Genomic DNA, 57,899 nt, shown 5'->3' with positions numbered 1-57,899 from the left:
TGTTCAGGGGCAGAACGATAGATTTTTAATTTGTCAGCTCAGGGATTTGATCTTGCAACCTCTCAGGTTGCTGGCCCAACGCTCTAACCACTAGCATACCTGCAGCTGTATACTAAACCTGTTCTCCATTGTCTTTTTGTGTCGGACTGAACAGAGTCATTTACCTGTGATATTCATTAAATAATAGTACGGCCTCTTGTGCCTTATTGCAAGATCCATTTTCCAATATGAGTTGGATTAAGTTGCCCATTAGAAACATGCCTACCTAGACCCCACTCTTCTCAGTGAAGACAGAGAAAGAGAGGTTTGAGGACACATGCCCTGATTCTTGATGGGTCTAACAAGTTACACATGTGCTATACCAAACACCTTTGGTGGTGATTAAACAGATCCACTGATCTCTTGTTTAGCTTAATAGTTATACCATTCACCAGAGGCAGATGTCTCATATCATATGTACACAAAAGCATGTAGGCCTACGCCACTGCATATGCATAGAAGGAACCCAACTATTTCCCGTTGTGTGAAATGGATGCAAATTTTCATACAAGAAAGGCTTTAAACATAATCTTAGTAAGAAAAACCTCAGTAAGAAACATGTGATATGAAGAAGTGACAGCAGCACAAAAAAATGACACCACATCAGACCAGGTAGAACATACTCATCTAATTTCTTTATCGATGGACTTTGCATTACAAGGACAACTTCCCAGATTCAACCTGACTATTATATATTACTGTAAAATTACTACTCTACACTGCTTCACTGTGTTTGCATGTCATTGTCCTCTAAATGTATCTCCTCCTGTTAAATCTCTGTTAAATTGAGTGGTCTCCTCCTGCAGTTTTGTATTACGGCCACTAGGTGGTGTACGTGCTCTACTTCTTTACGAAGAAGTCATTGCACATCACTGTGAGGCAGGACACGAGGGTGACATACTCCTTGAAGTCAACAGTGTTGTCTTTGTTAGAGTCCAGGTCCTTGAAGATTCTGTCCACTGCTGACTTGTCACTGGCTTTCTGAAAACAGACAGAATGCAGAAGAAAGAAGGGGGAGCTTAACAAGAAAACTGTCTTGATTGCTCTATCTGTTTATTTTGATCATGGAAACACATTGCTGTGTTTCTGGCCAAAGGTGATATACATCTTAGTGAATTTAAATATTTTGGGATGCCATTTCTGGAGTTAGCAAGCATTGTTTATTGTATTCAAAAATGGACCCAATCTTTCCGGCATTCCAATTTTGCCCGACCCAACGGATCAGTGACCCAGCCTCTAGAGCAAGGGGTGTCAAACTCACTTCCTGGAGGGCCCTCACCTGGATCTCTCAGTCTTAATTTAAGGAAATAACTAAAATCTGCAGACACATGGCCCTCCAGGAATTCAGTTTGACACCTCTGCTGTAGTGCAACAAAAAAAATCTGATCCCAGATCATTAGGAATTGTATGCTCAGTCTCACTCACCCCCAGCATCTCCCCTAGTTCAGCCTGGAGCAGCTCTTTCAGCTCGGCCTTGCTGAGGGTCAACTTGTCCCCCTCCTTCCCAGAGTACTTGTGGAAGGAGGCGATGAGGAGAGACATGGCCTGCTGGATCCCAGACATGGTGACTATAGTTGAAGGGGAAAAGAGAGAGGGACACAGAACCTAGTGAAGCACTAAATAAAAAATATTTCTGGACATTACTGTTCTTGCTCACTATAGGTAAGAATATTATTATTTCACTCTCAAAGTATGAAAACTCAATTCGGTGGGGCATTAAACCATTTCAATAAATTCACTAAAAGCATATGGTTGTTGCATTGCATGATACTGTAGCTTCGTCATCATAGCTTTTGTCTCTTGTGTGTTTCTCTGTATTTTCCAATTAAAGGAATCAAAATAAAACCTGGTTTCCTCTGAGCCATTGGTAGCACCCTATTCCCTGAATAGTTCACTACTTTTAACCAGAGCCCTACATAGTGAACAGGGTGCCATTTGGGAGGCAACCATGGTCTCTACCACAGGTTCTATTGTGAAAAACACAAGCACTGTTATGGCAACGCCATGCTCTCCTGGTAATTAACATGGCTCCAGATGAGGAAACATGTAAAGGTCTGGGCAAATCCCATCTGTGGATTACTCTTCTACTGAATAACACCCCACCATATTTTTCCATATGCTGTGTGTTTACCCCAAGTGTCACTTCTTTAATCTTCTTGTCTTCCTGTGTGTGTGTGTGTGTGTGTGTGTGTGTGTGTGTGTGTGTGTGTGTGTGTGTGTGTGTGTGTGTGTGTGTGTGTGTGTGTGTGTGTGTGTGTGTGTGTGTGTGTGTGTGTGTGTGTGTGTGTGTGTGTGTGTGTGTGTGTGCTCTTGAGGATGTGGCTGAGGGAGCGAAGGGTAGAGCCAAGGGAATGTTAGCCAGATGAGACAGAGCGAAGGAAATAATGAAAGAAGGGAGAGTAAGGAAAAGGGAATGAGAACAGGAGAACCACAAACTGCTGCGATATTACAACTACTGACTAGTACACACAGCGATAAGTTAAACCCAACCTGTCCTCCACAATGCAAAACACATTGGTACAGAATGACTGGTTTGCAAGCCTCTGTTACAGAATCAATTCCTCATAATAAAATCAACCACATTTGGAACCAAAGAAGGACATTTTGTTTAAAAGTGCAAAACTCTGAAACAGAAGTCAAGTGAGCGAAGGGTTAAATCCAAAAACCAAGAGAAAAATGTAAGTGCACAAAACAAAACATACTAAACAGGGATTACATTTAAAACCACTACAGTAACATTGAAGTTTAAACATTAGGGAGCACAATTAAGAAAACCAAGATTAAAGTTACTACTCACCGAGATGTAGGAAGAATTGTAGGGAATGAGAAAGCAAAGGAAGAAGTGAGTGTGAGAGAGTGGTGAAGGTTGGGATGTAAGATATGTTTTATGCATCGCCACACCCTCCATCCCTCCCTCTTTTGTTCCATACATTCTCTCCCCTCTCTCTCTTTCTCTTTCTCTGGTACATTAACTATTTTACTCTTCAACTATTCTCCTCATTCATTTATCATATCCAACCATTCATTCCCCTTGACTTTAGATGCAATACAATACATTTAGAATTCACTGCCCTTTCACAGTACAGGTGAAACAATGCATTTAGATGATGCTTACTTTGAGCTTATGACCAGTATTCTTTAGTTGTATTGTACGTTTACAGAGAATGGATTTGCTTAAGAAATCATTTGATTGCAAAGTATTAAAGCCCATAATGTATTACTGGCTTGCAAATAGGCCTACTGTTTTAACTTGTTTATAATGAATTAGCTGATGCTAACATTGAATCTGCCAACTCATATGTCTTAATGCACTGGATTACGTACACCACGTTATTGATACTGTGCACTGGTGGTTTAGTTCACATACAGTGTAACGACCTACAGACTTGCATTACATTGTACTTATGGATAGGATGAACACACTCGTAAATATACTGTTGTTTACATGTAATATGAGTGTCATTCAAAAAGTAAAGGTAGCACATTGCAAAGTAGACTTTATGAGAAAACATTTCACTCATTTAAGTGTAGTATTCCAGCAGATCTTGAATTTAAGTTCACCACAGGTCTCCGTCCCAAATGGCACCCTATTCCCTACATAGGATATGTGTTTGACAGAGGGAAATGAACATGGCTTCACACCCCTGCTTGTTTGTGTGAGTCATGCAGTATCATTTATATAATTAACAACATGTCCCAAAAGCCTGCGATTTCCTTGGTCATGATTAACTTCAGTCACAAGTTAGATTCTTAGATGCACTTATAGGATTTGGCCAACATCTTTTACAAAGCTTTTAACTGGGAGGCATGGGCTGTATTGACTGGAGGATAATAGTCTCTGTATCAATAATGTAATTGATTGTGATTTGTATCAAATGTAAGGGCATAACATAAACCCTGTAAAGCATAGAATGGTTTAGTGCCATTTCCATCACATTTGTGTGTGTGTGTGTGTGTGTGTGTGTGTGTGTGTGTGTGTGTGTGTGTGTGTGTGTGTGTGTGTGTGTGTGTGTGTGTGTGTGTGTGTGTGCCTTATTATAATTATGTGATGAGGTAAACTGTAATAAACCTATACTACTGTATTTACAGAGCAGAAAATAGTATTTACTTGCCAACACATATTACATAATTTCTGGATTGTAGCACTTTGTGCAACCTTTCGTTTATCTCTGCTGTTAATTACACAAAGAAATGCCACACACACACATACACACAGTTAGTCCTAGGCAGTGTCCCTGTCCCGTGCTCTTTCTTTGTTGCTTTGAGCAATTTATCCTCAACTTCATCTTGTGATACTCTTCTTAAGCTTGCAAGAAGAATAGACACCCTGACCCAAACACTATAAAAGATTCTAACAGATTATTGAGTTCAGCATTTCGGTCTTCATCAGGCTCTTTTACTGTAAATCTTGACTTGGAGACAGAGAAAGATGGTGCATGCTTTGCGTACCTGTCACGCCCTGACCTTAGAGATCCTTTTTATGTCTCTATTTTGGTTTGGTCAGGGTGCGAGTTGGGGTGGGCATTCTATGTTTTGTGTTCTATATTTTCTATTTCTGTGTGTTTGGCCGGGTGTGGTTCTCAATCAGAGGCAGCTGTCTATCGTTGTCTCTGATTGAGAACCATACTTAGGTAGCCTTTTCCCACCTGTGTTTTGTGGGTAGTTGTTTTCTGTTTTGTGTCTGCACCAGACAGAACTGTTTTGGTTTCGTTCATTCTCTTTGTTGTTTTTGTTATTCAGTGTTCAGTTTTATGAATAAATCATGAACACCACACTGTGCTTTGGTCCACTTCTTCATGCAACAATGTCCGTTACAGTACCACTCCCATAACTCCCTGCCTTTATACCTAAAAATCTGTATCTAGATTACTGTGTGAGGGGCTGGTTCTCCTTAAAATTAGTTCTGAATGTGTGTGTCTGTGACTCAGTCAGGAAGCTTAATGTGCATGTATACTAGTTCCAGTCAAGCTCTGCAAATGGAGTTCCTCCTGACTCACTGCATAAACCTGGGAGTGTTATGGTAGTGAGTGGGTCCACTCTTCCTCCACAGCGAATGAATTCCACATTTCTGAGGTTGGGATTGTGACTCACTGACGTGGCCATGAGCAGATGAGTCAGACAGGAGCCTGACTGAACATAATGATAAACATCTCGGGACCAGGGCCTTCTCCATAGCAACCAATGCAGTCTTGGTGGTTGTGTGTGTGTGAGTGTGTGTGGTCTATGGTCTATCTGACACTTTTTTTCAATTTTCGCCTAAAATGTCACACCCAAATCTAACTGCCTGTAACTCAGGACCTGAAGCAAGGATATGCATATTCTTGATACCATTTGAAAGGAAACACTTTGAAATTTGTGGAAATGTGAAGTTAATGTAGGAGAATATAACACATTAGATCTGGTAAAAGATAATACAAAGAAAAAAACATGTTTTTTCCCCCCCTATTTTTTTTCATGATCTTTCAAATGCAAGAGAAAAGGCAACATGTAATATTCCAGGTTTGGCACAATTTAAACTTTGGCCACTAGCTGGCAGCAGTGTATGTGCAACGTTTTAGACTGATTCAATGAACCATTGCACACTGCCCAAATGTGCCTAATATGTTTATTAATACATTTAAGTTCAAAACTGTTTTCATGTAGGTATAAAGGGTCGGGAGACAGGCGCAGGAATGCGTAATAGGGTTTTTTATTGACCCAAATTACAGTGTACCATGTAAAGGCACGGGAACGAAGACCAAACAAACACGTATACAAAACACAGGGTTGAAACCCAAACAAAAAGAGCGAAGAGTACCTCGAATAAATAACACGGGATGAGACCCGAAAACACAAGCGCACAATGATACACCACGGGACGAGACCCGTAATCATCTGCGCAATACAAGCTGCACGAAAGCCAAAACAACCCAGCACAGGTACTCACACGACCAACGGACATTGGAACAATAATCGACAGCCCAATGGAAACCAAAGGGCACATTTAAACAGTTACAATCAGTGGGAATGGGGACCAGGTGTGCGCAATTACACAGTTCCAGAGGGATCCGTGACAACTGTGCACTCTCCTCAAACAATAGCATGGTATTATTTCACTGTAATAGCTACTGTAAATTGGACAGTGCAGTTAGATTAACAAGACTGTACGTTTTCTGCCCATAAAAACATTTCTATGTCCTGGGAAATGTTCTTGTTACTTACAACCTCATGCTAATCACATTAGCTTATGATAGCTCAACCACCCCGCGGGTGGGGGACCGTTCCTGTAGAGGTATCAAGTATACATGCGTTATGTGTACTTGCTTGAGTTTCTGCATTTGTCTGTATGTGTATATGTTTGAGTTTTGTGTTTGGCCTGGTCCTTGCTCGCCTTATCCATTTGTTAGAAGCGCCACGTTGTTGTTGAGCTGAATGACCACATTCCTTTATTCCTGTCTGGTCATTGGAATTCGTCCTTAATTCAACCTTAATTCAACATGTCTTCACGTTAGCATTAGCTTTCAGTACAATAGGATCACATGGAAGGATCAGAATTTCAACTATGTTAAGTATCTATAAGATAACCATTGAATATCCCCTTGGCCTTAGGATGAATGCTATATCTCATCATGGTGACACAAATATATTATCATTGTCTGTGAAGATGATTGTGTTCTCATATGATGCGTTGGTAATATATATGCATGTGGATGTGTGCCTGCTTTTTATTTAACTATTGCTCCTATGTGTGTACACTGGGTAATGAAGGCCTGGGTGGTGTGTGTGTGTGTGTGTGTGTGTGTGTGTGTGTGTGTGTGTGTGTGTGTGTGTGTGTGTGTGTGTGTGTGTGTGTGTGTGTGTGTGTGTGTGTGTGTGTGTGTGTGTGTGTGTGTGTGTGTGTGTGTGTGTGTGCGCTCCCCTGTGGAACTCCTCTCAGTTTTTTTCTTCCTTTTCTACTGGCCTTTGACCCCAGTTTCACATACACAAACAACTATACCCACCTCTGCTTACATTAACCTCCACTGTGTGCGCTTGAAAAATATATTTTCTCTCCTTCAAAGATAATAATGCTTAAATTGAGAGAGTTGGGGAGTGTGCTGACAACAGTATGGCTTCCTACACTGTCCCCATGCTGGGCCCGAACTAGTGGTCAGAACTAGTGGTCCTCTGCTCGCAAACACACGTGACCATCCTCCTTGACAACGTACCAACCAATTGAGGTGTGAAAAAAGGATCCAATTCCATAGCTCCATTGGCGACATTTCCAGCTAGCTGTGAAGTGACCTTATGGCATGTTCTTATCTCTGTTTCATGAACTCAGCATAAAAAGAAACAGCCCTTTTTCACGACCCTGTCTTTCAAAGATAATTTGTAAAAATCCAAATAACTTCACAGATCTTCATTGTAAAGGGTTTTAACACTGTTTCCCATGCTTGTTCAATGAACCATAAACTATTAATGAACATGCACCTGTGGAACGGTCGTTAAGACCCTAACAGCTTACAGACGGTAGGCAATTAAGGTCACAGTTATGAAAACGTAGGACACTAAAGAGGCCTTTCTACTGACTCTGAAAAACACCAAAAGAAAGATGCCCAGGGTCCCTGCTCATCTGCGTGAACGTGCCTTAGGTGTGCTGCAAGGAGGCATGAGGACTGCAGATGTGACCAGGGCAATAAATTGCAACGTCCGTACTGTGAGACGCCTAAGACTACATTACAGGGAGACAGGACAGACAGCTGATCGTTCTCGTCGTGGCAGACCATGTATAACAACACCTGCACAGGATCGGTACATCCGAACATCACACCTGCGGGACAGGTACAGGATGGCAACAACAACTGCCCGAGTTACACCAGGAATGCACAATCCCTCCATCAGTGCTCAGACTGTCCGCAATAGGCTGAGAGAGGCTGGACTGAGGGCTTGTAGACCGGTTGTAAGGCAGGTCCTCACCAGACATCACCGGCAACAACGTCGCCTATGGTCACAAACCCACAGTCGCTGGACCAGACAGGACTGGCAAAAAGTGTTCTTCACTGACGAGTCCCGGTTTTGTCTCGGCAGGGGTGATGGTCGGATTCGCGTTTATCGTCGAAGGAATGAGCGTTACACCGAGGCTTGTACTCTGGAGCGGGACCGATTTGGAGGTGGAGGGTCCATCATGGTCTGGGGCGGTGTGCCACAGCATAATCGGACTGAGCTTGTTGTCATTGCAGGCAATCTCAACGCTGTGCGTTACAGGGAAGACATCCTCCTCCATCATGTGGCACCTTCCTGCAGGCTCATCCTGACATGACCCTCCAGCATGACAATGCCACCAGCCATACTGTTTGTTCTGTGCGTGATTTCCTGCAAGACAGAAATGTCAGTGTTCTTCCATGGCCAGCATAGAGCCTGGATCTCAATCCCATTGAGCACGTCTGGGACCTTTTGGATCGGAGGGTGAGGGCTAGGGCCATTCCCCCCAGAAATGTCCGGGAACTTGCAGGTGCCTTGGTGGAAGAGTGGGGTAACATCTCACAGCAAGAACTGGCAAATCTGATGCAGTCCATGAGGAGGAGATGCACTGCAGTACTTAATGCAGCTGGTGGCCACACCAGATACTGACTGTTACTTTTGATTTTGACCCCCCTTTTGTTCAGGGACACATTATTTCATTTATGTTAGTTACATGTCTGTGGAACTTGTTCAGTTTATGTCTCAGTTGTTGAATCTTGTTATGTTCATACAAATATTTACACATGTTAAGTTTGCTGAAAATACACGCAGTTGACAGTGTGAGGACGTTTCTTTTTTTGCTTTGTTTATGTGAGGGTTGACACAATAAGTAGATCTGGGTTGTATTCAGTAGGACAACAATGTATCAAAGGTTTTGCAACAGAAAACAGAAACTAGGGTTAGTCATTGGACACCAGTTTTGGTAGCACCTCCATGTTTCTTCCGTTTGGTGCCTAATGAATATGACCATGAGATGCCATAGCATAGCTTGACTTGTTGACCATTTTTTGCCAAGCTCAGAGTTCAACAGTAGAATATTTGTACTCTCCTGATATCTAGTGGTCAACGATGGAACTGTGGACTAATCACAGTGATTCCAGAATGCAGAAGACAAGAGGAACTTGGTCCAGAGCAAGCCAAACCTTGTACTTGTTTTTAAATAATTAGATGGACATACTTTGAGACAGGCATTGTAAATGGAACTACATTTGTTATTTTTAGGGATTTGATCTAAATATTTGGAATTGAAATTCTCTGACCATTCTTCTTCTGAGAATGACTCTCAAGCCAATGATCAATGACTTCCACCCCAGAGAGCAGAACTGGTTGGAAATATGTATTTTTTCAACCAGTTTTGCTCCCTGGGAATATATTTCATGTTGCCTCTACTGGAGGGCAGCTCCCGCTCAGCCCATTCTAAGCTCTTCTCTGTCCTGGCGCACCAATGGTGGAACAAGCTTCCCTCTGACAGCAGAGACCCTGCCCATCTTCTGAAAACATCTGAAACTCTACCCCTTCAAAGAGTATCTTAAATAATCCTACAGCACCCCTCCCTCTCGCAAAAAAAAGAACACTCTTGCCTTTCGTGAACTAACACTCGCACTTGACTTTTTTCCTGCTAGCACTTGCTACTTTATGGAGGAAAAATGTACTTACTATGACTTAGATATGTGCTTGTACCAACTAGTTATCTTAAAGGTCAGTTTTTCCCCCAATCTCAGTATCAATTAAAATGGTCAAAAAGGAACAAAAATAGCTTCTAGTCATAGAGCAATTTCTCAAGCAAGAATTTTCACAATTTCACAGTATTATTCCAACCTCATAATGTGGAAATATAAATGAAACACAGCAAAATCAAATTTTTGACTGCAGTGGGCCTTTAAGATGAATGCACTAAATATAATGTAAACATTAAGAATATGTAAATGTCTGTGGATTTTTGTTGTCTCATTTAACACAGTGCACTATAGAGCAGTACAGTATTCTGTAAAATGCACATAGCACAAAGTGAGTAGAAATGATGTAATGAGATGATAGAGGGAAGTTTCCAAAACCTTTCTATGTGTCATTACCTAACAACTCCCCTGTTGACCTTGTAGCCAATAACATTGGTTGGCCGCAGAGTAGGCCCTGCCCAAGTACACTCAGAGAGAGAGAGAGAGAGAGAGAGAGCAGCTTACCCAGTCCCTGCTTTGTTACCCAACATGCACCAGACCATGACACACAATGAGAAAAGCCTTGTGGGGAAAATAATGATATGACAATACAGTACGTGTCCTATTTTTTCAACCCCCCTATAGTTATTTTTGATGGCCTCTGTTATATACAATCAAATCAAGACAAAAATCAAGAATTTTTCAACTGTACTGTGTTTCGCAGTCAAAATGTTACACCATTTTGATCCATAAAGATAAGATGTAGATGGATGTCTGACCAAAGATCATGAGGACCGAGGGTGTGTACTGTACTGTTGTCACGCCCTGGCCTTAGTATTCTTTGTTTTCTTTATGTTTTTTAGTTAGGTCAGGGTTTGACATGGGGAATGTATGTGTTTTTGTAGTGTCTAGTGTACTTGTCTAGTTATGTCTATGGCTGCCTAGATTGGTTCTCAATTAGAGGCAGCTGTGGTTCATTGTCTCTGATTGAGAGCCATATTTAAGGCAGTCATAGGCATTGGGGTTTTGTAGGTAATAATGTCTGTGTCTATGTTCTATGTTGCATGTGTGCACTTAGTTCATTTATATAGCTTCACGTTCATCTATTTGTTGTTTTGTTTCGTTTTTCTTCTTAATAATAAAGAGAAGATGTATTTTTCCCACGCTGCGCCTTGGTCCACTCTCTCACCCAAAGATGATCGTGACAACTGTAGAACATTCTGAGCATTCCTCTCGGTGGTGCTAAGTGAATCTTTATCAGCCTCACAAGATAGTTCCCTCTGCCCTCTATGACAAATCCAGGTATGCTTTATATGTTTTGTATAAGACTGAAATCACAGGTAAAGCTGTGAAATGACATGGTATGTGCTTGTTGACATTCTTCTGAGGGCAGCTGTCTCAGAATAGGAGTCATCTCAACATGCTTTATTTCTTTCTTACTTTTTCTCCTTTAATAAAGGACTCATTTAGGCCTGGGATACCAGGTAGGCGCATTTAATCATCAGGTATGACATTAATCCAGCAGGCTGCAGACCTCATAGGGTAAGATTTGAATACCCCTGGTATATGGGGTCTTCAAGACTGCCATGCATTTCTCTTGTGAGCATGTAGACAAAGTTATCAACACACGTATACAATACTTTTACTCTGATAGAACTCCAATAGATTGGTTATAACACATATAAAACTAAATAAAAAGGTTTAAAGTATCTCTCTCTCCCCGTCTCTCACACACCCACATGCACGCACGCATACACACACAAGTGCTAAACAAGTAGCGTGAAGTACTTTACACAAAGGACTTCACGCTGCTTGCCTAGCACGCACACACACACACACACACACACACACACACACACACACACACACACACACACACACACACACACACACACACACACACACACACACACACAAACACACTAAATAATGACAACACCTCCTTGGTCTTTGTGTTTTAATGGACAGTGTGACAATTACAAAAGTGAAAATTAGAACCCTTCTCTACTCTATGTCCCTTCCTCCTCTCCTCTTTTCATCCCTCACTTCCCCATCTTCTTCTTGTGCATCTGGTAGCACTGTTCACAGGCGATGGACAGGCCCACAACCAGAGAAACAAACTCCTCAAAGTTCACCTCTCCATCACCATTAGAGTCCAGATCCTTCATGATCTTGTCTACTGTGGCTGGGTCCTTCTGAGACTGAAAGGAAGACAGGGACGTTTTAATAATACTGAATGTTAACACTGTAATTTCACCGACATTAATATGGGACAACAGTGAAAGTCGTTACTCTTTATTGGGCAGGTACAGTACATGACAAGTAGGGCCAAGTTGTTTTGCTGACCACTTAAAATCAGGGAAAACTCTGTGCCCTAGTCAAACCTTATGACTTGGGCCCGAGTTTTTCCCTGGTTACCTCACGTGATCAGGAAAAACTCCTGTTCCTAATCATAAAGTGTGCATGTTTTCTGTATCAAACTAACACGGAGTGCTACTACAGCTAGTAGTAGATAGTAATAGAGATATTATATTGTGCATCCCAAATGGCACCCTATTGCCTATATAGTGCACTACTTTTGATCAGGGCCCATAGGGTAGTGCACTCTATAGGGAATAGGGTACCATTTGGGACGCAACCTTAGTAGAGATAGTATTAGAGATGGCCACCTTGAGGAAGCCAGAGAGCTCGTTCTCCATCAGGTCCTTGAGCTCACGGCGGCTCAAAGTGTTGCTACTGCCCTCCTTAGCAGCATACCTGTGGAACACGGTGATCATGGACTCCATGGCACGTTCCAGTTCTGACGGCATGGCTGCAGGTCTGAGTGAGGTCACACAGAGAGAGAGACGGAGAGAGAGACGGAGAGAGAGAGAGAGAGAGAGAGAAAGAGACGGCGAGAGAGAAAGAGAGAGCGAGAGAGAGAGAGATTACATTTGAATGCAAATTCAGAGTAAGAGATAGATGTTGGCTAAATGAACTATATTTCATGAGTGAATTTCATAATCTGTGTGTGTGTGTGTGTGTGTGTGTATGTATTTGAGCATTAGAACGTGTTGAAGAGAATCAGTACCCTGTGCCATATGCCCTGCCTATTCCGATGAGATATGCTCTGATGAGTAATCTAGCAAACTTCCAACAACAAAAATTGATTACAAATACATTCCCATACATCCTGTACCAGTCAGATACACAAAGAAAACACAGATACTTTGACCTAACTTGACCTGGTTTTAGTGAATTAGATTAGAAATTGATTAGAAAAGATAGGTAGTAAAAAATTATGTAGTATGAGATAAGAAAGAAAATGACTGAATGTGTGGAAAATGTAGTCCAAAACTGGGTAGAAGGAAAGACAAACTAGACAAGAGAAAGAGAGGCTGCACCAACACTGAGGAAACACGTGTGTGTACATGTCGACAGTCAGCTCGAAACCATTCATTCCAAGTGAGCCACACCCTGGCGTTGTCTCTCTGGACTCCACTGAGTTAATATTAGACAATTCTACATGATGGTTATTATCATTAGGGCTGAAAGGAAATGGGTTGAATGAGTCAGAGCAGCAGATGGGGACTTGACTGGAACTTGAATGAAAGGAAACATTTATTTCAGTCAATTTCCTTCATGTTAAATAATATTGAAAAAACTCACTATATTTTAGGCAAAACAATTATAACACACACTATTATAATGCTATAATTGTTAAGCAAACATGACAGGTTATATATCTATACGTTGACCATGCTCTATTGCTCTTTTGACAAGTGTAATTAATTTAGTTATAAAAATGATGAAGTTTTAAAAGCTTTAATCAATGCAGAACACATAAAAAGGTAAGTCTGGACTGTAAAAAGTGTCTTATGTTCACTTTTATATTTACAGATGAAAAGCATGGACACCCACTCCATAGAAAACTGCACTTCGAAGTCAATCGCGCAAGACGAAGAATGCAAATATTTTCAGTCTGCATACTAGTTCCTGAGTTGAAGGAGGAGATCACATAGGATTAACAAAACGATTTAGCTTGAATCAACTTTTTACATTCGTGTTAGAGGCTGAATTCTTACCATTCACGAGTGTTGAGTTGGCGATTGAGAAGAGGTTGAATTGTGCAGAGTTGAGAAATATCGCGCCTGAGAATTTATAGACAGGCGACGCCCCGTATGCGCTTCCTTCAGTGATAGGAAGTAATGATACCGTGGATATTGAGCAAGACAGTAAGACTATGATAGTAGGTTACCTTGGTAAACCTATCAAACATAGTCAAGCTAATAATTTGCTCTGTGTAATAAAAACGATTAAAATGACTAACTCAACATATATTTTTTTCTCTAAATGATTAATAGCCCTACATTTTATTAATCTCCCACTTATACACAGAATAAACGAGATGGGCTAAACAATGAAAATTGAGAGTGAGGTAAAGAAAAATAGACATAGCCTACTGTAAATTATCAATTAGTATCGATTGTAATGACAAACAACTTGTTTGAGCAAGCACTATCATTACAGTTGATCGGAGTGTTAATAATTAGCCAAGCAGTTGTAGCCAGAATTTATGATGGTGACCGTCCCTGATACTACATGTAGTGAGACTTTTACCTGTGTGATTTGTATCACTCTAGGAGTGGTCATGATGACGTGAGAGGCTAGACCTATTGGCACCCAATTCTCTATATTGTGCATTCTTTTCCACATGGTTAAAAGTAGTGTACTATATGGAATAGCACATAGCATTTGGGTGTTTTTTTTAAATAAAGCAGCTCCAAACTGCTGCTCCAATAAGTAAGCTGCACTAAATCCAGTTAGGCTCTCAGCAATAGAATAATTATTGTTATGTTTTCTGTACATTTCGATACATTTCGATTGAGAAAGCAGTGGTGTATATCTGTCTGCACCACATATCAAGACTCCATCGTTAAATAGCCAGAAAACAAAAATATGTCTCTGCAACCCCCATGTAAAGTGGTCCTAATGGAGGGGTGCAGCAGTTTTATTGTGCAACATTGAAACTTTTGGATAGGCATGTTCTTATGCCCTCTAGTGGAAATGCCTTGTAATGGTAGAGTACTGTACTAATCAAATTAAATTGTATTCCTCACTTGCATCGTAAACAACAGGTGTAGACTAAAAGTGAAATTCTTAATATAGGTGAAAGATTTTAAAATAAAGTTATACATGTAGTTGTTTGGGACTGTAGCAATGAGGGGAAGATGATGCAATGACAGAGTTCTCTTTGTCTCTCCAATTCTATTCCTTCATTTTTTCTCTGGTCTGCTTCTCTGCCCGAACCCTTTTGTGTGTGCGTGCTTGCGTTTGTGTGTGTGTGTGTGGTGTGGGCATACGTTGTGAAGAGGGATGACATAATTTGCTGAGCAGAAAGACATGGGCATCCAGGGAGGGTCACCTAGCGACAACACCCAGCTTTATAAAAAATATATATATTTTCGGTCTACACCTTTTTCCCTCTCAATCGTCTACACTCTTTCCCAGTGGTGGAAAAAGTACCCAATTGTCATACTTGAGTAAAAGTAAAAAATATCTTAATAGAAATTTACTCAGTAAAATACTACTTGAGTAAAAGTCTAAAAGTATTTGGTTTTAAATTTAAGTATCAAAAGTAAATGTACTTGCTAAAATGTACTTATGTATCAAAAGGAAAAATACAAGTATAAACAATTTCTAATTCCTTACATTAAGCAAAGCAGACAACCACATTTTCTAGTTATTTTTAAAATGTACTGATAGCCAGGGGCACGCTCCAACTCTCAGACATAATTTAAAAACTAAGCATGTGTTTAGTGAGTTCACCAGATCAGAGGCAGTAGGGATGACCAGAGATGTCCTCTTGATAAGTGTGTGAATTAAACCATTTTCCTGTCCTGCTAAGCATTCAAAATGTAACGAGCACTTTCGGTGTCAGGAAAAATGTATGGAGTAAAAACGACATCATTTTCTTTCGGAATGCAGTGAAGTAAAAGTAAAAGTTGTCAAAACAATGTATAGTACAGATACCACAAACATCTACTTAAGTAGTTTCAAGTATTTTTACTTCAGTTATTTACACCACTACTCTTTCCCATTCTTTATTTCCCAACGCATCAGCAGCGTATAACTCACATATGACATTCAATGGCTCTTTGAGCCTCATTGTGCTCCACTACCCATGGCTTATCCTTAGAAAGAGATCATTTGTGCTGCTTGTCATGCTTGAGGGTTCTCTATTTGTATAACTCCTGTGATAGTCAACTGAACTGCACAACCAAACAAGTTCTTTAATATTTTCAACTTGAATATCTACAGGGTCAGTGAGAGAAACAGTCAAACCAAACTGCCCACACCCAAGATGAATATTTGATATACTAAAACCTGAAGAAGGCACTATGTTGCCGAAACGTTGGTTGCTGGGTTTACCCAATTGTTGGAAGCATAAATATAAATTGGGGTGTCAGGTAGCCTAGTGGTTAGAATGTTGAACTTGTAGCTGAAAGGTTGCAAGATCAAATCCTCCAGCTGACCAGGTAAAAATCAGGTAGATATGTACAAGAAGGCGGGGTAAAGTGACTAGACATCACGATGGATAACAATAACAGTCAAATTAAGAACGGAGCAGCAACAGCAAATTATGAGGGTAAGTGTGTGTAATATGTGTGTTTGTGTCAGTCTGCGTATGTTATGTGAATGTGTGTGGGTTTTGTCAATGCAGTGTGTGTGAGTGAGTTTGCATATGGTTTGTGTATATAGTTTAGTGAGTGTGTGTAGGGTCAGTTCAAGATAGAGTCAGTGCAGATACTGTAGTTCGGGTACCCTTACTTGACTATTTAGCAGTCTGGCTATTTAGCAGTCTTATGGCTTGGGGGTGGAAGCTCTCTGGGAGCCTGTTGTTCCGAGAGCCGATGCTCCGGTACCGTTTGCCAGAAGGTAGCAGAGTGACCAGTCTATGGCTTGGGTGGCTGGAGTATTTGAAATTTGTTTGGGCCTTCCTCTAACACAGCCTGATATAGAGGTCCTGGATGGCAGGGATCTCGGCCTCTGTGATGTACTGGGCTGTCCGCACCACCCTCTGTTGTGAATTTCAGTCAAGGGCGGTGCATTTGCCATAGCAAGCGGTGATGCAGCCAGTCAAGATGCTCTCTATGGTGCAGCTGTAGAACTTTTTGAAGATCTAAGTGCCCATGCCAAATCTTTTCAGCCTCCTGAGAGAGAAGAGGCGCTGCCGTGCGCTGACCATGTTAGGTCCTGAGTGATGTGGAGGCCAAGGAACTGAAAGCTTTCTACCCGCTCCACAACAGCCTCATCGATGTGGTTGGGGGCGCGCTCTCCCCTCTTTTTCCTATAGTCAACGATCAGCTCCTTGGTCTTACTTTAAAAATATATATTTAACTAGGCAAGTCAGTTAAGAACACATTTTTATTTACAGTGACGTCCTAGGAACAGTGGTTTACCTGCCTTGATCAGGGGCAGAACAATATATTTTTACCTTGTCAGCTCGGGGATTTGATCTAGCAAAGATTTTGGATACTGGACCTAACACTCTAACCACCAAGCTACCTGCCACCCTGACAATGACGGAGGTTGTTGTCCCGCTAAGTCTCTGACCTTCTCCCTGTAGGCTGTCTCATCGCCTCTGTGTTGAGGATCAGCGTGGCGGAGGTGTTGTTGCCTATCCTCGCCACCTGGGGCAGGCCCGTCAAGAAGTCCAGGATCCAGTTGCAGAGGGAGGGGTTCAGTCCCAGGGTCTCTAGCTTGGTGAAGAGTTTGGAGGGGACTATGTTGTTGAACTCTGATCTGTAGTCTATGAACATCATTCTCACATAGTTATTTCCCCCATTTTCCAGGTGGGAGAGGGAAGTGTGAAGTAAAATTAAAGATTGCATTATCTGTGGATCTGTTGGGGCGGTATACAAATTGGAGTGGGTATAGGGTGTCTGAGATGGTGTTGATAGGTGTCATGACCAGCCTTTCAAAGCACTTCATAATTACAGATGTGAGTGCTACAGGGCGATAGTCATTTAGGCAGGTTACCTTGTTGGGAACAGGGACAATAGTGGTCAGCTTGAAACATGTTGGGACTACAGACTGGGACAAGGATGGATTTAAAATGTCTGTGAAGACACTTGCCAGCTGGTCTGCGCATGCTTTAAGAACCGGGCCCGGGTATTCCATCCAGCGGCCCTGTGATTGTTAACTTGTTTAACCGTTTTGCTCACACTGGCCACGGAGAGTCAAATCACACAGTCATCCGGAAAAACAGAGCCTTTCACGGAAGACACAGTGTTACATTCCTCGAAGCGACCATAAAAGGCTTTTAGTGTAACGCTCGTCGTTGGAATGAGGTGAGGACCAAAGCGCAGCGTGGTAAGTGTTCATCATTATATTTATTAAACATAGAACACTAAACAAAATAACAAAGGAGAACGAAACGCAACAGTTCTGTAAGGTGACATCCACTACACAGAAAATAATCACCCACAAAACACAATGAAAAACAGGCTACCTAAATAAGGCTCCCAATCAGAGACAACGACTGACACCTGCCTCTGATTGAGAACCATACTAGGCCAAACACATAGAAAAGGACAATAGAACAAAACATAGAAAAAACAACAAAGAATGCCCGCCCCAACTCACGCCCTGACCAAACTAAAATAAGGACATAACAAAGGGACTAAGGTCAGAACGTGACATTTAGCTCTTTTGGGACTTCTATAATCGCTGGGCAACTCATGGCTGGGTTTCCCTTTGTAATCCGTTATCGTCTGCACGTCCTGCCACATTGGATGAGCGTTGGAGCTGGTGTAGGATAGGATTCCACCTATATACAGTACCAGTCAAAAGTTTGAACACACCTACTCATTCGAGGGTTTTTCTTTATTTTTTATTATTTTCTACAGTGTAGAATAATAGTGAAGACATCAAAACTATGAATAATACAAATGGAATCATGTAATAAACAAAAATGTGTTAAGCAAATAAAAAATATATTGGACCCGGGGATCTGGAGAAGGACTGGGAAACAGGCAGTAAGAAAAATATCTCATGCAAACCAGTGAGAACTGCTAGACCTATGATGGAAGAACAAAGTTTGGAATGAGTAAAAGAGTACTGGGTTCTCGAAGAACATTGGAAAGACTTAAGGTGTAAAGTCCACGAACACTGAAAACAACTGAGGGAACTATAGGATGACGATTCTGAGGAAAACCGGAGACAATATGACGGACTACGAGAACAACTCACGGAAGAGGAAAGAATGGAAGGTGATATAAAAGAGAAAATGGAAAGAATGAAACTGGAAGAGGAAAAATGTCGAGGATATGGCGCAAGAAGTTCGGATGATGACCCAAAGGGCGTGTTCCCTCTAGTGTTCCCTCGTGTTCCCTCTAGGGGGGGGGGGGGGGGGGCAAAAGCCCTGGAGTTTTGGAGATATTGCAATTGCTGCTAAATCCCTACCAAGAATGTCGAAAGGAGCCAAAGTTTGGATAAGAGCATTTGAAACAAGGCACGGCCACCAGACCCTATGCCTTGGAGATATGAGGGCATTTTATCCCGGGCACTCACCAATGGACAGTTCACTGAGGTAATGATCCGTTGTGGGTTAATGGCTCAACTTGCTGAGCTGGAGTTAAGCCAGTACACACAACACCTATGGGACTGCTTGAGAGATATGTTCCCTACCATGCGAGGCATGAGTAGACTATCTGACTATAAATCTGGACCCGACTCAGATTTCGGAGATTGGATAGATAACCTGAAACAGAAATGGCTTGAGGATTTCGGAGAGCACCATGACCATTCTGAAGCCACCGAGAACATGTTTTATGACAGAACCTGCCGCAACCTCCCAGAAAAAGTGCAGATGCAACCTGAGGGATGTCGTGGGCTGGGATAAGAAAGGCGGGTGGGGAACGCAAGGATTATATATGACACCACTGCCAGAACTGGCTTCGTGATAAACAAGCAGAGGAATCAAGAAAACAGGGGCTTGATGGTGCAGTAAAAAAGGCCCAATTGGCTCAATTGGAGAGGAGTAATAAAGGAGGTGAGCCTGACATGGTGATGATGGACACTCCTGTCCATACAGCGCCCCAAAGAGGACCTGCGTCACAACCACAACCCATAGTGTCTCATGTACAATTTCCCCCTCAGACCTATGGGAACCCACAACCATGGGGACCACCATCACCCAGAATGCCACCTATGCAATGCTGGGGTGTGGACAATTTGGACACATGAGGAGCCAATGTCCACAAAATCCTCAATATCAAGGATGGGCTACAACACCTGGAGTGAACCGAAGAGGGAGAGGACATTCAGAGGAGGACACAGAGGAGGATACCAACAACAAGGTGGATATCAGCAGCAACCCCAAACCTATGGAGGACCTCCCTAGCAGGCACAAGGAGGTTACCAGCCTAGTCCTGGCCACCAAGAAGGACGCGGAGGAAATCAAGCACAGAGAAGGGGAAGAGGTGGTGTCTGGCCACAAGGAAATCAGAACACCAACAGTTCCTATTTTTACGTCCTAGGCGGACGTAAAGGTAACGTAAAGGTAATGGCGGACTGAACGAAGTTATGTAGAGCACCTCAAGATAAAACATAATATTCGAAATATCTGCTAAATTAGACTAAAATATTAGCACTAAATAATCTGGTGGGTGACAACCTTCAATCTGGATAATAACACAAAACAAATCCTAAGACTAGAGACATTTATCGACAAATATTACGAAAACAAGCAACACCCAAACATGACGGAGAGTAAGACAGGGGAACCGATTCAAAAACGAAAACGTGACTCTTCAACAGACACTGATGATTTAATATTCTCACCACCGGGAATGGTAAAGGTCAAAACCGATCTGTTAAAATCAATAAATGGCAAACTGGGTATACTTGAATTAGGAGGTAAGGATATAAAAGAGTTGAAGGCAAGCCTAGAGATGAGTGATGAAAAAGCTGCGGCATTGGAGAAGGAAACACACAAGCTAAGTGTAATGGCGTTCCTCCTCCTCTTCATCCGAAAAGGAGGAGTAGTGATTCGACCAAAATGCAGCGGTTTGATACGACATGATATTTTAATAAACAAAACAGAAAACACGACGAACACTTGAATAATTACAAAACAAATAAACGATGTAGACAGACCTGGACACGAACTTACATATAACGTGAAGAACGCATGAACAGGAAACAGACTACATATAAAACGAACGAACGATACCGAAACAGCCCCGTGTGGCGCGACAAACACAGACACAGGAGACAACCACCCACCACAAACAGTGTGAAAACACCTACCTTAATATGGCTCTCAATAAGAGGAAATGAAAACCACCTGCCTCTAATTGAGAGCCATATCAGGTCACCCCTTTAACTAACATAGAAACACATAACATAGACTACCCACCCAAACTCACGCCCTGACCGTCAAACACATACAAAATAACAGAAAACCGGTCAGGAACGTGACATAACCCCCCCCCCTCAAGGTGCGTACTCCGAACGCACCACCAAAAGTCTAGGGGAGGGTCTGGGTGGGCGTCTGACCATGGTGGTGGCTCAGGCTCTGGACGAGGTCCCCACCCCACCCACCCCACCATAGTCAATCTCAGAATGACCACCCTCTTACTCCACCCACCTAATTTAAGGGGCAACACCAAGATAAAGGACAGCTCCGGGACAAGGTAGCTCAGGACAGAGAGGTAGCTCAGGACAGAGGGATTGCTCAGGACAGAGGGATAGCTCAGGATAGAGAGGTAGCTCAGGATAGAGAGGTAGCTCAGGATAGAGGGGCAACTCCGGACTGAAGGGCAGCTCCGGACAGAGAGACAGCTCTGGACTGAGGGGCAGTTCTGGATAAATAACAGCTCCGGGCTGAGGGGCTGCTCATGGCTGGCTGACGACTCTGGACGCTCATGGCTGGCTGACGGCTCTGGACGCTCATGGCTGGCTGACGGCTCTAGACGCTCATGGCTGGCTGACGGCTCTGGACGCTCATGGCTGGCTGACGGCTCTCGACGCTCATGGCTAGCTGACTGCTCTGGCAGATCCTGTCTGGTTGGCGGCTCTGGCAGATCCTGTCTGGTTGGCGGCTCTGGCAGATCCTGTCTGGTTGGCGGCTCTGGCAGATCCTGTCTGGTTGGCGGCTCTGGCAGATCCTGACTGACGAATGGCTCTAGCGGCTCCTGACTGACTACCGGCTCTGACGGCTCGGGACAGACGGATGGCTCAGACGGCACTGGGCAGATGGATGGCTCAGAGGGCGCTGGGGAGACGGATGGCTCAGATGGCGCTGGGGAGACGGATGGCTCAGATGGCGCTGGGGAGACGGATGGCTCAGATGGCGCTGGGGAGACGGATGGCTCAGATGGCGCTAGGGAGACGGATGGCTCAGATGGCGCTGAGGAGACGGAGGGCTCTGGCCGGATGAGGCACACTGTAGGACTGGTGCGTGGTGCGGAACTGGAGGCACCGGGCTAAGGACACGCACCTTCAGGTTAGTGCGGGGAGCAGGGACAGGGCACACTGACCTCTCGAAGCGCACTATAGGCCTGGTGCGTGGTACCGGCACTGGTGGTACCGGGATAAGGGCACGCACCTCAGGGCGAGTGCGGGGAGAAGGAACAGTGCGTACAGGGCTCTGGAGACGCACAGGTGGCTTAGTGCGTGGTGCCGGAACTGGAGGCACTGGGCTGGAGACATGCACCATAGGGAGAGTGTGTGGAGGAGGAACAGGGATCTGGAAACGCACTGGAAGCCTGGTGCGTGGTGTAGGCACTGGTGGTACTGGGCTGGGGCGGGGAGGTGGCGCCAAAAATACCGGACCGTGTAGGCACTGGCTCCCTTGAGCATTGAGCCTGCCCAACCTTACCTGGTTGAATACTCCCCGTCGCCCGACCAGTGCGGGGAGGTGGAATAACCCGCACCGGGCTATGTAGGCGCACCGGGGACACCATGCGTAAGGCTGGTGCCATGTAAGCCGGCCCGAGGAGACTACTGGTGGCCAGATATGTAAGGCCGGCTTCATGACATCCGGCTCAATACTCAATCTAGCCCTACCAGTGCGGGGAGGTGGAATAACCCGCACCGGGCTATGAACACCTACAGGAGACAAATTATTGTACAAAATTCTTGCAACTAATAGAATGTTATATATATGGGGGATACAATCTTCCCAGCTCTGCAGATTCTGCTGTGAGGAGGCAGAGTCATTAGATCATTTATTTTGGTATTGTCCGTATGTAGCTCGTTTTTGGTCACAGGTCCAGGAATGGTTGAAGAATTGCAACATTTGTGTAGAACTAATGCTACAGATAGCAATACTGGGGGATTTGAAAAGCCATAGTCAATCAATCAATAATATAATAATTATTTTAGCAAAAATGTTTATTTTTAATTTACAATCCGTGGAAGCTATGAGAATAGGAAGATTCAAATCTTTTGTGAAGCATCACAGCACAGTTGAAAAATATATGGCAAATAAAAATCCGAAATGGATGATGTTGGAAGATAGATGGGAAGGGTTGAGTGGAGATGAAGGGTGGGACTAATAACAAGATAAACAATGTTGGGCATACGGGATCTGTGAAATGTGTATAGGTGCGGAGCTTTTGTGAAATAGCACAGTTACAAGTGGAAATCAAACTGGATGGACAACAGAAATAGAGGAAGGACTAAGAACAAACAAGAGAGAACTATTATAAAGTAGCCTGTGTCTGTAAAATGTGTATAAGATGTATAAATTGAAGGTAAAATCAGAAATGTTTATCAGTTTACTCCAATTGGGGGATCGGTGGTAGGGTTTGCGGGGAATAATAATAAGGGTATACTCTTTAAAAAAGTATGTATGTCTATATAGGTATGTGTATGTATATATGTGTATATGTATGCATACGTGTATGGATATATATATTTACCCCAAAAAATATGGGGGATTGGAAATGATGCAGACAATTACATTGGAAGCAACATTCTTTCCGCAATATTAAGCTGATCCACCAAAAAAATAAAAATAAAATAAAAAAACAGTTCCTATTTTCCTGACGATCAGCAATGAAGAGACCCAGACCCTTTCCTCCAGTGTCCCCAGTACATATTCGAAGATGGGGAAAAAATACCCAATAATCAAACTTCAGGTACATGGAAGAACTATCCCATTCTTAATTGACACTGGAGCCCACTGTTCTTGCTTAGGTGCACCAGCCTGACCTCTGTGACACTGCCCTGACCTCTCTGACACTGCCCTGACTGATGCTGACCTGGAGCTTTTCGTTGACGGTTCTGCATATATAGATCAAACTACAGGGAAGAAACATGCAGGGTTTGGTATTGTGACAGTTGATAGAACCCCTCACATACAACAACCATTACCAGATGCTTTCTCAGCTCAATAGGCCGAACTTTTGGCGCTAACCCCTGTCTGTAAAATGGGAGAAGGGAAAAGGGTTACAATTTTCTCTGATTCTGCTCATGCAATAGGGGTTAGTTTCTCCTGGTGTGGTGTCTGCAGGAGTAGGGGTTTTCATAATGATTGTGGAAGTCCTATTCATAACAGAACTATGGTTTTAGATCTCTTGGAGGCTACGATGCTGCCCTCTGCTTTGGTTATTGTGAAGGTTGCTGCTCACACCGGGGGGAAAGATTTTGTGAGTATGGGTAACGCCATGGCAGACGAGGCTGCTAAATTGGCTGCCTCAAAGTGTTATAGCCACTCCACGTTTTTCCAGAGGTACGTGTAGACGGGGCTGTGTGTTATTTTTTTAACTTCTAGTTTCCAAGATGATGTTTCTGTATGCAGTGCTGCTGCTCTGCACATTTTTACGTAAGTGAAACTTACCTTAAAATGATGCATTAACAAATGATATTACGTTTTACGTTACATTTTCCTTTCATTCACTTATCTTTGTAACGGCTGTCTTCGGGTGAAAGAGAGGAGGACCAAAATGCAGCGTGATGATAATCCATATTTTAATAGGCTTCTTAAACAACGAACAAAAAACAACAAACTGACAGAAAGAACCGAAGACGCTACAGTCCCGAACTAGTGAACACAGAACAGATGAACACACGAACAGGAACAATCACCCACAAAACACACTACAAAACAGGCTACCTAAATATGGTTCCCAATCAGAGACAATGACTAACACCTGCCTCTGATTGAGAACCATATCAGGCCAAACGAGAAACCCCACATAGAAACAGAAAACTAGACACACAACATAGAATGCCCACTCAGCTCACGTCCTGACCAACACTAAAACAAAGAAAATACAAAAGAACTATGGTCAGAATGTGACAATCTTAATGTTCTTTTGTTGTTTACAGGTGCACTTTCCTTCTGACCCTATGCAGCCAGGTCCCATCTACTTTAACTCCTCGCAACTGCAGTGGCCAAAACAAGAACAAGTTTGTGCTCTGGTATTGTGCCTGACGGACAAAAAAATACAAATGCCAAAAATACAATTAAACAACTTAGTGTTCAGCGAAATAACAACACAATGTCAAATACAGGCAGCCTAGTCAAATAATTAACATCTAATCACATTAACTGTTTCTCTCTCGCGGGAATTCCACTAACGGTCTGTATGTAGGCAAACGTAGCTGCTGCTCATGTTGGTATCTGTACTGATGGCGCAAAAGCCATGACAGGGAGACATAGTGGAGAGATAACTTGCGCGCAAGCAGTTGCTCCCGACGCCACTTGGGTACACTAGCAACTTTTTCCCAGAATCTCCGGATATATTTCTGACACTCACCTATTCTGACCAAATAACTCATCATAAACTTTACTAAAAAATACATGTTGTACAGCAAATGAAAGATACACTAGTTCTTCATGCAATCGCCGTGTTAGAATTCTAAAAATAACTTTAGTACGACATACAGCTTACGTTATAGCGAGACAGCGCCCAAAATCAGGGCGGAAAATAATACTAAACATTTTCGACAGAAATACGAAATAACATCATAAATGGTTCCTACTTTTGCTGAGCTTCCATCAGAATCTTGTACAAGGGGTCCTTTGTCCAGAACAATCGTTGTTTGGTTTTAGAATGTCCTTTTTTCCTGTCGAATTAGCAACCAAAGCTAGCCAAGTGGCGCGAAGCTGTCCATCATCACCAAACGCAGAGAACGGGACACGCCAAAACTCCCGATAAACGTTCAATAATCTGATAAAACTATATTGAAAAAACATACTTTACGATGATATTATCACATTTATCAAATAAAATCAAAGCCGGAGATATTAGATGTCTATAACGAAAGCTTTTCAGAAGGCAGTCCAGAGCTCCTTCCCGCGCCTTCCTGAACAATGGAAATTGGGGTCATGTCATTCCAAGAGCTCTCTTTTGACCTCAGATCAAGCTATACACACCATTTCACCTCTCACTGCCTATTGACATCTAGTGGAAGGCGTATGAAGTGCATGTATAGCCATAGATTTGAAGCAAATGAATAGGAAGGCCCTGGAACAGAGCCTCGATTTCAGATTTTTCACTTCCAGACAGGAAGTTTGCTGCAAAATGAGGTCTGTTTTACTCACAAATGTAACGGTCCTGACCAGTTTTATGTTGTTTTTGTATGTGTAATTGGTCAGGGCGTTAGTTTTGGGTGGGCAGTCTATGTTATCTGTTTCTATGTTGGTTTTGGTTGCCTGGTATGGCTCTTAATTAGAGGCAGGTGTTTTGCGTTCTCCTCTAATTAAGAGTCATATTTAGGTAGGGTGTTCTCACTGTTTGTTTGTGGGTGATTGTCTTCCGTGTTTGTGTTATGTTTGCACCATACGGAACTGTATACGGTTTGTTCGGTTTATGTAGTCTGTTTCCTATTCGTGCGTTCTTCGTGTCTATGTAAGTTCTCATGTTTAGGTCAGTCTACGTCGTTTGTTATTTTGTATCATTTCAAGTGTAGTTCGTGTTCGTTTTTCGTCTTGTCATTAAATCCATTATGTATTCACAACCTGCTGCGCCTTGGCTCCCTCAATACACCTCCTCTTCTTATGAAGAGAGAGAGGACCGCCGTTACAGAATCACCCACCATACCAGAGCCAAGCAGCGGAGTCAACGGAGAAAGGTACAGGAAAAGAAGGAGCAATGGACATGGGACGATATATTGGACGGAAAGGGTTGCTACACATGGGAGGAGATCCTGGCTGGTAGGGATCGCCTCCCATGGGAACAGCTGGAGGCACTGAGGAGAGCAGAGGCTACCGGAGAGAGGAACCGGAGCTATGAGGGAACGCGTCTGGCACGGAAGCCCAAAAAGCCCGTAAGTAATTCCCAAAAATTTCTTGGGGGGGGGCTAGGAGGTAGTGGGCCTAGGGCAGGTAGGAGACCTGCGCCCACTTCTCAGGCTTACCGTGGAGAGCGGGAGTACGGGCAGGCGCCGTGTTACGCAGTAGAGCGCACGGTGTCTCCTGTACGAGTGCATAGCCCAGTGCGGGTTATTCCACCTCCCCCCACTGGTAGGGCTAGATTGGGTATTGAGCCAGGTGTCATGAGGCCGGCTCAACGCGTCTGGTCTCCAGTGCGTCTCCTCGGGCCGGCATACATGGCACCTGCCTTACGCATGGTTTCCCCGGTTCGCCTACATAGCCCGGTGCGGGTTATTCCACCTCCCCGCACTGGTCGGGCAACCGGGAGCATTCAACCAGGTAAGGTTGGGCAGGCTCAATGCTCAAGAGTGCCAGTACGTCTCCACGGTCCGGTATTTCCGGCGCCACCTCCCCGCCCCAGCCTAGTACCCACAGTGTCTACACTACGCACTAGGCTACCAGTGCGTATCCTGAGCCCTGTTCCTCCTCCACGCACTCTCCCTGTAGTGCGTGTATCTAGCCCGGTGCCTCCAGTTCCGGCACCACGCACTAAGCCACCTGTGCGTCTCCAGAGCCCTGAACACACTGTATCTTCTCCCCCTACTAATCCTGATGTGCTTGTCCTCAGCCCGGTGTCACCAGTGCCGGTACCTCGCATCAGGTATAGAGTGGGCTTTGAGAATGCAGTGTGCCCTGTCCCTGCTCCCCGCACTAGTAGGAAGGTGCTTATCCTTAGCCCGGTGCCTCCAGTTCCGGCACCACGCACCAGGTCTACAGTGCGCCGTATCCGGCCAGAGCCATCCGTCTCCCCAGCGCCATCTGAGCCATCCGTCTCCCCAGCGCCATCTGAGCCATCCGTCTCCCCAGCGCCATCTGAGCCATCCGTCTCCCCAGCGCCGTCTGAGCCATCCGTCTGCCATGAGCCTGCAAAGCCGCCCGTCTGCCATGAGCCTGCAAAGCCGCCCGTCTGCCATGAGCCTACAGAGCCGTCCGCCAGACAGGAGCCGCTAGAGCCGTCCGTCAGACAGGAGCCGCTAGAGCCGTCCGCCAGACAGGATCTGCCAGAGCCGCCAACCAGACAGGATCTGCCAGAGCCGCCAACCAGACAGGATCTGCCAGAGCCGCCAACCAGACAGGATCTGCCAGAGCCGCCAACCAGACAGGATCTGCCAGAGCCGCCAACCAGACTGGATCTGCCAGAGCCGCCAGCGAGCCATGAGCAGCCAGAGCCGTCAGAGAGCCATGAGCAGCCAGAGCCGTCAGCCCGCCATGAGCGTCGAGAGCCGTCAGCCCGCCATGAGCGTCGAGAGCCGTCAGCCCGCCATGAGCGTCGAGAGCCATCAGCCCGCCATGAGCGTCGAGAGCCGTCAGCCCGCCATGAGCATCGAGAGCCGTCAGCCTGCCATGAGCGTCGAGAGCCGTCAGCCTGCATAGACCTGCCAGAGTCCCTCAGCCAGGATCTGCCAGAGTTTATCAGCCGGGATCTGCCCCTTGTCCCGGTGTTGCCCCTTGTCCCGGTGCTGCCCCTTGTCCCGGTGCTGCCCTTTGTCCCGGTGCTGCCCTTTGTCCCGGTGCTGCCCCTTGTCCCGGTGCTGCCCCTTGTCCCGGTGCTGCCCCTTGTCTCGGTGCTGGTCTTTATCCTGGTGCTGCCCCTTATCCTGGTGCTGCCCCTTGTCCCGGTGCTGCCCCTTGTCCCGGTGCTGCCCCTTGTCCCGGTGCTGCCCCTTGTCCCGGTGCTGCCCCTTGTCCCGGTGCTGGCCGTTTATTTAGGGGATGTGAGTTTTAGGGTGGTCATTGGGAGGGGAAGACAAAAACGGGGAGTGACTATGGTGGTGTGGGGACAGCGTCCAGAGCCGGAGCCACCACCGTGGTCACCTGCCCACCCAGACCCTCCCCTGGACTTTGTGCTGGTGCGCCCGGAGTTCGCACCTTGAGGGGGGGGTTATGTAACGGTCCTGACCAGTTTTATGTTGTTTTTGTATGTGTAATTGGTCAGGGCGTTAGTTTTGGGTGGGCAGTCTATGTTATCTGTTTCTATGTTGGTTTTGGTTGCCTGGTATGGCTCTTAATTAGAGGCAGGTGTTTTGCGTTCTCCTCTAATTAAGAGTCATATTTAGGTAGGGTGTTCTCACTGTTTGTTTGTGGGTGATTGTCTTCCGTGTTTGTGTTATGTTTGCACCATACGGAACTGTATACGGTTTGTTCGGTTTATGTAGTCTGTTTCCTATTCGTGCGTTCTTCGTGTCTATGTAAGTTCTCATGTTTAGGTCAGTCTACGTCGTTTGTTATTTTGTATCATTTCAAGTGTAGTTCGTGTTCGTTTTTCGTCTTGTCATTAAATCCATTATGTATTCACAACCTGCTGCGCCTTGGCTCCCTCAATACACCTCCTCTTCTTATGAAGAGAGAGAGGACCGCCGTTACAACAAATATAATTCAAACGGTTTTAGAAACTTGAGAGTGTTTTCCATCCAATAGTAATAATAATATGCATATTGTACGAGCAAGAATTGAGTACGAGGCAGTTTAATTTGGGAACGATTTTTTACAAAGTGAAAACAGCGCCCCCATATCCCAAAGAGGGTTTACCTGTGGAGAGTTATTCATATTTTGTTTTATGAACAAATAAGGTTTTATATGTAAGATGGTTAAACAAAGAGCAAAATTATGAATTATTATATTATTATTATTTGTGCCCTGGTCCTATAAGAGCTTTTTGTCACTTCCCATGAGCCGGGTTGTGACAAAAACACTCATTCTTATGTTTAATAAATGTATTGTATAGTGTGTGTGTGGCAGGCTTACAATGATGGCAAAAACAACATTTGAGAGTGCGCTGACCCTGGTGCTAGAGGGGGTATGCAGCTGGAGGTTGAATGTTTGAAGGGGTATGGGACTATAAAAAGTTTGGGAACCACTAGACTGGAGGATGGTACGGTGCTGGTGGAAAGCTATGGCTGGGGTGAATGGGGACCAGTGTGCGCAATGACACAATTCCGGAGGGATCCTTGACAGTACCCCCCCCTGACGCGTGGCACTAGCAGCGCAACGACACTGGCCCCGAGAACGAACACTGGAATGCAGAGCGGGTCAATCAGGACCCTATGCAGTTGCCGAAGTTGCGCCACAACCGGTGCGTCCGACGATGCTGCAACTGGTCCGTCCGATGCACCGGTTGTGGCGCAGTTGGACGGGCCAGTTGCAGCGGCTGAGGTTGCGTCATCAGACGGACCAGTTGTGGCAACATCGGATGGCCCAGTTGCAGCTGCAGAAGTTGCGGCAGGCACCGGACAGACCAGTCGCAGCTTCGTCGGACGGCCCCTTCCCGCTGTCTCCCTTAATGGTCAATTATTCTGTCACGTTGGTATGACGAGATCGGGAGACAGGCGCAGGAATGAGTAATAGGGTTTTTTGTTTCTTTACCCAAATTACAGCGTGCCATGTAAAGGCAAGGGGACGAAGACCAAACAAACACGTATACAAAACACAGGGTTGAGACCCAAACAAAAGAGCGAGGAGTACCTCGAATAAATACACAATCGCACAATGATACCACACAGAACGAGACCCGTAATCATCTGCGCAATACAAGTGGCACGAAAGCCAAAACAACACAGCACAACGGACATTGGAACATTAATCGAAAGCCCAATGGAAACCAAAAGGCACACTTATACAATTACTAATCGGGGGAGAATGGGGACCAGGTGTGTGTAATGACACAGTTCCGGAGGGATACGTGACAGAGTTCTCCAGTAGGTTCCAAATATTCAAAGGCCATTTTCTCAAAAGTGTTTACAAGTTTATCAACTTTCAAAGCAGAATTACTTTCCCATTGTTCCTCAGAATTGCAGATGATATACCATTTTGTAGTTCTGAGTCTCTACTTTTATCTGTCATGAGGTTGGTCTATTTGGGTACAGCAAGCCCCATCCCCCCATCCCCCTCTCCCTGCCTCTCCCTGCCCCCTACAACTAGGCTGCTGTGGTCAAAGAGTAGAAGACCCTGGCCATGCAGTATAGCAGAGGGTACACTTTCATAGAGAACAAAGGGATTTCTTCCACCTCATAGAACTTGAGGTACGAACACATTTCATGTTCCGGGGAAAGTATAAAAGATTGGTGAAGAATCCAGCTATGAACTGGTCCGTTTGTCACAACTTGGGAAACTCATGAGAGACTGTGTGGCTACATTACCATACCGCTGTTTATATAATAGCCTCAGATATGAGGTTTACATCTAATTGTTATATAAGATGAATGAGTGAGTATGATACTGTTTGTATAATTGTGTAATATGATTTTGGACTGTTTAATGAAGAAAAATAAAATTCCCTTTTGATTTGAACTAAATCAGAGGACCGCCCCTGAGCCCAGTTAGGGTCAGACATCCTGGGACAGCCCTTTTCTGCAATTCCGAATAAAACCCAACTTTGAGAAATGATCACCAGACCATGTTTTTCTCCATTAGGAGTGGACGAAGGTTGCAGACCATTGCTGAGTCTTTAAACCATACCACGTGGTTAAACTCTTAGACTATCGATACCGACAGAATAAGAACAAGTCTTTGATATTGATTACTAGTCTGCAGCTAGGAATTCGGTATCATTGAACGCGAAGAACGACAACCGCCGAAACAACCATTCTATAACGAATGTCACTCTGAACTATCCACAATAACCACGACAGAGAGAGGGAGAGAGAGGACGAAACTCTCCAACAGAAACAAACTTTTCACCAGCGATCAAGACGACACACTGAGCGTAAATATATATAAATTGATTGCAATTGTTCCCGAATGAGTGAGCGTTCATGTGCAAGGAATTAGCATCTCAATTGTAATAGACTTCTTAGTCGAGCCCCACTCCCCCTCTTGTCTAACAAGTCGCCATGTCGGTTTAGCCCACTAGGGCGATTCTCCTATCATTTCTTGTAACCATATGTACTTTGTTTGTTTGTTTATGCATTTCTGTGAATTACTTAGTTAGTAATAAATAAATGATTTAAGACAATTGATGTATGGATGACTCATAGTGAAGACTGGGTTCGTGCAGATAACCAACAATTTACGACGTTTGGAATGAGACTAACGTGAGGTAAAGTAGATAATTCATTAATTCGAAGACTAATTGATCAGATAAAATATCTGAAAAGTTATTTTAGGAAATGATAACTTTGTAATCTGAATATTTTTCCTTGGTGCCCCAACTTCCTAGTTCATTAGTTACGTTATTAATCAGTTGATCGCGTAATAACTAAATACAGAGAATCTTTGATAAAAACTATAAGTCTTCAATTTAATGATAGTAAAGACACGACATATCCAATGTAAAAAACACAATTTCAAATGTTGCTACATAAGACCGATTTGAGCCTGTCGGTCACATATGGACTTGGTATTTCACCAAATAGGGCTATCTTCTGTATACCACCCCTACCTTGTCACAACACAACTGATTGGCTCAAAAAAATTATTTCCTCAAAAGGAAGAAAGAAATTCCACAAATTAATTAACTTTGAATATGGCACACCTGTTAATTGAAATGCATTCCAGGTGACTACCTCATGAAGCTGGTTGAGTGAATGCCAAGAGTTTGCAAAGCTGTCATCAAGACAAGGCGTGGCTACTTTGAAGAATCTCAAATATAAAATATATTTTGCTTTTTTTTTAACACTTTTTGGGTTCCTACATGATTCCATATGTGTTATTTCATTGTTTTGATGTCTTCACTACTATTCTACAATGCACAAAATAGTACAAATAATGAAAAACCCTGGAATGACTAGGTGTGTCCAAACTTTTGACTGGTACTGTATATGGTCTTTTTGCATGTTTGATGTCTCGCTGGAAGTCGTAGTAAGCTTTCTTGTATGCGTCAGTGTCCTGTTCATTGTAAGCAATAGCTCTAACCTTAAGCCTGGGCGGATATTGCCTGTAATACATGGTTTTTTGTTTGGATACGTTCTTATAGGCACTGTGAAGATGACATTGTCTATGCACTTATGGATGAAGCCTGTGACTGTTGCGGTAAACTCCTCAATGCTATTGAATGAATCCTGGAACATATTCCAATCTTTACTAGCAAAACAGTCATAAAGCCTTGCGTCTGTTTCATCCAACCACTTGCGTATTGAGCGCATCACTGGTACTTCCTGTTTGAGCTTTTGCTTGTAAACAGTTGGTAGAAGTGAGGTAGATTGGTTTTAAGTCTCTCCGAGTTGAAGTCTCTGCCCACCAGAAACGCTGCCTCTGGGTGAGCGGTTTCTTGTTTGTTTATGGCCCCATACAATTTGTTTAATGCCAGAGGGGTGTTGGTTTGGGGTGGGATATACACAGCCGTGATAATTATGGATGAGAACTCTTGGTGACTTAGCCAAGTGACTTAGAAGAGTACATATTTATACTGTTGTATAAAGAACTGTATAAACACATACTCTCTTCGTCCATTGGCCAAAAGTAAGCATTTCACTTAGTCTACACTTGTTGACAAAATAACAATTGATCTGATTTGATTTAAAAAATGCCTGTTTTAAATTCAGTTTCAACTGAGAAAGGGATTTAGTCCGCAGATGTGTATTTTGCCACCCAGGGTGTTGGCATAAGCCTCACATACAGTAGTACAGCATGTGTGGGGGAGAGGTTAGAGAGAGGCTGTATAATGACATCACTCTAATAAAACAGAAATAATAAACGTCAGTAAGCCTGATCTGGCATGCAAGTATTTACTACAAGGCAAAGAAATGCCACTGACAGTGTAATAGAAAATAGACTTTCAATGAACGTACATAACTTAAACCATTTACCATCCTCTCAATAAGCAGTTGTTGTTACATTAAGAAGGCAGACGGTTCTTAAAAACATGAGAGGACAAAGAATGTTCTGTATTCCTTTGAGATGCATGTTATGCAACTCTATTTTTATAGACTACTTCTATTAATCACAAAAAAAAACAATTAAGGTTGAGGATTATGCTAATAATAAAGACAACAACTTTTTAGACAGTGTATTCTATCGAAAATCTTTGTATTTGTTAAAGCAGCTAACATTATAGGTCAGGTCACACAGGGACATGCAGGAAGGGTGTACCGTAGAAAGAGATGAGGGTGAGGAGAGACTGATAGGAGGGAACAGGGTAGGGCAAAGTGGAGGATGGAATCAAGGGGAGTGTCACAGGCCAGGTGTTCTTCTATATACACTCCCTCACTTTCCACCCCCTCTGCACCTGACCGATTCTCCGATTGTACACACAGTTAAGACATACAGGACACTCAGGAGAAGCTGAATAAATTCTTAGACTGAATCTTAAAAGATGACATTGACAATAATAGGATAGAAAGCAGGGAACTTATGAAAACCATTTTTGAAATGCTTTGGGGTGAAAATCCCCCCCAATTTGGAACAGTAATCCACGTGTGATATAGTTGTGTTACTGTTAATGATTATTTCCAAAGTTTATACTGTACAGTTATTTACCACTTCCTTGTCGCCTGTGTTCCTATACATATGTGACCAGTGACCCATGCCCTCTAGTGTACAAAGTTGAATATACAAAGACAGACTATAGACAACACAACAAGTAGGCTGTCACGCCCTGACCTTAGAGAGCCGTTTTATTTCTGCATTTGGTTAGGTCAGGGTGTGATTTGGGGTGGGCATTCTATGTTATCTGTTTCTTTGTTTTTGGCCGAGTGTGGTTCCCAATCAGAGACAGCTGTCCATCGTTGTCTCTGATTGGGAATCATACTTCGGCAGTCCTTTTTCCCTCTTTCATTTGTGTGATCTTATTTTTGCATTGCTTGTTATTTTGCCCTGCAGAACGTCAGGTTCGTATTTGTTTTGTTGTTGTCGGTGTTCATTAAATACATAAATAGAATGAACACGTACAACGCTGCGCTTTGGTCCACTTCTTCCCATGACGATTGTGACATAGTTGTCACGCCCTGGCCTTAGTATTCTTTGTTTTCTGTAATATTTTGGTTAGGTCAGGGTGTGACAGGGGGTATGTTTGTGTGTATTTGTCTCGTCTTGGGTGGTTGTATGGTATAGGGGGTTTTGTAGAGGTTATGGGGTTGTGTTTTGTGTAGGTGTCTAGGTAAGTCTATGGTTGCCTGAATGGTTCTCAATCAGAGACAGCTGTCTTTCATTGTCTCTGATTGGGAGCCATATTTAAGGCAGCCATAGGCATTAGGCTATTGTGGATAATTGTCTATGTGTAGTGTTTAGTGTCAGCACTATTTGTTTGAATAGCTTCACGGTCGTCTTTCTAATAAAAGGAAGATGTATTGTTATCACGCTGCGCCTTGGTCCTCTCTTCAAAGTTACGACGATCGTGACAATAGTCCTACAAGCCTATACTGATGGTTTGTAATATTTGTATGATTATTTCATCGTCAAATTTGGCTTGATAATGAGTGACAAGAAATTCACATGTTAGCACAAATACAGTATAGCAGCAGCTGGGTTCGTCCTCTTTTTTAGTGGCAACCATCAAAACTCTGCTTTCACACAGGATTGCATATAGAAATGGCTGGGCTTATAAGCACACTTATTTCACTTCACGCATCAACCATTGTTTGAAGAGCATGCATCCTCTCGCTGCTGCGCCACAGGTGATATTCCGGCAAACTCTGTATGCCATGGGCTCTCCAACCCTGTTCCTGCAGCTACCCAGTGCTTAATTTGGGGTAACAAGTGAAATCTGTTTGGGTAACAGGTTTTCACAATGAAACTTATTTCATAAAACTGTTGACAGCCCCTCTCTCTGCGCGCACGAGAAAGTAATGAAGGAAAGAGAGGAGAGATGGAAACGCATGGTGGAGAGACATTCTGCAGCTAAAGGTAATATGGCAGCCTATTATTACATTTATTACTTGTACCACACTACCACCAGGTGGATACTAGTCAAACATCCTGCCCCGGAATTCACACGCGCCACATTCCGGGCAAGGGCCCTGTGTGCGAAGTGACAGGCTATCCCCCCGTACTGCCCTTGGGCCCCGTGTGTGTTTGGGTATTGATTCTAAAAACGCCCCCCCCCCTCCTGCACTACCTTCCCTTGGTTGTGGATATTGTGCCTTTTGGGTATGGTTGTTGCCTATATAATAAAAAAAAAAAAAATGCACTATTACTAGGCTATTCAAAATCAAATACAAACTCACTATAATTGTAGGCTAATAACTCTGGCCTGCACAATCAATGAACCAACAGCATCACCTAGGCCTACACGTTCTCTCCCAGACTCATGGATAGAACGTTTGGAGTGTAGCATGATGTAACCAGTCCATCCAGTATGCATAATAATACAGTCCACACTCAAAGGGGATTACTAGAATTTGTTTAATTTTGTAGTATAGGCTTCACCAATTATGTACCAAAGACATCTTGAATCAGTTTTTTTATGTTTTTCATGGGCTAATGCAGCAGACGATCATACCTGGTTTCACGCTTCTTCTTGTTTTTAGCTGATAGGAGTGGAACCCGGTGTGGTCTTTGGCTGCAATAGCCCATCCATGACAAAGATTGAGGAGTTGTGCGTTCTGACATGCCATTCTGCACACCACTGTTATACTGCTCAGTAATTTGTGGATCCAAGAACGCTCCAGTTCACACTTCATGCAGCTTTGTCTAACGACAACCTACTGTCATGTAACAATGACAAGCAACTTTCATTTAACACTGATGTCACAATGTCAGATTAAAAAGAATGACATGACTTACTTTCATAGGAGCAGCGTAGCAGACACAATTGATGCCCACAAACAAAGCTGTGGGAAGTTTCCTTGAAGCCAATGCAGAGGATAAAGAAAAACAACAACTGAAAATGTACCTCATTGCCAGTACGGGGATCTAACCCACGACCTTGGCGTTATTAGCACCACGATTTAACCAACTGAGCTAACCAGCCGCTTGCAACGGAGAAACATTTTGAGGATGCACAGAGCTTCGGCCAGTGCTGGCGCATAAACGAACAAGTCCACCAACAGCATAGCCTGACAAGACTGGACCCTCTTGGTTGCTCCTTGTGGCAAATTAAAAAGGCAGGGGAATTAGCTCAAATGGTAGAGTGCTTGCTTTGCATGCGACAGGTAGTGCGATTGATACCCACATTCTCCAAAAAACATTTTTTTTTGTGGATCCAAGAACGCTCCAGTTCACACTTCATGCAGCTTTGTCTAACGACAACCTACTGTCATGTAACAATGACAAGCAACTTTCATGTAACACTGATGTCACAATGTCAGATGAAAACGAATGACATGACTTACTTTCAGAGGATCAGCGTAGCACACACAATTGATGCCCACAAACAAAGCTGTGGGAAGTTTCCTTGAAGCCAATGCAGAGGATAAAGAAAAACAACAACTGAAAATGTACATCATGGCCAGTACGGGGTTCGAACCCACGACCTTGGCATTATTAGCAACACGATATAACCAACTGAGCTAACCAGCCGCTTGCAACAGAGAAACATTTTGAGGATAAACAGAGCCTCGGCCAGTGCTGGCGCAAAAACGAACAAGTCCACCAACAGCATAGCCTGACAAGACTGGACCCTCTTGGTTGCTCCTTGTGGCAAATTAAAAAGGCAGGGGAATTAGCTCAAATGGTAGAGTGGTTGCTTTGCATGCGAGAGGTAGTGGGATCGATACCCACATTCTCCAAAAAACATTTTTTTTTGTGGATCCAAGAACGCTCCTGTTCACACTTCATGCAGCTTTGTCTAACGACAACCTACTGTCATGTAACAATGACAAGCAACTTTCATGTAACACTGATGTCACAATGTCAGATGAAAACGAATGACAAGACTTACTTTCAGAGGAGCAGCGTAGCACACACAATTGATGCCCACAAACAAAGCTGTGGGAAGTTTCCTTGAAGCCAATGCAGAGGATAAAGAAAAAAAACAACTGAAAATGTACCTTATGACCAGTACAGGGTTCGAACCCACGACCTTGGCATTATTAGCACCACGATCTAACCAACTGAGCTAACCGGCCACTTGCAACGGAGAAACATTTTGAGGATGCACAGAGCATCGGCCAGTGCTGGCGCATAAACGAACAAGTCCACCAACAGCATAATCTGACAAGACTGGACCCTCTTGGTTGCTCCTTGTGGCAAATTATAAAGGCAGGGTAATTAGCTCAAATGGTAGAGTGCTTGCTTTGCATGCGAGAGGTAGTGGGATCGATACCCGCATTCTCCAAAAAACATTTTTTTTTGTGGATCCAAGAACGCTCCAGTTCACACTTGATGCAGCTTTGTCTAACGACAACCTACTGTCATGTAACAATGACAAGCAACTTTCATGTAACACTGATGTCACAATGTCAGATGAAAACGAATGACATGACTTACTTTCAGAGGATCAGCGTAGCACACACAATTGATGCCCACAAACAAAGCTGTGGGAAGTTTCCTTGAAGCCAATGCAGAGGATAAAGAAAAACAACAACTGAAAATGTACCACATCGCCAGTACGGGGATCGAACCTACGACCTTGGCGTTATTAGCACCGCGCTCTAACCTACTGAGCTAACGGGCCGCTTGCATCAGAGAAACATTTTGAGGATGAACAGAGCCTCGGCCAGTGCTGGCGCAAAAACGAACAAGTCCACCAACAGCATAATCTGACAAGACTGGACCCTCTTGGTTGCTCCTTGTGGCAAATTAAACAGGCAGGGAATTAGCTCAAATGGTAGAGTGCTTGCTTTGCATGCGAGAGGTAGTGGGATTGATACCCACATTCTCCAAAAAACATTTTTTTATTGTGGATTCAAGAACGCTCCAATTCACACTTGATGCAGCTTTGTCTAACGACAACCTACTGTGATGTAACAATGAAAAGCAACTTTCATGTAACACTGATGTCACAATGTCAGATGAAAACGAATGACATGACTTACTTTCAGAGGAGCAGCGTAGCACACATAATTGATGCCCACAAACAAAGCTGTGGGAAGTTTCCTTGAAGCCAATGCAGAGGATAAAGAAAAAAAACAACTGAAAATGTACCTTATGGCCAGTACGGGGTTCGAACCCACGACCTTGGCGTTATTAGCACCACGATTTAACCAACTGAGCTAACCGGCCACTTGCAACGGAGAAACATTTTGAGGATGCACAGAGCCTCGGCCAGTGCTGGCGCATAAACGAACAAGTCCACCAACAGCATAATCTGACAAGACTGGACCCTCTTGGTTGCTCCTTGTGGCAAATTGAAAAGGCAGGGTAATTAGCTCAAATGGTAGAGTGCTTGCTTTGCATGCGAGAGGTAGTGGGATTGATACCCGCATTCTCCAAAAAACATTTTTTTTTGTGGATCCAAGAACGCTCCAGTTCACACTTGATGCAGCTTTGTCTAACGACAACCTACTGTCATGTAACAATGACAAGCAACTTTCATGTAACACTGATGTCACAATGTCAGATGAAAACGAATGACATGACTTACTTTCAGAGGAGCAGCGTAGCACACACAATTGATGCCCACAAACAAAGCTGAGGGAAGTTTCCTTGAAGCCAATGCAGAGGATAAAGAAAAACAACAACTGAAAATGTACCTCACGGCCAGTACGGGGATCGAACCCACGACCTTGGCATTATTAGCGCCGCGCTCTAACCTACTGAGCTAACGGGCCTCTTGCAACAGAAAAACATTTTGAGGATGAACAGAGCCTCGGCCAGTGCTGGCGCAAAAACGAACAAGTCCACCAACAGCATAGCCTGACAAGACTGGACCCTCTTGGTTGCTCCTTGTGGCAAATTAAACTGGCAGGGAATTAGCTCAAATGGTAGAGTGCTTGCTTTGCATGCGAGAGGTAGTGGGATTGATACCCACATTCTCCAAAAAACATTTTTTTATTGTGGATCCAAGAACGCTCCAGTTCACACTTGATGCAGCTTTGTCTAACGACAACCTACTGTGATGTAACAATGACAAGCAACTTTCATGTAACACTGATGTCACAATGTCAGATGAAAACGAATGACATGACTTACTTTCAGAGGAGCAGCGTAGCACACACAATTGATGCCCACAAACAAAGCTGTGGGAAGTTTCCTTGAAGCCAATGCAGAGGATAAAGAAAAACAACAACTGAAAATGTACCTTATGGCCAGTACAGGGTTCGAACCCACGACCTTGGCGTTATTAGCACCACGATCTAACCACCTGAGCTAACCGGCCACTTGCAACTGAGAAACATTTTGAGGATGCACAGAGCCTCGGCCAGTGCTGGCGCATAAACGAACAAGTCCACCAACAGCATAGCCTGACAAGACTGGACCCTCTTGGTTGCTCCTTGTGGAAAATTATAAAGGCAGGGTAATTAGCTCAAATGGTAGAGTGCTTGCTTTGCATGCGAGAGGTAGTGGGATCGATACCCGCATTCTCCAAAAAACATTTTTTTTTGTGGATCCAAGAACGCTCCAGTTCACACTTGATGCAGCTTTGTCTAACGACAACCTACTGTCATGTAACAATGACAAGCAACTTTCATGTAACACTGATGTCACAATGTCAGATGAAAACGAATGACATGACTTACTTTCAGAGGAGCAGCGTAGCACACACAATTGATGCCCACAAACAAAGCTGAGGGAAGTTTCCTTGAAGCCAATGCAGAGGATAAAGAAAAACAACAACTGAAAATGTACCTCATGGCCAGTACGGGGATCTAACCCACGACCTTGGCGTTATTAGCACCACGCTCTAACCTACTGAGCTAACGGGCCGCTTGCAACAGAGAAACATTTTGAGGATGAACAGAGCCTCGGCCAGTGCTGGCGCAAAAATGAACAAGTCCACCAACAGCATAGCCTGACAAGACTGGACCCTCTTGGTTGCTCCTTGTGGCAAATTAAACAGGCAGGGAATTAGCTCAAATGGTAGAGTGCTTGCTTTGCATGCGAGAGGTAGTGGGATTGATACCCACATTTTCCAAAAAACATTTTTTTATTGTGGATTCAAGAACGCTCCAGTTCACACTTGATGCAGCTTTGTCTAACGACAACCTACTGTGATGTAACAATGACAAGCAACTTTCATGTAACACTGATGTCACAATGTCAGATGAAAACGAATGACATGACTTACTTTCAGAGGAGCAGCGTAGCACACACAATTGATGCCCACAAACAAAGCTGTGGGAAGTTTCCTTGAAGCCAATGCAGAGGATAAAGAAAAACAACAACTGAAAATGTACCTTATGGCCAGTACAGGGTTCGAACACACGACCTTGGCGTTATTAGCACCACGATCTAACCACCTGAGCTAACCGGCCACTTGCAACGGAGAAACATTTTGAGGATGCACAGAGCCTCGGCCAGTGCTGGCGCATAAACGAACAAGTCCACCAACAGCATAATCTGACAAGACTGGACCCTCTTGGTTGCTCCTTGTGGAAAATTATAAAGGCAGGGTAATTAGCTCAAATGGTAGAGTGCTTGCTTTGCATGCGAGAGGTAGTGGGATCGATACCCGCATTCTCCAAAAAACATTTTTTTTTGTGGATCCAAGAACGCTCCAGTTCACACTTGATGCAGCTTTGTCTAACGACAACCTACTGTCATGTAACAATGACAAGCAACTTTCATGTAACACTGATGTCACAATGTCAGATGAAAACGAATGACATGACTTACTTTCAGAGGAGCAGCGTAGCACACACAATTGATGCCCACAAACAAAGCTGAGGGAAGTTTCCTTGAAGCCAATGCAGAGGATAAAGAAAAACAACAACTGAAAATGTACCTCATGGCCAGTACGGGGATCTAACCCACGACCTTGGCTTGATTAGCACCACGCTCTAACCTACTGAGCTAACGGGCCGCTTGCAACAGAGAAACATTTTGAGGATGAACAGAGCCTCGGCCAGTGCTGGCGCAAAAATGAACAAGTCCACCAACAGCATAGCCTGACAAGACTGGACCCTCTTGGTTGCTCCTTGTGGCAAATTAAACACGCAGGGAATTAGCTCAAATGGTAGAGTGCTTGCTTTGCATGCGAGAGGTAGTGGAATTGATACCCACATTCTCCAAAAAACATTTTTTTATTGTGGATCCAAGAACGCTCCAGTACACACTTGATGCAGCTTTGTCTAACGACAACCTACTGTGATGTAACAATGACAATCAACTTTCATGTAACACTGATGTCACAATGTCAGATGAAAACGAATGACATGACTTACTTTCAGAGGAGCAGCGTAGCACACACAATTGATGCCCACAAACAAAGCTGTGGGAAGTTTCCTTGAAGCCAATGCAGAGGATAAAGAAAAACAACAAATGAAAATGTACCTCAAGGCCAATACAGGTTTTGAACCCACGACCTTGGCGTTATTAGCATCACGATTTAACCAACTGAGCTAACCGGCCGCTTACATCGGAGAAACATTTTGAGGATGCACAGAGCCTCGGCCAGTGCTGGCGCATAAATGAACAAGTCCACCAACAGCATAATCTGACAAGACTGGACCCTCTTGGTTGCTCCTTGTGGCAAATTAAACAGGCAGGGAATTAGCTCAAATGGTACAGTGCTTGCTTTGCATGCGACAGGTAGTGGGATTGATACCCACATTCTCCAAAAAACATTTTTTTATTGTGGATTCAAGAACGCTCCAGTTCACACTTGATGCAGCTTTGTCTAACGACAACCTACTGTGATGTAACAATGACAAGCAACTTTCATGTAACACTGATGTCACAATGTCAGATGAAAACGAATGACATGACTTACTTTCAGAGGAGCAGCGTAGCACACACAATTGATGCCCACAAACAAAGCTGTGGGAAGTTTCCTTGAAGCCAATGCAGAGGATAAAGAAAAACAACAACTGAAAATGTACCTTATGGCCAGTACAGGGTTCGAACACACGACCTTGGCGTTATTAGCACCACGATCTAACCACCTGAGCTACCCGGCCACTTGCAACGGAGAAACATTTTGAGGATGCACAGAGCCTCGGCCAGTGCTGGCGCATAAACGAACAAGTCCACCAACAGCATAATCTGACAAGACTGGACCCTCTTGGTTGCTCCTTGTGGCAAATTATAAAGGCAGGGTAATTAGCTCAAATGGTAGAGTGCTTGCTTTGCATGCGAGAGGTAGTGGGATCGATACCCGCATTCTCCAAAAAACATTTTTTTTTGTGGATCCAAGAACGCTCCAGTTCACACTTGATGCAGCTTTGTCTAACGACAACCTACTGTCATGTAACAATGACAAGCAACTTTCATGTAACACTGATGTCACAATGTCAGATGAAAACGAATGACATGACTTACTTTCAGAGGAGCAGCGTAGCACACACAATTGATGCCCACAAACAAAGCTGAGGGAAGTTTCCTTGAAGCCAATGCAGAGGATAAAGAAAAACAACAACTGAAAATATACCTCATGGCCAGTACGGGGATCTAACCCACGACCTTGGCGTTATTAGCACCACGCTCTAACCTACTGAGCTAACGGGCCGCTTGCAACAGAGAAACATTTTGAGGATGAACAGAGCCTCGGCCAGTGCTGGCGCAAAAATGAACAAGTCCACCAACAGCATAGCCTGACAAGACTGGACCCTCTTGGTTGCTCCTTGTGGCAAATTAAACACGCAGGGAATTAGCTCAAATGGTAGAGTGCTTGCTTTGCATGCGAGAGGTAGTGGAATTGATACCCACATTCTCCAAAAAACATTTTTTTATTGTGGATCCAAGAACGCTCCAGTACACACTTGATGCAGCTTTGTCTAACGACAACCTACTGTCATGTAACAATGACAATCAACTTTCATGTAACACTGATGTCACAATGTCAGATGAAAACGAATGACATGACTTACTTTCAGAGGAGCAGCGTAGCACACACAATTGATGCCCACAAACAAAGCTGTGGGAAGTTTCCTTGAAGCCAATGCAGAGGATAAAGAAAAACAACAAATGAAAATGTACCTCAAGGCCAATACAGGTTTTGAACCCACGACCTTGGCGTTATTAGCATCACGATTTAACCAACTGAGCTAACCGGCCGCTTACATCGGAGAAACATTTTGAGGATGCACAGAGCCTCGGCCAGTGCTGGCGCATAAATGAACAAGTCCACCAACAGCATAATCTGACAAGACTGGACCCTCTTGGTTGCTCCTTGTGGCAAATTAAACAGGCAGGGAATTAGCTCAAATGGTACAGTGCTTGCTATGCATTCGACAGGTAGTGGGATTGATACCCACATTCTCCAAAAAACATTTTTTTATTGTGGATTCAAGAACGCTCCAGTTCACACTTGATGCAGCTTTGTCTAACGACAACCTACTGTGATGTAACAATGACAAGCAACTTTCATGTAACACTGATGTCACAATGTCAGATGAAAACGAATGACATGACTTACTTTCAGAGGAGCAGCGTAGCACACACAATTGATGCCCACAAACAAAGCTGAGGGAAGTTTCCTTGAAGCCAATGCAGAGGATAAAGAAAAACAACAACTGAAAATGTACCTCACGGCCAGTACGGGGATCGAACCCACAACCTTGGCATTATTAGCGCCGCGCTCTAACCTACTGAGCTAACGGGCCGCTTGCAACAGAGAAACATTTTGAGGATGAACAGAGCCTCGGCCAGTGCTGGCGCAAAAACGAACAAGTCCACCAACAGCATAGCCTGACAAGACTGGACCCTCTTGGTTGCTCCTTGTGGCAAATTAAACAGGCAGGGAATTAGCTCAAATGGTAGAGTGCTTGCTTTGCATGCGAGAGGTAGTGGGATTGATACCCACATTCTCCAAAAAACATTTTTTTATTGTGGATCCAAGAACGCTCCAGTTCACACTTGATGCAGCTTTGTCTAACGACAACCTACTGTGATGTAACAATGACAAGCAACTTTCATGTAACACTGATGTCACAATGTCAGATGAAAACGAATGACATGACTTACTTTCAGAGGAGCAGCGTAGCACACACAATTGATGCCCACAAACAAAGCTGAGGGAAGTTTCCTTGAAGCCAATGCAGAGGATAAAGAAAAACAACAACTGAAAATATACCTCATGGCCAGTACGGGGATCTAACCCACGACCTTGGCGTTATTAGCACCACGCTCTAACCTACTGAGCTAACGGGCCGCTTGCAACAGAGAAACATTTTGAGGATGAACAGAGCCTCGGCCAGTGCTGGCGCAAAAATGAACAAGTCCACCAACAGCATAGCCTGACAAGACTGGACCCTCTTGGTTGCTCCTTGTGGCAAATTAAACACGCAGGGAATTAGCTCAAATGGTAGAGTGCTTGCTTTGCATGCGAGAGGTAGTGGAATTGATACCCACATTCTCCAAAAAACATTTTTTTATTGTGGATCCAAGAACGCTCCAGTACACACTTGATGCAGCTTTGTCTAACGACAACCTACTGTCATGTAACAATGACAATCAACTTTCATGTAACACTGATGTCACAATGTCAGATGAAAACGAATGACATGACTTACTTTCAGAGGAGCAGCGTAGCACACACAATTGATGCCCACAAACAAAGCTGTGGGAAGTTTCCTTGAAGCCAATGCAGAGGATAAAGAAAAACAACAAATGAAAATGTACCTCAAGGCCAATACAGGTTTTGAACCCACGACCTTGGCGTTATTAGCATCACGATTTAACCAACTGAGCTAACCGGCCGCTTACATCGGAGAAACATTTTGAGGATGCACAGAGCCTCGGCCAGTGCTGGCGCATAAATGAACAAGTCCACCAACAGCATAATCTGACAAGACTGGACCCTCTTGGTTGCTCCTTGTGGCAAATTAAACAGGCAGGGAATTAGCTCAAATGGTACAGTGCTTGCTATGCATGCGACAGGTAGTGGGATTGATACCCACATTCTCCAAAAAACATTTTTTTATTGTGGATTCAAGAACGCTCCAGTTCACACTTGATGCAGCTTTGTCTAACGACAACCTACTGTGATGTAACAATGACAAGCAACTTTCATGTAACACTGATGTCACAATGTCAGATGAAAACGAATGACATGACTTACTTTCAGAGGAGCAGCGTAGCACACACAATTGATGCCCACAAACAAAGCTGAGGGAAGTTTCCTTGAAGCCAATGCAGAGGATAAAGAAAAACAACAACTGAAAATGTACCTCACGGCCAGTACGGGGATCAAACCCACAACCTTGGCATTATTAGCGCCGCGCTCTAACCTACTGAGCTAACGGGCCGCTTGCAACAGAGAAACATTTTGAGGATGAACAGAGCCTCGGCCAGTGCTGGCGCAAAAACGAACAAGTCCACCAACAGCATAGCCTGACAAGACTGGACCCTCTTGGTTGCTCCTTGTGGCAAATTAAACAGGCAGGGAATTAGCTCAAATGGTAGAGTGCTTGCTTTGCATGCGAGAGGTAGTGGGATTGATACCCACATTCTCCAAAAAACATTTTTTTATTGTGGATCCAAGAACGCTCCAGTTCACACTTGATGCAGCTTTGTCTAACGACAACCTACTGTGATGTAACAATGACAAGCAACTTTCATGTAACACTGATGTCACAATGTCAGATGAAAACGAATGACATGACTTACTTTCAGAGGAGCAGCGTAGCACACACAATTGATGCCCACAAACAAAGCTGAGGGAAGTTTCCTTGAAGCCAATGCAGAGGATAAAGAAAAACAACAACTGAAAATGTACCTCATGGCCAGTACGGGGATCTAACCCACGACCTTGGCGTTATTAGCACCACGCTCTAACCTACTGAGCTAACGGGCCGCTTGCAACAGAGAAACATTTTGAGGATGAACAGAGCCTCGGCCAGTGCTGGCGCAAAAATGAACAAGTCCACCAACAGCATAGCCTGACAAGACTGGACCCTCTTGATTGCTCCTTGTGGCAAATTAAACAGGCAGGGAATTAGCTCAAATGGTAGAGTGCTTGCTTTGCATGCGAGAGGTAGTGGGATTGATACCCACATTCTCCAAAAAACATTTTTTTATTGTGGATCCAAGAACGCTCCAGTACACACTTGATGCAGCTTTGTCTAACGACAACCTACTGTGATGTAACAATGACAATCAACTTTCATGTAACACTGATGTCACAATGTCAGATGAAAACGAATGACATGACTTACTTTCAGAGGAGCAGCGTAGCACACACAATTGATGCCCACAAACAAAGCTGTGGGAAGTTTCCTTGAAGCCAATGCAGAGGATAAAGAAAAACAACAAATGAAAATGTACCTCAAGGCCAATACAGGTTTTGAACCCACGACCTTGGCGTTATTAGCATCACGATTTAACCAACTGAGCTAACCGGCCGCTTACATCGGAGAAACATTTTGAGGATGCACAGAGCCTCGGCCAGTGCTGGCGCATAAATGAACAAGTCCACCAACAGCATAATCTGACAAGACTGGACCCTCTTGGTTGCTCCTTGTGGCAAATTAAACAGGCAGGGAATTAGCTTAAATGGTACAGTGCTTGCTTTGCATGCGACAGGTAGTGGGATTGATACCCACATTCTCCAAAAAACATTTTTTTATTGTGGATTCAAGAACGCTCCAGTTCACACTTGATGCAGCTTTGTCTAACGACAACCTACTGTGATGTAACAATGACAAGCAACTTTCATGTAACACTGATGTCACAATGTCAGATGAAAACGAATGACATGACTTACTTTCAGAGGAGCAGCGTAGCACACATAATTGATGCCCACAAACAAAGCTGTGGGAAGTTTCCTTGAAGCCAATGCAGAGGATAAAAAAAAAAATACAACTGAAAATGTACCTTATGGCCAGTACGGCGTTCGAACCCACGACCTTGGCGTTATTAGCACCACGATTTAACCAACTGAGCTAACCGGCCACTTGCAACGGAGAAACATTTTGAGGATGCACAGAGCCTCGGCCAGTGCTGGCGCATAAACGAACAAGTCCACCAACAGCATAATCTGACAAGACTGGACCCTCTTGGTTGCTCCTTGTGGCAAATTATAAAGGCAGTGTAATTAGCTCAAATGGTAGAGTGCTTGCTTTGCATGCGAGAGGTAGTGGGATCGATACCCGCATTCTCCAAAAAACATTTTTTTTTGTGGATCCAAGAACGCTCCAGTTCACACTTGATGCAGCTTTGTCTAACGACAACCTACTGTCATGTAACAATGACAAGCAACTTTCATGTAACACTGATGTCACAATGTCAGATGAAAACGAATGACATGACTTACTTTCAGAGGAGCAGCGTAGCACACACAATTGATGCCCACAAACAAAGCTGAGGGAAGTTTCCTTGAAGCCAATGCAGAGGATAAAGAAAAACAACAACTGAAAATGTACCTCACGGCCAGTACGGGGATCGAACCCACAACCTTGGCATTATTAGCGCCGCGCTCTAACCTACTGAGCTAACGGGCCGCTTGCAACAGAGAAACATTTTGAGGATGAACAGAGCCTCGGCCAGTGCTGGCGCAAAAACAAACAAGTCCACCAACAGCATAGCCTGACAAGACTGGACCCTCTTGGTTGCTCCTTGTGGCAAATTAAACAGGCAGGGAATTAGCTCAAATGGTACAGTGCTTGCTTTGCATGCGACAGGTAGTGGGATTGATACCCACATTCTCCAAAAAACATTTTTTTATTGTGGATTCAAGAACGCTCCAGTTCACACTTGATGCAGCTTTGTCTAACGACAACCTACTGTGATGTAACAATGACAAGCAACTTTCATGTAACACTGATGTCACAATGTCAGATGAAAACGAATGACATGACTTACTTTCAGAGGAGCAGCGTAGCACACACAATTGATGCCCACAAACAAAGCTGTGGGAAGTTTCCTTGAAGCCAATGCAGAGGATAAAGAAAAACAACAAATGAAAATGTACCTCAAGGCCAATACAGGTTTTGAACCCACGACCTTGGCATTATTAGCATCACGATTTAACCAACTGAGCTAACCGGCCGCTTACATCGGAGAAACATTTTGAGGATGCACAGAGCCTCGGCCAGTGCCGACGCAAAAATGAACAAGTCCACCAACAGCATAATCTGACAAGACTGGACCCTCTTGGTTGCTCCTTGTGGCAAATTAAACAGGCAGGGAATTAGCTCAAATGGTACAGTGCTTGCTTTGCATGCGACAGGTAGTGGGATTGATACCCACATTCTCCAAAAAACATTTTTTTATTGTGGATTCAAGAACGCTCCAGTTCACACTTGATGCAGCTTTGTCTAACGACAACCTACTGTGATGTAACAATGACAAGCAACTTTCATGTAACACTGATGTCACAATGTCAGATGAAAACGAATGACATGACTTACTTTCAGAGGAGCAGCGTAGCACACACAATTGATGCCCACAAACAAAGCTGAGGGAAGTTTCCTTGAAGCCAATGCAGAGGATAAAGAAAAACAACAACTGAAAATGTACCTCATGGCCAGTACGGGGATCTAACCCACGACCTTGGCGTTATTAGCACCACGCTCTAACCTACTGAGCTAACGGGCCGCTTGCAACAGAGAAACATTTTGAGGATGAACAGAGCCTCGGCCAGTGCTGGCGCAAAAATGAACAAGTCCACCAACAGCATAGCCTGACAAGACTGGACCCTCTTGGTTGCTCCTTGTGGCAAATTAAACAGGCAGGGAATTAGCTCAAATGGTAGAGTGCTTGCTTTGCATGCGAGAGGTAGTGGGATTGATACCCACATTCTCCAAAAAACATTTTTTTATTGTGGATCCAAGAACGCTCCAGTACACACTTGATGCAGCTTTGTCTAACGACAACCTACCGTGATGTAACAATGACAATCAACTTTCATGTAACACTGATGTCACAATGTCAGATGAAAACGAATGACATGACTTACTTTCAGAGGAGCAGCGTAGCACACACAATTGATGCCCACAAACAAAGCTGTGGGAAGTTTCCTTGAAGCCAATGCAGAGGATAAAGAAAAACAACAAATGAAAATGTACCTCAAGGCCAATACAGGTTTTGAACCCACGACCTTGGCTCTATTAGCATCACGATTTAACCAACTGAGCTAACCGGCCACTTACATCGGAGAAACATTTTGAGGATGCACAGAGCCTCGGCCAGTGCTGGCGCATAAATGAACAAGTCCACCAACAGCATAATCTGACAAGACTGGACCCTCTTGGTTGCTCCTTGTGGCAAATTAAACAGGCAGGGAATTAGCTCAAATGGTACAGTGCTTGCTTTGCATGCGACAGGTAGTGGGATTGATACCCACATTCTCCAAAAAACATTTTTTTATTGTGGATTCAAGAACGCTCCAGTTCACACTTGATGCAGCTTTGTCTAACGACAACCTACTGTGATGTAACAATGACAAGCAACTTTCATGTAACACTGATGTCACAATGTCAGATGAAAACGAATGACATGACTTACTTTCAGAGGAGCAGCGTAGCACACATAATTGATGCCCACAAACAAAGCTGTGGGAAGTTTCCTTGAAGCCAATGCAGAGGATAAAAAAAAAAAAGAACTGAAAATGTACCTTATGGCCAGTACGGCGTTCGAACCCACGACCTTGGCGTTATTAGCACCACGATTTAACCAACTGAGCTAACCGGCCACTTGCAACGGAGAAACATTTTGAGGATGCACAGAGCCTCGGCCAGTGCTGGCGCATAAACGAACAAGTCCACCAACAGCATAATCTGACAAGACTGGACCCTCTTGGTTGCTCCTTGTGGCAAATTATAAAGGCAGTGTAATTAGCTCAAATGGTAGAGTGCTTGCTTTGCATGCGAGAGGTAGTGGGATCGATACCCGCATTCTCCAAAAAACATTTTTTTTTGTGGATCCAAGAACGCTCCAGTTCACACTTGATGCAGCTTTGTCTAACGACAACCTACTGTCATGTAACAATGACAAGCAACTTTCATGTAACACTGATGTCACAATGTCAGATGAAAACGAATGACATGACTTACTTTCAGAGGAGCAGCGTAGCACACACAATTGATGCCCACAAACAAAGCTGAGGGAAGTTTCCTTGAAGCCAATGCAGAGGATAAAGAAAAACAACAACTGAAAATGTACCTCACGGCCAGTACGGGGATCGAACCCACAACCTTGGCATTATTTGCACCGCGCTCTAACCTACTGAGCTAACGGGCCGCTTGCAACAGAGAAACATTTTGAGGATGAACAGAGCCTCGGCCAGTGCTGGCGCAAAAACGAACAAGTCCACCAACAGCATAGCCTGACAAGACTGGACCCTCTTGGTTGCTCCTTGTGGCAAATTAAACAGGCAGGGAATTAGCTCAAATGGTACAGTGCTTGCTTTGCATGCGACAGGTAGTGGGATTGATACCCACATTCTCCAAAAAACATTTTTTTATTGTGGATTCAAGAACGCTCCAGTTCACACTTGATGCAGCTTTGTCTAACGACAACCTACTGTGATGTAACAATGACAAGCAACTTTCATGTAACACTGATGTCACAATGTCAGATGAAAACGAATGACATGACTTACTTTCAGAGGAGCAGCGTAGCACACACAATTGATGCCCACAAACAAAGCTGTGGGAAGTTTCCTTGAAGCCAATGCAGAGGATAAAGAAAAACAACAAATGAAAATGTACCTCAAGGCCAATACAGGTTTTGAACCCACGACCTTGGCGTTATTAGCATCACGATTTAACCAACTGAGCTAACCGGCCGCTTACATCGGAGAAACATTTTGAGGATGCACAGAGCCTCGGCCAGTGCTGGCTCATAAACGAACAAGTCCACCAACAGCATAGCCTGACAAGACTGGACCCTCTTGGTTGCTCCTTGTGGCAAATTAAACAGGCAGGGAATTAGCTCAAATGGTAGAGTGCTTGCTTTGCATGCGAGAGGTAGTGGGATTGATACCCACATTCTCCAAAAAACATTTTTTTTTGTGGATCCAAGAACGCTCCAGTTCACACTTGATGCCGCTTTGTCTAACGACAACCTACTGTCATGTAACAATGACAAGCAACTTTCATGTAACACTGATGTCACAATGTCAGATGAAAACGAATGACATGACTTACTTTCAGAGGAGCAGCGTAGCACACACAATTGATGCCCACAAACAAAGCTGTGGGAAGTTTCCTTGAAGCCAATGCAGAGGATAAAGAAAAACAACAACTGAAAATGTACCTCATGGCCAATACGGGGATCGAACCCACGACCTTGGCGTTATTAGCACCGCACTCTAACCTACTGAGCTAACCGGCCGCTTGCAACGGAGAAACATTTTGAGGATGCACAGAGCCTCGGCCAGTGCTGGCGCAAAAACGAACAAGTCCACCAACAGCATAGCCTGACAAGACTGGACCCTCTTGGTTGCTCCTTGTTGCAAATTAAAAAGGCAGGGAATTAGCTCAAATGGTAGAGTGCTTGCTTTGCATGCGAGAGGTAGTGGGATTAATACCCACAATCTCCATAAAACATTTTTTTTTGTGCATCCAAGAACGCTCCAGTTCTCACTTGATGCAGCTTTGTCTAACGACAACCTACTGTCATGTAACAATGACAAGCAACTTTCATGTAACACTGATGTCACAATGTCAGATGAAAACGAATGACATGACTTACTTTCAGAGGAGCAGCGTAGCACACACAATTGATGCCCACAAACAAAGCTGTGGGAAGTTTCCTTGAAGCCAATGCAGAGGATAAAGAAAAACAACAACTGAAATTGTACCTCATGGCCAGTACGTGGTTCGAACCCAAGACCTTGGCGTTATTAGCACCACGATTTAACCAACTGAGATAACGGGACTCTAGCAACAGATAAACATTTTGAGGATGCACAGAGCCTCGGCCAGTGCTGGCGCATAAACGAACAAGTCCACCAACAGCATAATCTGACAAGACTGGACCCTCTTGGTTGCTCCTTGTGGCAAATTAAAAAGGCAGGGGAATTAGCACAAATGGTAGAGTGCTTGCTTTGCATGCGAGAGGTAGTGGGATCGATACCCACATTCTCCAAAAAACATTTTTTTTTGTGGATCCAAGAACGCTCCAGTTCACACTTGATACAGCTTTGTCTAACGACAACCTACTGTCATGTAACAATGACAAGCAACTTTCATGTAACACTGATGTCACAATGTCAGATGAAAACGAATGACATGACTTACTTTCAGAGGAGCAGCGTAGCACACACAATTGATGCCCACAAACAAAGCTGTGGGAAGTTTCCTTGAAGCCAATGCAGAGGATAAAGAAAAACAACAACTGAAAATGTACCTCATGGCCAGTACGTTGTTCGAACCCACGACCTTGGCGTTATTAGCACCACGATTTAACCAACTGAGCTAACGGGCCGCTTGCAAAGGACAAACATTTTGAGGATGCACAGAGCCTCGGCCAGTGCTGGCGCATAAACGAACAAGTCCACCAACAGCATAATCTGACAAGACTGGACCCTCTTGGTTGCTCCTTGTGGCAAATTAGAAAGGCAGGGGCATTAGCTCAAATGGTAGAGTGCTTGCTTTGCATGCGAGAGGTAGTGGGATCGATACCCACATTCTCCAAAAACCATTTTTTTTTGTGGATCCAAGAACGCTCCAGTTCACACTTGATGCAGCTTTGTCTAACGACAACCTACTGTCATGTAACAATGACAAGCAACTTTCATGTAACACTGATGTCACAATGTCAGATGAAAACGAATGACATGACTTACTTTCAGAGGAGCAGCGTAGCACACACAATTGATGACCACAAACAAAGCTGTGGGAAGTTTCCTTGAAAACAATGCAGAGGATAAAGAAAAACAACAACTGAAAATGTACCTCATGGCCAGTACGGGGATCAAACCGGCGACCTTGGCGTTATTAGCACCGCACTCTAACCGACTGAGCTAACGGGCCATTTGAAATGGAGAAACATTTTGAGGATGAACAGAGCCTCGGCTAGTGCTGGCGCAAAAACGAACATTTCCACCATCAGCATAGCCTGACAAGACTGGACCCTCTTGGTTGCTCCTTGTGGCAAATTAAACAGGCAAGGAATTAGCTCAAATGGTAGAGTGCTTGCTTTGCATGCGAGAGGTAGTGGGATTGATACCCACATTCTCCCAAAAACATTTTTTTTTGTGGATCCAAGAACGCTCCAGTTCACACTTGATGCAGCTTTGTCTAACGACAACCTACTGTCATGTAACAATGACAAGCAACTTTCATGTAACACTGATGTCACAATGTCAGATGAAAACGAATGACATGACTTACTTTCAGAGGAGCAGCGTAGCACACACAATTGATGCCCACAAACAAAGCTGTGGGAAGTTTCCTTGAAGCCAATGCAGAGGATAAAGAAAAACAACTGAAAATGTACCTCATGGCCAGTACGGGGATCAAACCCACGACCTTGGCGTTATTAGCACCGCGCTCAAACCTACTGAGTTAACCGGCCGTTCGCTACGTAGAAAAATTTTGAGGATGCACAGAGCCTCGGCCGGTGCTGGCTCATAAACGAACAAGTCCACCAACAGCATAGCCTGACAAGACTGGACCCTCTTGGTTGCTCCTTGTGGCAAGTTAAACAGGCAGGGAATTAGCTCAAATGGTAGAGTGCTTGCTTTGCATGGGAGAGGTAGTGGGATTGATACCCACATTCTCCAAAAAACATTTTTTTTTGTGGATCCAAGAACGCTCCAGTTCACACTTGATGCCGCTTTGTCTAACGACAACCTACTGTCATGTAACAATGACAAGCAACTTTCATGTAACACTGATGTCACAATGTCAGATGAAAACGAATGACATGACTTACTTTCAGAGGAGCAGCGTAGCACACACAATTGAAGCCCACAAACAAAGCTGTGGGAAGTTTCCTTGAAGCCAATGCAGAGGATAAAGAAAAACAACAACTGAAAATGTACCTCATGGCCAGTACGGGGATCGAACCCACGACCTTGGCGTTATTAGCACCGCGCTCTAACCTACTGAGCTAACCGGCCGCTTGCAACGGAGAAACATTTTGAGGATGCACAGAGCCTCGGCCAGTGCTGGCGCAAAAACGAACAAGTCCACCAACAGCATAGCCTGACAAGACTGGACCCTCTTGGTTGCTCCTTGTTGCAAATTAAAAAGGCAGGGAATTAGCTCAAATGGTAGAGTGCTTGCTTTGCATGCGAGAGGTAGTGGGATTAATACCCACAATCTCCATAAAACATTTTTTTTTGTGCATCCAAGAACGCTCCAGTTCACACTTGATGCAGCTTTGTCTAACGACAACCTACTGTCATGTAACAATGACAAGCAACTTTCATGTAACACTGATGTCACAATGTCAGATGAAAACGAATGACATGACTTACTTTCAGAGGAGCAGCGTAGCACACACAATTGATGCCCACAAACAAAGCTGTGGGAAGTTTCCTTAAAGCCAATGCAGAGGATAAAGAAAAACAACAACTGAAATTGTACCTCATGGCCAGTACGTGGTTCGAACCCAAGACCTTGGCGTTATTAGCACCACGATTTAACCAACTGAGATAACGGGCCTCTAGCAACAGATAAACATTTTGAGGATGCACAGAGCCTCGGCCAGTGCTGGCGCATAAACGAACAAGTCCACCAACAGCATAATCTGACAAGACTGGACCCTCTTGGTTGCTCCTTGTGGCAAATTATAAAGGCAGGGGAATTAGCTCAAATGGTAGAGTGCTTGCTTTGCATGCGAGAGGTAGTGGGATCGATACCCACATTCTCCAAAAAACATTTTTTTAGTGGATCCAAGAACGCTCCAGTTCACACTTTGATGCAGCTTTGTCTAACGACAACCTACTGTCATGTAACAATGACAAGCAACTTTCATGTAACACTGATGTCACAATGTCAGATGAAAACGAATGACATGACTTACTTTCAGAGGAGCAGCGTAGCACACACAATTGATGCCCACAAACAAAGCTGTGGGAAGTTTCCTTGAAGCCAATGCAGAGGATAAAGAAAAACAACAACTGAAAATGTACCTCATGGCCAGTACGTGGTTCGAACCCAAGACCTTGGCGTTATTAGCACCACGATTTAACCAACTGAGATAACGGGCCGCTTGCAACAGATAAACATTTTGAGGATGCACAGAGCCTCGGCCAGTGCTGGCGCATAAACGAACAAGTCCACCAACAGCATAATCTGACAAGACTGGACCCTCTTGGTTGCTCCTTGTGGCAAATTAAAAAGGCAGGGGAATTAGCTCAAATGGTAGAGTGCTTGCTTTGAATGATAGAGGTAGTGGGATCGATACCCGCATTCTCCAAAAAACATTTTTTTTGTGGATCCAAGAACGCTCCAGTTCACACTTGATGCAGCTTTGTCTAACGACAACCTACTGTCATGTAACAATGACAAGCAACTTTCATGTAACACTGATGTCACAATGTCAGATGAAAACGAATGACATGACTTACTTTCAGAGGAGCAGCGTAGCACACACAATTGAAGCCCACAAACAAAGCTGTGGGAAGTTTCCTTGAAGCCAATGCAGAGGATAAAGAAAAACAACAACTGAAAATGTACCTCATGGCCAGTACGGGGATCGAACCCACGACCTTGGCGTTATTAGCACCGCGCTCTAACCTACTGAGCTAACGGGCCGCTTGCAACGGAGAAAAATTTTGAGGATGCACAGAGCCTCGGCCAGTGCTGGCGCAAAAACGAACAAGTCCACCAACAGCATAGCCTGACAAGACTGGACCCTCTTGGTTGCTCCTTGTGGCAAATTAAAAAGTTAGGGGAATTAGCTCAAATGGTAGAGTGCTTGCTTTGCATGCGAGAGGTAGTGGGATCGATACCCACATTCTCCAAAAAACATTTTTTTTTGTGGATCCAAGAACGCTCCAGTTCACACTTGATGCAGCTTTGTCTAACGACAACCTACTGTCATGTAACAATGACAAGCAACTTTCATGTAACACTGATGTCACAATGTCAGATGAAAACGAATGACATGACTTACTTTCAGAGGAGCAGCGTAGCACACACATTTAAGTCATTTAGCAGACGCTCTTATCCAGAGCGACTTACAAATTGGTGCATTCACCTTATGACATCCAGTGGAACAGCCACTTTACAATAGTGCATCAGATCATGTTTATCATGTTTATCACACAATTGAAGCCCACAAACAAAGCTGTGGGAAGTTTCCTTGAAGCCAATGCAGAGGATAAAGAAAAACAACAACTGAAAATGTACCTGATGGCCAGTACGTGGTTTGAACCCACGACACTGGCGTTATTAGCACCACGATTTAACCAACTGAGATAACGGGCCGCTTGCAACAGATAAACATTTTGAGGATGCACAGAGCCTCGGCCAGTGCTGGCGCATAAACGAACAAGTCCACCAACAGCATAATCTGACAAGACTGGACCCTCTTGGTTGCTCCTTGTGGCAAATTAAAAAGGCAGGGGAATTAGCTCAAATGGTAGAGTGCTTGCTTTGCATGCGAGAGGTAGTGGGATCGATACCCGCATTCTCCAAAAACTTTTTTTTTGTGGATCCAAGAACGCTCCAGTTCACACTTGATGCAGCTTTGTCTAACGACAACCTACTGTCATGTAACAATGACAAGCAACTTTCATGTAACACTGATGTCACAATGTCAGATGAAAACGAATGACATGACTTACTTTCAGAGGAGCAGCGTAGCACACACAATTGAAGCCCACAAACAAAGCTGTGGGAAGTTTCCTTGAAGCCAATGCAGAGGATAAAGAAAAACAACAACTGAAAATGTACCACATGGCCAGTACGGGGATCGAACCCACGACCTTGGCGTTATTAGCACCGCGCTCTAACCTACTGAGCAAACGGGCCGCTTGGAACAGAGAAAAATTTTGAGGATGCACAGAGCCTCGGCCAGTGCTGGCGCAAAAACGAACA

General features: G+C 44.1%; 1 protein-coding gene and 1 pseudogene across 1 annotated transcript; both read right to left on the bottom strand.

The window, feature by feature from the left end:
• Nucleotides 1-652: 652 nt before the first annotated feature.
• On the bottom strand, nucleotides 653-2,947 carry LOC129820358 (ictacalcin-like; annotated as a pseudogene).
• An 8,669-nt stretch (nucleotides 2,948-11,616) lies between these two features.
• On the bottom strand, nucleotides 11,617-13,847 carry LOC129819494 (protein S100-A1-like). The gene is made up of 3 exons (XM_055875796.1): nucleotides 13,739-13,847; nucleotides 12,344-12,494; nucleotides 11,617-11,875 (listed from the first exon to the last, which is right to left on the bottom strand). Exons 2-3 carry the CDS (start codon nucleotides 12,482-12,484, stop codon nucleotides 11,717-11,719), a joined length of 300 nt encoding a protein of 99 aa, XP_055731771.1. The 5' UTR covers nucleotides 12,485-12,494; nucleotides 13,739-13,847; the 3' UTR covers nucleotides 11,617-11,716.
• Nucleotides 13,848-57,899: the final 44,052 nt, after the last annotated feature.

This window comes from Salvelinus fontinalis, chromosome 22 (assembly GCF_029448725.1).
Source record: "Salvelinus fontinalis isolate EN_2023a chromosome 22, ASM2944872v1, whole genome shotgun sequence".
Classification (NCBI taxonomy): domain Eukaryota; kingdom Metazoa; phylum Chordata; class Actinopteri; order Salmoniformes; family Salmonidae; genus Salvelinus; species Salvelinus fontinalis.
This window is presented reverse-complemented; position numbering and strand designations above follow the sequence as displayed.

Bases quoted from the DNA above. Each gene is read 5' to 3' on its own strand.
- LOC129819494 (XM_055875796.1), bottom strand. From the start codon at position 12,484: ATGCCGTCAGAACTGGAACGTGCCATGGAGTCCATGATCACCGTGTTC. The intron at 11,876-12,343 runs GTGGCCATCTCT...TCTTCCTTTCAG, and splicing joins AGCTCTCTGGCTTCCTCAAG to TCTCAGAAGGACCCAGCCAC.